The sequence below is a fragment of the Notothenia rossii genome, assembly GCF_949606895.1.
Source record: "Notothenia rossii genome assembly, chromosome: 7".
Lineage (NCBI taxonomy): Eukaryota > Metazoa > Chordata > Actinopteri > Perciformes > Nototheniidae > Notothenia > Notothenia rossii.
In genome coordinates, this window is record NC_136905.1 from 24,110,822 (window position 1) to 24,182,910 (window position 72,089).

The 72,089-nt window shown below is 39.1% G+C and overlaps 2 protein-coding genes across 13 annotated transcripts in view; one reads left to right on the forward strand and one right to left on the reverse strand.

Moving 5' to 3' along the window:
* Window positions 1-44,689: 44,689 nt before the first annotated feature.
* Window positions 44,690-53,461, forward strand: LOC307045881 (uncharacterized protein). Of its 10 annotated transcripts, none has more exons than XM_079691896.1 (19): window positions 44,690-44,769; window positions 45,303-45,680; window positions 46,011-46,137; window positions 46,395-46,475; window positions 46,706-46,912; window positions 47,105-47,272; window positions 47,363-47,461; window positions 47,645-47,877; window positions 47,966-48,144; window positions 48,230-48,323; window positions 48,515-48,859; window positions 48,992-49,109; window positions 49,186-49,277; window positions 49,386-49,503; window positions 49,837-49,953; window positions 50,071-50,262; window positions 50,508-50,660; window positions 50,933-51,132; window positions 51,301-53,461. In XM_079691896.1, exons 9-15 carry the CDS (start codon window positions 48,086-48,088, stop codon window positions 49,944-49,946), a joined length of 936 nt encoding a protein of 311 aa, XP_079548022.1. In that variant the 5' UTR covers window positions 44,690-44,769; window positions 45,303-45,680; window positions 46,011-46,137; window positions 46,395-46,475; window positions 46,706-46,912; window positions 47,105-47,272; window positions 47,363-47,461; window positions 47,645-47,877; window positions 47,966-48,085; the 3' UTR covers window positions 49,947-49,953; window positions 50,071-50,262; window positions 50,508-50,660; window positions 50,933-51,132; window positions 51,301-53,461. The 10 variants fall into 10 exon arrangements, with proteins under 10 accessions (XP_079548022.1, XP_079548025.1, XP_079548026.1 ...); XM_079691899.1 differs by having other exon boundaries at window positions 46,757-46,912; XM_079691900.1 differs by having other exon boundaries at window positions 46,800-46,912.
* Window positions 53,462-65,809: 12,348 nt separating this feature from the next.
* LOC307013623 (uncharacterized protein) overlaps window positions 65,810-72,089 on the reverse strand; it is a 7,904-nt gene continuing 1,624 nt past the window's right edge. Inside the window, exons 2-5 of one of the 3 annotated variants that reach the window (XM_079641074.1) lie at window positions 69,749-69,914; window positions 68,172-68,446; window positions 66,442-67,101; window positions 65,810-65,877 (exon numbers count right to left, since the gene is read on the reverse strand). In XM_079641074.1, coding sequence (XP_079497200.1) covers window positions 68,256-68,446; window positions 69,749-69,914 — 357 coding nt within the window. In that variant the 3' untranslated portion in view covers window positions 65,810-65,877; window positions 66,442-67,101; window positions 68,172-68,255. The other 2 variants (XM_079641075.1, XM_079641073.1) reach the window with 2 other exon arrangements.

Below are 72,089 nucleotides of genomic sequence, written 5' to 3' on the forward strand. Positions count from 1 at the left end.
GTTAAGTGTTATTATGGGAGAATTACTATTCTTGTGGTACTACTGCCTTATTAGGCCCATATTGAGCAGTGCATATTAAGACCAAAACTCAACAAACCCAACAACTTCCTTACTTGCAACAAATAAGCACTAATTAGAGGGTTATTGAGGAAAAACTCTCAAGTAATGGCTTATTACTTGTAGAATATGGTCATGTAGAATAAGGCATTAATAAGTGTTTTTTAATGACTAATAAAGCGCCAATATACCGCTAATATGCATGTTTATTAACAACTAGTTGATGGTTAATTTGTGTACCTTAATATTAACTGTTACCGTTTATTCTTGAACATCACAATATTTGATAAATAGTTAGCCAAAAGTGATGAACTGGAAAAGCAGTTTATAATGTGATTAGACATTTTAAAAATCATACAGAAATACTTTTGAACAGAGGTATGTTTTCTTCTGATACATTTCCTTTTGATTTCTAATATTGCTCAGAAAGAAATGGAAAATTAACATTTGAAATAGTGATGTCCACAAGGCACACATTTAAAGGAATGACTTGGGTAAAGCCGCTGGGAATACGTCTGATATTGTCCAATTACTACAATTATTTGAATTAATGCAAATGTAGCCACTGACTCACGGGCATTGGATGTTACATAACTCATGCCTACCAACAATTTATATAGAAATTGTATTGAAGCAAAACCACAGTGTAGCCTTGTTTATTTAACAGAAACCAGAAGCAGGACCACTATGAAGATTTGATCTTATTTATTTATTTGGATTATAATTCTTTTGTAGATATGTTGTAAAATTCCAGGCTTTGGGTTGTTTTTGCTTTATAACACTACATAGGTTCAGTTGTACACACTACACTGTAATTGTGTCAGCCAAACTCCAAGTTTACAATGTTTTATATTTGGACAAAAAAAAAAACAACACCAGCAGAAATGTGGATTTGAAATGGAACAGCACAACAGGATAGATATCCCACATCCAATTCTGTCTACGAAAGTGAATTTGCAAGAGGGATAGAGCCTAAACAACTGGGTGCACCCCGATTCACTGAAGTGGCACCACACAATGTGGTTGGGTGAAATGATGGAGGGGGGTAGTAGGAAAAGGGTGAAGAGGGAGAGGGGAAGAGAGCTGATATCCAGGATGTATTCACCCTTCATTTAACAGGCAAACTCTCAACACCTTACAAGAAAGTATGAACATACTATATCATTCGGCTTGCATGAAGTGATTTCAACATGCGCCGAAAAATAAGACAGTATTTTTGGTATTCTGTCCGCTCCACAAATGTCTTGCTACAGTGCTTGTAGAAATTGTGTTTTATTTCCCTTGTGCATTAGCTCCATTTCCCATTTTTTGAGAATTCCACTCGCTGTGAATGCGAGAGAAAATCCTCGCTGGTGGTGAAGTGTGGTGTGATGGCATAGCATTGGTGGTTCATTGCACAGTGAAATAGCCGGCCAAATGACAGCCTGGATTTCAGTCGGGTGGGAATGTGCGGCTGTGATGCTTTCTCAAACTCTAGTGCAGATGCATGGCGGTTTAATTACACTGGCCTGCTCGTTTGGGTCTGGATTTAGTTTTCCTCTCTTAGTGTGATCGACATGCTTTGATAACACTATGCGAAAAACCGCTTTAATTTTTCAGGTTTAACACTGTTTTTCTTTCTCTGGTATTAAGACATAAGGGCGTACAAACAAGAAATGTCACTTATTTAATAACCTGTGTAGCCGGAATCTGCATTCTCATACACTAAAACGGCTCTGCGCTGGATTTTCCATTATCTTTCTATGGAGATATCGATGCCGTCGAACAAGGCAGGAGCGCTAACCTCGACATCGCACGCTGCTGGAAATTGTAACAGAACGCTCGCTCAAAGTTCAAATTATTTCAACTTTGAACAAGTTGCTGACCTTTTGACGTGCAACCAATCAGATAAGCTATTAGGGGATGTAACCATAGAAATTAAACTAACTAGTGTGTTTCACCATCACAGCAGTGATACACATGTTGAGTAAATATTTATATCCATATCTTTTTGTAATTGTATGGGTATAGTATGTGTTCATTATCAGTATTTAACTGCTGCGTCGTGTGTGTGTGTGTGTGTGTGTGTGTGTGTGTGTGTGTGTGTGTGTGTGTGTGTGTGTGTGTGTGTGGGGGTGTGTGTGTGTTTGTGTGTGTGTGTGTGCAGGGCCGGTTCTAGCCAATTTGCTGCCCTAGGCGAGATTTTAGCAGTATAAAGAATAAATGAAAAATCTCTACAAAAGACAAATAAATGATTTCAAACCTGTTTATCCCAATAATTAAAAAGGAGTGCCTTGGAAATATTTGTTTACATAAATTGTGATCAAAACGTTTGAGACCCACTGAGATAACTTAGACTAAAGTGAATCTGAACACTCAGAGTCCTTTACCTTACTGAGCCTCTCAGTCTGACAGGAGAGCTCTCCTCCACCATGGTTTTGTAGAAACATCTTCTTCTTATATCCGTTAGCGCAGCTAGCATCAGATGCTAATAACGACAGCGCCGGTACCGGTGTGCCCTCTCTCTCTCCCTCACTCGCACTTTGGCTGCGAGCTGCGGGCGCCTGATAAACCAACATCCCCCATTTTCCTCACTTACAGCACCCATCGTACAGGGCAAATGAAAAGTGTAACCGGGGTGAAAAGGGTGTATCATTTACTTAATTATGAATGTTGTTACATCAAGGCCGAAAATTAGGATGAGCACCAACGGTCAAAAAGGTTTGTTTCCCCTCCCAGAGCTACCAGCGCAGCGACCGCCTATGTGCAGGTGGATGCCACTCCAGAGGTTTATTTGGGGGTTGTTTTTTCCACCTCAGAGATGGACTGCTGTAAGGGGATTTTCTACCAGAGAATTTGCTGTTGTATCTGGCAGAGTAAGTTCACTATCTTTCAGTTTAACGATGGTTAGAATCAGTTGTGTTCACTGTTTATTGACTTTTTCTTGTACTCTCCACAGGATAAAGTCTGTAGGCCAATGCATCAATTCTGAGCCAAATGTCTGCTGATGAGTATAGGAGTATTGTGTTTAAGTTGTCAAGTAGACGCTTTACAGTTAATTTACTAATGTGCAGTGCATTTTGATCTGCTATATGAAGCTAAATTCTTAAGTGACTCTTTTTTCATCATTCTAATAACCTATTTGTTAATAAAATTATATACTCAATAATGTATACTGTATAATTTATGGTGTTTCATTCTTTGATACTGAAATCATCTGTTTCTCTATATTTTATTCAGGCTCATTGACTATACAGCACTAGCACAAACACTGATCTCCTTTAGAATGGAAAGAAAACGGCACAAAGTAAATGTCGAGAGCCAAATGTACAACGTTCGTGAACTCCCCATCTATCTGTCTGCCAATGTCTTTCTCTATCTCTCTTTCTCATCAGGAACTACAGTACATATTCCTATTTTCAATTATTCTGGCTGAGGGCAATATGTTTTAATGATGAGCTGATTCTCGCAGTGCAGTCTCCAGCTTTGCCAGCTCGAGCAGTAATGCCTTTTGCACATGTCAGGGTCGGGGCCTAGTTGTAATCTGAGGCTCATTACAGCTAGTGAGGCCAAGAGCAAAAATGGAACACAACTTCTCCCTGCAGCGCTGAATTACTTTTCCACAACCGGCTTCCCTCTCCCTCGTTCAATGTTTCGCTCCCTGTCTCAGCTGCTTCACTCTTTGTCTTTGATCTCTCTCTTTCCTGTCCTGCTCACACCCTCCCCATCTCTCTGAATTTCAATATCTTGTTCTCCCCCTCCATTTATTTCTCAGTCTCTGTTTCTTCCTCTCTGCCTCTCTCCCCTTGTTCTGTCTGGACACTCCTCGGGGGGGGGGGGGGGACGGGGGGGGACGCAGAGCGCAGTGGGTTTGCAGTTGGAGGCTAGTTTTATTGAGTTTGCTCAGGATCCTGAAAAGGTCTATTTACCAATAAGGTCATGATGAGGTGCATGAAGGCTATGAGCAAACCCTTAAATCCCCCTCTAACCAGAGTTTGTTTTTATGTGTGTGTTTGCTTGTCTTCCGCATGCTCTCACATTTTGCTAGCGCTGTATATTAGATTTCAAGATCCTTTATAGAGGTGGGCTTATCTTGCATATTGAAAGGTAAGTGTATATTGACAGAATTGTGAATAACCTTGTTAAACAAATCTGGCTCTGAATCCAAAGTACTTTAGTTCAACCCCTTCATACATAAATTGAAGGCTTGAATTATTCACCACGTTGCTTTTTCTGCAAATTTCGTGCAGGAAGCTGTCTGATACTAAATCATGGTGGACTCTATATTAAAAGATCAAATGATGCGTACCAGATATTTGTATTATCACCTATAATGTTCCTTTAAGTCAAAGCTAAGGTGTTTTGATAGCATCCACTGATATTGTTGAAGATGATATGATTTTATTGATTTTGAAGTATGTTTAATAAACAAATCAAGTTCACCTCAAGTCAACGGAAACATGTTTACTCTAAAAAAAAACATCGCCTGATAAACTGTACAGTAAACAAGGGCATAAACTACATAATAACCATCATAATCTAAAAGATTTACAAATATTTAATGAGAAAAATATGCGCTCAAAACATTTGCTATGCCTCAAGGATACAGATAATACATTTAGGTGAGAAACATTGAATGTAATAACCACATGTTCTTGTTTGATGAGAGAACTCCACACACAGAGCACTTTAATACTTTATAAGCTATACAAGCTTAAAACTTGAAATGAATGTCAATTTGAAGACTACATTATAAAGCTCATCTGACAGCTGCCACAAAAAAAGACTAAAACCAAAATCAACTTTCTAATTCACTTACTCTCCACGGTAATACAATGCTTTTTATTGCAGCATTGTAATCTAAAATCTATTTATAAAGTGAGAGCACTTCCTGAATGAAGAAATTACTGTTTCTTTGTATTTATTTATAGAAGGACCATGCATACAAAAACATTAATCTCAGCAAAGAGAAGAGATGCAATATGCCAGATTATAGCTAATAGCTCATTTCCATCTGTGGTCCTCAGACAGGTTCATAACAATCAATAAACAAATAATAACATTGCATGATCTCTATCAGTCAAACAATTTTAAAACCTGATTTAAGTACAGCTCAATAAATTAATACACACAACACTTGAAATACACTTGCATGATCTCGGTCACTCAAATAATTACAAAGCCTGATTTAAATACTGGTTACAAACATAATACTTAGTACACTTAAATACAATATCTAAGATATAGTATGACAATACAGTTCAATTAAAAAAAAACTCAGATTACAGTGTAATCAATGTTGGCATGACTGCTTGCTTAATATCATTTTTTTTGCACCATACGATAACGAATTAAAATCAGTACAGGTTTTAAGTTCAACTGGAAGAGTATTCCAGTCCTTGATGGCCGTAAACGAAAATGCTGATCGTCCAAAGGCAGTGCGCCTCAGTGGGATGGTTAGATCTGCATTTGATGAAGATCTGGAGTTTCTGCAACTCTGCTCACGGCGAAACTGAAAAAAGCCCCTCAACGGTGGTGTTGTAGAATTGTGAATGATTCTGAATACCAATCGAACTCGGGAAAGTAGAACAAGACTATCAAAACTTAAAAGTTTGTATTTGGACAGTATATTGCAATGATGGTGTTTTAATGACTTTCTATCCATAACTTTTAAGGCTTGTTTATTAAGAACCTCAAGTGGTCTCATAGCAGTCTTAGTTGCTTGGGACCAGCAGGTTATACAGTAGTGAAAATGTGATAGTATCATGGCATGCAAAAAGGTTTTCGATGCTTCTATGGTTAATGAGTTCCTAATATGTTTACATTTGAAAATGTTATATTTAAGCTTCCTAGTCATGTTTCTAATATGGCTTTCAAAAGTCAAATTGGCATCCAAGATCACTCCCAAGTATTTGACCTCATTGATGTTTTCAATTATTTTACCATTCACACGAAGCTGTGGATGCATGGTTGTTTTTTTCTTATTCGTGAAATACATTGTCACTGTTTTGATAGTGTTTAAAGTAAGACACGAGTCATTTAACCATTGAGCAACTTTGTGCAGCGTCGACGAGAGCTTATAGGCAACCTGTTCAGCATCTTTCCCATGAGTGTAAACCACCTTGTCGTCAGCATACATCTGGACGTCCACATCCTCACAAACAGATGGGACATCATTAATATGCTGAACAACAGCGGTCCAAGAATTGAGCCTTGTGGCACTCCGATTGAGCATGGCTTAGTTTCTGACAGTTTATCACTTATACGAACACATTGAGAACGACCAGCTAAATAAGACCTGACCCATTGTATTGTACTAACTGATAGGTTGAAATTGTTGAGTTTTGATAAAAGTTTGGTATGGTTTACTGTGTCAAATGCTTTTCGCAGGTCAAGGAACACTGCTCCAACTATCCCTCCTTTGTCTAACTTAGCCTTGATTCCTTCCACTAAATAGCAGCATGCAGTCTCAGTAGAATAATTGGTGTTACAATAGCAGTTTTAAGAGCTGATGGAAATGTACTATCTTTTAATGATTGATTTGTAAAATAGGTGAAGGAGCTAGCTAAGTCCTTTTTATGTTTTTTAATAAATAATGTGTCTAGTCCCCAGTGATCTTTAGCCTTAGAATTTGACAAGGTGGACATTATTTTATTCACTTTAGTCTCAGTTTCGCTTTATTATGCTCAGTCTTGGGTTATTAAGCCCATTGAGCGGCACTGAGCAAGTTAAAAAGGAGCAAACTCATAACCTAACTTCAGCTCACAGATAGGGTTTTCAGAACAAACTGACAACTTGACCCACATGTGTTTTACTTGAAAAGGAAAAACAGGCAAACAAAAATAACTGATGTCAACGACTTTTAGAAGCTTTGATCCAAAACAATGTTTTAAGCCAAGGGGTATGAGCTTATAAAATGACTTCTTCTCAACAGCTGTATTTTAAGAAGCCTTGCTGCTCTTTCATATTTCACTGTGAATATGTTAAGAAAACTTTGCTCTATGTCTGACAGATTGAAATGTGGGATTATGTTAAATAAGGGGAACTTTTCTTGACTCCTTAGGGTATATACGGATAATTTATCCTTTACGGGGATTTATGTCTATCAAACAAGAGTGAAATGTTATATAAGAAAAGTGTATCTGGGAGGAATGTATTCAGCTGTAACAGATCCGTTCGCTCTCTCAGTCACTTTTTGTCCTTCTTTGATATAATAGAGGAGCTGAGGAATCGACTGGCGTGGACAGCTTTTGAATCTTTGAATGCATGAACCACTGTGTCAGAATAAAGATAGTAGACTTTGTTCAATATTCACGGACGACAGACATGATGGACTATTTGGGAATGTAAAGCTGTTTCATATAATGAAAAAAATATGTGACTGGTATTTCTGAGAGGAAAGCTGATATACAGTATTTCTAAAATGTGTCTTGTACAAAGACATAAAGGAGTATCTAAAGTCCTTTATTCTGGGATTATACTTTTTGTATGACAGCATATATTTGAGGTTTTAACCTTTTTTTAATTAAACATTTTTAGTTACTTATATGTATAGGGACTGGAACTGTGAAACTGGCTCTTCTTGTCTCTGTTGCACTTTGCCATAGTTTGATGCAATAGGCTGAGACACTGGTTCAACATCATTTGACTGCCCATCAGTGTAATTTAATTATGAATAACAAAGCTTCTTTAAATAACCTTACCTTCCAAACATAATCAGTGTGCATTAATCTTGTGAAGTGTTTTATGCATGTTGCTCTCAGACAGCTTGTCTGGAGGGGGTTACTGGAATTGTTGTTATGGTCACTCCATGATAGGCCTGTGGCCTGGATTGCATCAAGGTTATGGTCAATTTGTCAGAGTCAGAGCTGGCAAAATGGAAACTCAAATATCATAAAGGAAAACCTTGGAAGACCATGAGCACAGAGAGGTTAGAAGAGGCATTAGCTGGTAGTCAGAGGAATGATAGCCCCAATTCCCTATGAAACGTGTTGAAGACTGCTCATCCGAGAGAAGTGAGAAAAGTGAGCAATACGAAAAGAAAAAAAAGCACAGGTAGAAAACGCAGCAAGGCAAGTTTATTTATATAGCACATTTCAACACAAGGCAATTCAAGGTGTGTTACAAAAATGAAAGATTGAGAGCATTAAGAAACATATTATAAAATGATATCAAAAACACTAACTTAAAAGCAATGATATAAAATGACATTTAAAAACACTCATTTCAAAGCAACGATACATGAATAGAAGTTACAGTGCAGTGTGAGATACACACATCTGAAATGTTTAGGTCTGACTCTCAATCATTGCTAACTTTTTAGCAGAAATAGTTTTCTATCACCTCCCTTTCTTTCCTCTTTCTTGTTTAACTTGTCCTTTAGTTATTTCAAGTGTTTCATGCTAAACAAACCCCCCTTTGGAAAATCATAATTTGACCACATGATACCTTTTAGTTTTCGCCGAAACTATTCCTCTTTTTTATTTTTAAATGCACATGAGTTAAGTTTAAGTTGTCTTTTCTAGGACTTTTTTGGTGTCCTCCGCGAACCAGGGTCTTGAAACCAAAACGGCACATGTAGGGGACTTTAACCACCTACGAGGGGACTTTAACCCCAATAATGACTTTAACTACCTACAAGGGGACTTCAAGGCAATTCAAAGTGCTTTACAAAAATGAATGTGTTTGAATTGGAGCATAGTCTCCTGGTGAAATGGTTATGTAAATGTGGGTGTCATCATTATCTGAGCCAGTGGTAGCATGTAGATGTTAAAGAGAAGAGGCCCCAAGATGGAGCCTTGAGGAATCCCACATGTCATATTTGTCAACTCAGATGTGTATTTACCCATAGAAACAAAGTTGTTTCTGTCCTTTAAGTAGGATTCAAACCAATTTAGAACTGTTGCCGAAAGTCCCACCCAGTTTTCCTGTCGGACTAGTAATATGTTGTGGTCAACAGTGTCAAACGCAGCACTGAGATCTATTAATACTAACACTGAAGCTCTGCCACTGTCTGTGTTTAAGTGGATGTCATTGAAGACCTTTACAAGAGCAGTCTCAGTCCTGTGGTTTGGACAAAGTTACAGTTATTTAAATTCAAGAAATGACTTGACTGTTGAAAAACTACTTTTTCAAGGATTTTACCTAGAAATGGGAGATTTGATATGGGCCTATAATTGTTTATTATTCTGAAGCATCTAGATTATTATTTTTTAAGAGCGGTTTAATGACTGCAGTTTTCAGGGCCTGTGGAAAAACGCCTGATTGAAGAGACTTGTTTACTATATGAAGTAGATCTGAGGCCATGCAATGAAAAACATTTTTCAAAAATCCTGTTGGTATAATGTCAAGGCAGCAGGAGGAGGATTTCAGAAGTTGAATAATGTCCTCTAGGTTTTTATCATTAATCTGATGGAATTGTGTCATGGTGTTTGAATTTATTTTAAGTGGAAACAGGGACAAAACATGTGCTGTGCCTGATACAGAGGCACTGACTGCTTGTCTAATTTTATAGAAATTCAGAGGCTACTGACACTGGGGGGTTTGTTAGTCTGTCAACGGTACCAAACAAGGCATGTGCGTTTTTTTTGTTTTTGGCAATGATGTCAGAGAATAAAGACTGTCGTGCAATTTTCAATTCCAAATTATAAAAGACAAGTCTCTCTTCATAGATTTCAAAATGAACCTAAAGATTTGTTTTTCGCCACTTGCGTTCAGGTTTTCGACACTCTCTTTCTTCTGTTTTCACGGTCATGGCCTTTCTCCATGGGGATATTTTCTTGCCAGATACTTCCTTTAACTTAGTTGGAGTGAGTAGTGCTCCTGAAGGAAGCTCAGGGCCTGACTCCTCCCCCAACCACTCCCCTCATTAGAGCAGGGTATAAAACGCACCTGGTTCCCTTTGTTCTTCCCCTTGGCTGTCCTTTCATGGTTGGTGGTACAGGTAGGCTGTAATACTAAAATGTTGGATATTCATTTCTTCTAGTATTGTATGCTTACTTGCTGCTTCCTTACAGATTACTGAAGCTCATCAAGGTGCTATAACTAGTGATGGCAAAATTAAGCTTTGAATGATGCATCGGAGCACTTGGACAATTCGGAAATAGGTTCATTTCTCGAAGCTTCAGTTACAGCGACCACTCCTGGCGAAGTGCAAGGCTGCAGTGGGTTTAACGTATCCTTGCCTTGAAAAATATTCGATGCACACACACACTAAGACTGAATATCATGTTCTATTTGCAATTAAAGATTGATAATTGTGTGTATTGGGTTATTGAGAAGAGACTAGAGAGTGCTGGAATATTTTTTGGGCGGAGAGGGCCTTTCATCAGTTATTAAAGTATTAAAGTTAAAAAGCAATGATTAAAAGTACATCCATTCCGGGCTTTGGACCAGCCACGCGGAGGACAACGCCGCATTCTGGCCGCCGGCTCTATCCACTGGGCTATCTATTCCTTAAACTAATGAACTGTTTTTATATTTCTCATTGTCTTTTTGTTCACAACTTCTCCACATTTCGAAGTGTTTCCCGAACTAGAACGACCTATCTTTCTTCCTGGCTTGCTCTATAATGATACTACAATTCAAATGCAATACCAACAACAACTCAACAGCAACAACGCAAACTACGACAACAACCCACACATTGCGCATTGTTTAGAGCGGTTATAAAGTGTTGAAGCGCTCAAATTTGAAACTGTTTCAACCTGTCACCTGTCAGAATCGAGACGAGGCATTGAATCGCGTGATTGGACTGCGAACCAGTGAGTTGATTCATTCAGGAAATAAAGCAGTTGCTCGTTCGGACGTCACATGTCACGTGATTTGAAGCAGTTACTGCTTCTGACGTCATATGTCAAATGATTTGAAGCAAGCTTTGAATCACTGCTTCTATGGAATAGGATGTCCAGGGTTGAAGCTCCGTTCGAAGCTTCAGTGTCAAACTGCCATCACTAGCTAAAACCTCTTCTTGTGGTGAGTATAGGGCAGAACCTGAATTGTTTGGATGCCGCATCGAGAGCCATTTTTAACTTTCTTTTAACTATTGCTTTTAGGTTCACCTGCTGCTGTTTTGTGCTGTTTTGTTCTCATTGAAGTGTTGTTTTGGTTGATTTAGTTTTGCATTTGTCTTACGCTTATACTGTACTTTACCTGTTTATCATTATTTAACCAACTGGGATCCTTTTTGTTAAACCTTTTTTCAGTTGTTTTTTTTATTTTAGTAAAGCTGAGTGCCGGTCATTGGGGGGGCTAGTGCCTCTCACTGTTGGTTGTGGTGAAGAGCACCAGGGAGCACGCGTGAGTGACCTGTTTGCTGTGACTGCACCTGGTGAGCATTTGGTTGCACCCTAGTGTCACGTGAAGTAGCCTGCCACCCCATTAACTGGCCTCAGCCCACCTTAGTTTTGATTTGTTGTTCTTATATAGACTTTTAATTTTGCATCTTAGGTAACAATTTTTAACATTTAATAAAGATAATTTAAAACTGAATAGTTTCCTTTTTCTTTTGATTACATTTAAATAAAAATGACTTTTCTTTGAAACACGTCTTTGCCCCTCAGTTAAGGAACCTGGGGTGCATTTCCCTAGTATTTTCAGTTATATCGCTTTGTGGTTACCTCTTTTTTAACATTTTTGTGAACAGAAATAGAGCTCTCAAAGAAAACACAGGAATGATCAGAGTGCAACATCAGTCACCACAACCTTGTGCACCTTATTGAGTGTGGGCTCTGTCACATGCTGAGTCATTCCATAGAACACAAAACAGTTATTTAGCCCCTCTGTCCTGGGGGTTGTCAACATGGATGTTAAAATCACCAACAATGACTAGACGGTCAAAGTCAATACACACTATCGACAGCAGTTCAGTAAAGTCATCAAAAAAGCTTGCACAGTATTTGGGTGGTCTATAGATATTTAAGAACAGAGCTCGAGGAGCATTTCAGCTGAAGGGCCACATATTCAAAAGAGGCAAAGTTCCCATAAGATGTCTTCCTGCATTGAAGGGAGTCATTGAACAAAATAGCAACTCCACCTCTTTTCTTATGCCTTCTTTCCTGACTCATAAAACTGAAGTTGGGAGGTGTTGATTCGATAAGAACAGCTGCACTGTTATTTTGTTCAATCAAAGTTTCCGTTAAAAACATAAAATCGAGATTGTGCTCAGTTATAAAATCATTGATTAAAAACCTTTTTCCTGCCAAACACCTGACATTTAATAAAGCTAGTTTAAGTTTGTTAAATACACTATCAGTCAGATTTTTTGTGACAAGCTGTGGCTGACATGGAATCACTGCTAAATTTGATAAACCACACAACTTTTTGAGCGCTTCCTGTTTCTAAGCTGATTCACCGCTCTCAACCTATTACCTATCAACAAAGATATCGGCAAAGCTACTGGCAGGCAGGGCCCCAGCTTGTCCTGGAAGTAGTTGAGATTGCCATACGCCCTTGAGCCTGGAACCAGCACATATCAGTTAGAGTCTGCTGCGTTTTGTACAGACACATTTGTGTGCCAACCCTGTGTATCGCCTTCATGCGGTCATTGAACTCCAGGAAGGACTTGGTGCCAACCCTCTGTATCTCCTTCATGTGGTCATCGAACTCTAGGAGGGGGAAAGGGTGAACGGAGAGTGGAGAGAAATGGGGGTGAAGGAAGAGTATCCTCAAAGGTGATAGGGGGGGTGATGGGCGGTGGAGACTCCTCCATTTGTCTCATAGGTTTCCCATAATTAAAACATTCCTCAGGCGGGTGCAGTGATACTTCTTCAAGGTTTCTGCGCAATGTGTTGTGTCTTTCTCTTGTTTTGATTCCTCTTGCTGATTGTCCTTGGCAGAAGGAACAGATTGATGACGTAGGCAGTTGAACATGTTAGAGATAAACAATTGCACTCCTGACTTGTTCAAGCAAACTCCATCTGCCTTAAAAAGACGTCTGTGGTCCCATAAAAAGTTAAAATTGTCAATAAAATGGACAGAATGGTCAGTACAGGCAGTTGAAAGCCAGGTGTTCAGTGCAAACAATCTGCTGAACCTCTCCACTCCTCTTTTGACTGGCGGTAGAGGGCCACTGATGAACACCTCCGCATTTGGAGAGCTGACAGTTTCCAACAGACATTTAAAGTCTTCTTTCAGCACTTCTGACTGTTGTTTCACAACATCATTTGTTCCAATGTGCAGTTCCACATTTTTCACAGTCGGATGTTCAGCCCCAATATGCAGGATCTTCTCAGCCAAGTCAGAGACCATATCCTTGGGAAAACAGAGTACTTTGGTGTTATTCTTACTTCAGAGACGTTTTACATCTCTTACAGCAGAGTCACCCACAATCATAGTTTCAGGCCCAGTCATTAGCTTTCCCTCTAGCCTTTTACTTTTGGAGTAGCTATTGGTCCTTACCCTGCTGTGTGAAGAGGACAGGTATCTATAAAGAGATCTCCGGTTCTGGGTCAGCGGAGCGTATCTGTTCTGGATTGGCACACTTGGTGCTTTAGGGGGATTGTTTGTAGTTCTCCCTTTAGCAGCTGTCCAGGGCTGTTTGCTAGTATGAATAGGGGTTGAAGAGGCGCTCGTCCTGGGTGATAACAATGCAGGCTCTGCCTGTTATTCGTCCTCCCAAATCCCATGGAAATGATTTACTCTTAGGCTTTGCACCCAGAGTTCCAGGGGGACTACCACTTGTACACTCTAAAAACAAATGCCTTGGCTCAACGAAGAAAATCAACGCAACAGTTTGCATCAATGTTTATTGAGTTAAGACAACTTCTAATGAGATTGTCTTAAAGCAACAAAGTTATTTGAGTTTGGGGGGAAGGCTTTTCCTCTACAATCAGAGGTGTTTTTAATTACCACTTACTTACTAATTGGTAGCATACTGTAAACACAAGTTTTGAAGTTGATTACTCAAAAGATTAAGTTGTTCCGATTAGTTTTACCTCATGATTTAAAAGGAATTTTAGGTACTTAATTACCATCATTGTGAACACACGTTTTTAAGTTGACAACCATAAATTAAGTTGCTCGAAATATATTGTATTCAATCGTTTTTTTGCTTAGCTTTTTCATGTTTTTGCATTTAAAGAAAGAAATTAATAGATTCCAAAAGAAAAATATTAGGCCATTCACTTTTTATTTTGAACTGCAGTTGTTTATTTCAACACATGATGTTTCAATCAGGAGAGAATTTATTTAGTTTGAACATTTATTGACACATGCCATATGATAAGGTGCATGAACACCTGAAATCACAGCTGACTGCAGGAGAGAGGAGAACTATTTTATAGTTTGGCTGCAGCACGTTGATTGGCTGCTGGAGAATGAGGTGAAATGTAATAGGTTAAAGAGAACGCCTGTGATGAGCTGATTATATGCAGCTGCGGAGTGAATGTATATACACCCAGTCTTCCTGAAAGAAGTTGCGCTGAGCTTAATTTAAATCTTGAAAAAAAAGTAAAATAACACATTTAAATTGCCCCAAATAATAAATAAACACATTAGCCATATTACCATGGGAAATGGGGACACAGCAAATAAATGCTGCCATCACAATGAAGTTAGAGGCCTTTGCATATTTAAAACCAGTGCTAAATATGTAAAATCTGTAAAGTTTTTTTAAAACTACAGAAACAAACTCTCAATGGCCACCAATCTGCAGATCACACACATCAATTTTACAAAAGATGTAACAAAGATGTTTACACTGCCGACAGTCATTATTTCAAACAGTATAAACATATTTAACGCAGAATGCTTGGTCATTCATTTGTTTCCCTCGAACACAATGGTTGCGATCGTATGGACCGGTCACTGATGAAGGCGATATTCATGCTAAGATATTATTGATTGGGGTGTGGCCAAAAGTGCAATATGCTTCAAAATGTAACTGACAGAGAGCAGTGCTTTTGTCCTGTGTTTTTACACTGTGCCCATGGATTTTATTTTATTTAAAGATTTTGAATTACGTCGCTAAACTCCTTGAAAAGGTCCTCTTCCTTTTCTCCAAGGTGCACGACAAGGCAGTGGATGGCTATAGTTCTCTGCGTACTTCAATTGTATTGTGCTATTTTTGAAAAAGGAAAAAAAGAGAAATGACCTAAATTAATATATTCTGAATGGGTGACTGCCAACAACTTGCATTTCAATGACAACTCTAAATAACGATCCTACCTCAAGAAGCGTGTCCTTGATCTGCTTCACCGAGATTCATTTTTAATAAAAAGCGATATCACAATAGTAACCAAAGTATTTTTACACTCACAGTAGCCTCTACTACTTACCCTCTCACAGAACAATCACAGTTCAAAGGCTGCTAATTTTGGTCAAACAGCAATTTGCCTATACAGTGCAACTACAAGGCTATCTACTGTATTTGAATGACAAAAGATGACACTCACCTTAAAATGTCCTTTGTATAGTATTTATATTTGTCTTAACTGTCAGAACTTGTCCAGGCATGTTAAGTGGGATTGGACTTGAAATCCTTAACTCAAGGTGTAGAACAATGAAGTTATCAAGCCAATTGCATTTCACTCAGGAGAGACGTGATGTATGGAATACATGTTTATTATCGGGTCACATTATATAAATGAAACATAATGATGACAGTTTATAACAAGTGAATGAAATGGTGTTTGGCGATTAGGCCCAGGTTTTGTAGGATGTCATTCGGGAAGGGAAGAACCGTTTCCGATGAACCCCCCTGGGTCTAGACACTGGTGGTGGTGATAAGTGGTTAGGTCCGGTTGGAAGGGAGAAGGTTGAGCTTGGCCCTGAGTTGGAAGCAGGAGGCGAAGGGGTGGAGGAGGGTTGCGCGTTGACACCTGGAAGACAGCTGATGGAAAAGGGGAGAGCATATATAGAGGGATTAACAGGTGCGATGATTAGGCTTGTGAATGGAGGGAAGTGATAGGTTAGCTGAGGAGTGGGGAGTGGCGCTCCCTATCCTTTAGTGAAGGGAGCGAGTATTGCCATGACGCGCAATACGAAGTGATAGGTCTTCCTGCCTGAACTTGCGCTGAGCTTCATTTCACTCAGGAGAGACGTGATGTATGGAATACATGTTTATTATCGGGTCACATTATATAAATGAAACATAATGATGACAGTTTATAACAAGTGAATGAAATGGTGTTTGGCGATTAGGCCCAGGTTTTGTAGGATGTCATTCGGGAAGGGAAGAACCGTTTCCGATGAACCCCCAAAAGAAGTGAAGGTATGAAGTACTGAACGTGATGAAATCTTACCTTGTGGGATGCAGTGGAAATCTATGGATGAAAAGAGAGGTTAGTACATGTGGGGATTTAGGCATCCTCCCTGGACGTACAGGGCTTCCTGGACGTACAGGGCATCCTGGACATACAGGGCGTCCTGGACATACAGGGCTTCCCGGACGTACGGGGCATCCCGGACGTACGGGGCATCCCGGACGTACGGGGCATCCCGGACATACGGGGCGTCCCGGACATACGGGGCTTCCCGGACGTACGGGGCATCCCGGACGTACGGGGCATCCTGGACATACAGGGCGTCCTGGACATACAGGGCTTCCCGGACGTACGGGGCATCCCGGACGAACGGGGCATCCTGGACGTACAGGGCATCCCGGACGTACGGGGCAACCTGACTTCGCAGGGACACATTTTATACAGACCCGAAGGTTACAACCTGGACGTACAGGGTTAGACATGCAAGGATAAACATGAGCCGCGGGGCGAATATACGTGCTGACATGCTAAGAACCACCACCAGTTATATGGATACGTACCAATTTGAAGGTTGGAGAGACCTTTGGATAGCCAGCACGGCACTGGCGTTCGGACGAATGTAGGATGAGAAGCGGTTGTTGTAGGGAAGAGGAACAATTACCTTGATTGCGGCAGGTTTGCTGCACCTATCCTGAACGAGCCCTGAAATGCTCTTAAGACACCACCACCAGTTATATGCATGTTTACCAGAGGTAAACTGGAGAGATCTTGGATAGCCGGCACGAGCCGATGCCCGGCGAAGAGGGAGATGTAGACAATGTAATGCGGCTGTTGGCTTGAGTACAATGATGCATGAATATCATACCCTGCTTAACATAAGCCATGTGAGCATGAACCAAATATATGAGTGCAATATGAGCAGCATGAAATAATATTTGCTTAGGTAAATGCTGAGACATGACCCATGATATAGGCAGGGCTCAACACTAACTTTTAAAAGTGGTTGCCAGGCTGGCAACCAGGCATCCGCTTTTGGTTGCCAACTGAAAATACGGTTGCCCTTTTTGATACCTTATATTTTAAGTAATTAAGATGCTATACAGTTATACATCCACTTAATAATGAACATGTGACACGAGAATGTTCAAATGCTTTACAATAGTAATTAACGCATTTATTTGAACCTAAGTGGTAGTAAACTTGTCCACCCTCAATTGCTGGTATACAAACTACCAGTAGTGCTGCTGTTGTCCTGTCTTCATAGATCCCTCACAAATGAATTGAGCAAGTCACCAGTTTCTTGATCATCCGTTGTCTCCCTTTCAAATGTGGGTTTTCTTGACCTTTGTGCTGACCCCCACCATAGACCCATTGGCCCTTCAGCATGAAGTCTTGGATTGGCCAGACTAATACATTTCTAATGTTAAATAAATGAAAACCATTCATAGTTAAACATTTGATATTAATTATTGATGCTGTAAATTACCTTTAATATGTCTAACTATATTTAAAATGTGTTACCTTTTTATAGAAGTGATTATAATTTAATGCAACCATTTTCTATGGTAAAGTTTCGTTTTGCACTTTTATTTTGTAGTAATAAGATCGGGACTCTTATTTTGAAGGAACTTTTACCGGAAGTGAATAGAAAACATTCCTCTTTGTTTTTCGTTCGGGTTTTACCTTACGCTCCATCAGTTGAATCACTTTGAACATTCATTGGAGAAGTTGAGGTGTTGGCTGAACTTTTATCACAGTCAAGCAACTTCTTTTTGCTTCGCCATTTTGTTGTAAAACAAACACGCGGCGCACCGCGCACGCGAGTAAACGTGCTTCGCTTCTGGCTCTGTAATCACGCCAATGCACGTGCAATTTAAGTATCAGGTTCCGACTGGTCACAACAATTAAATATCACTCTTAAAAACGAATATGAACATTTATCTATTTTGGGGTGCACGTTTGCTGTCCTTATTTCTTATGTTAAAAACTGGTTGCCACTGATGGCAACCAAAGTCCAAGAAGTGGTTGACATTTCCAAATGGTCGCCAATGGCAACCGTTACTATCGAGCCTTGGTATAGGACTAGCTTAATTAGCAGTTTAATTACGCCACGGTGAGACGTAGATGCTGATGTGCTGGTTGGGTGATTAGACTGTCTTTTATCATCTTACATGAACATCTCTTTCTCCCTGAAAGAAACCCCCAAAAACCACGGATGGGCAGCATCCGTGGCTGTGTGAAGCTTGAAACTGGGGTACTTACTGAGCATTGTGACGGGTAGTAGTTACCCGAACTGCATAACGCATGCTGTAACGCGTTACACCCGACACTGCCTGGAACTCACCTTAACCCTAAACTAAAGCAATGATATTCTCTCTTTTTCCTCTCTCCTTTTTCTTCTTCTCTTTCTCTTTCTTCTTCTTCGTTCTTCTCTTCTTTTGCTTTTCTCTTTCTTCTTCTTTTCTCCTTCTTTCCTTTCTCTCTTTTCTTTCTTCTCTTTTCTTACCTGTTTTAGCGGTGAGGCGCAGGGAAAGGAGGCGAGCCTGCTGTGCGCTGAACCTGCTAGTAGTGATGTTACGTATTGCGCCGGGGCTTCGGAGCGTGTGTCGAGTAATCCCCAATCTTTTTGTGAAGCATGTATCGAGGCTTGTATCATTTTGGGCCAGTGACGTCATCGATGACAAGCGAACCTCGCTGCCTGTCGATACCACGTGACTGCTTCGGGAAGCGATTCATTTGAACCGTTGAGCCACAACGCTCATAATACCCATGGATGTATAACAAAACCATATTACCCCTCCTGTACCCGGGTCCGCTGGTGACACGATGGAATTAAAAGAGCTCAGACCCTCACTTATATAGAGGTCGGAAAATGTCATAAGTATAAATAGATACAGCATAAATAAATGTAGGAATAAAACATGAATAAGTAAATGAATAAATGCAGATAAGATATATCCAGTGTTTTTTGTTTTGTTTGTTTTTTTGGGTAGATTCAGCGTGTGGGCTGTGGCTCGCTGGAAAGCAGCCGACCCACGACCGCAGGGTTTGCTTATAGAAGCTAAAGCTAAATGAGATAATGCAGTTAATAAATGTATTCCTGATATGGTTTAGCCTTCTCAGGCTACAACGTGGTTAAGTTTATGAATAATATTAAGGAATACGAATCCCTCTTTGCAATGTTTACCAGCCTCCTATCGGCTTTTCAATCACAATCGTTCAACTGGAATGAAAACAATATTGTTAACATGAAAATAGGATTTTATGTCCGTTGTTTAGAGTTATTCTGAGGCTTTACTCATTGGGAACTCGGTATGAGATAGAGCGCAACTGTTGAGATTTCCAATTTGCCTGTTTTACACGCTTTGACCAACAGGGGTTTATGTTCAAATGAAGCCCATGATGAAGCCTCATGACATGAACCCTTTGCGAACCAATTGCTGGAAAGCTTCAAAGCTTCATAAGGCTTCATCTCGCCATCACTACCTGCTTGCCACCTAAGACGCACTTAGAGACCAGTACTGCTACTGAGCCGGGAGGAGGAGTAGCTTCGATGAGATGTAGCTTGAGCCCTGCCTGCCTGCAAGAGGGGTTGTGGTTGAAGCCGGAAGTGGGTGAAGCTTCGCAAGCGATGAGGGCCCGTTCCGCGTGAAGGCCGGAAGCGCCGCATTTGAGCGGCCCTGATGCCAGTGATGCCCTCTCGAGAGACTGAAGGCGTGTGTCAATTGTTTGCCTGAAGTAGCTCATTTCCATTAAGCCGGAGGAACTTCCGTGGAGCTCAGTATCCTTGTCTTTTTCTTCCGCATCCGGGTTTGCGGGGTGGCCGGCTAGAACCGCTAGCCAACTGGGGAACGCCCCCTGTAGCTTAATCCGCAAGACTGCGGAGTTGATGGATCAATACCCGGAGCTGGGACGAAGCCCTGCTGCTGCTTGCGCGTTGACACCTGGAAGACAGCTGATGGAAAAGGGGAGAGCATATATAGAGGGATTAACAGGTGCGATGATTAGGCTTGTGAATGGAGGGAAGTGATAGGTTAGCTGAGGAGTGGGGAGTGGCGCTCCCTATCCTTTAGTGAAGGGAGCGAGTATTGCCATGACGCGCAATACGAAGTGATAGGTCTTCCTGCCTGAACTTGCGCTGAGCTTCATTACTTTCTACAACTTGAATTTAGTTTTAAGAGAATTAACGCAGAAATCAGAGTTCAAATTACACACAATATTAAGTTGATTTAATTACCAACACTATTACGTCAACACAACTTATAAATTAATGTTTGCAACTTAAAATGTTTATCTAAATCAATTAACTCACATTTTTATCTTACAAACATGCATTTCATTAAGTGGAGGTGAAAGGTCGCCTGAATTTGTTTTTCGAGTGTAGGTTTAATACCCGGTACACACCTCAATTATGAAATAATTACTTATCAAGTTCTGTCTACTATGGCAGCTGCAGAGCCTCAGTATTCGGGTAATTTAGCTTGCTTAAAAATGTTTGCTAAATTAAGTGAACAAAACCAAATGTTATATGTGTCAGATTAATTAGCATTGCATATTCTTGTGTTTCTTCTCTATTCATATAGTGTACTAGTAATAGTAGTTGCATATAATGTGTATTACTGTATGTACACTGAGCACAAAGCTTTTCGTGGGGATTAGTCAAGTTCTATTTTATATAATGTATGGGTTGTAGCTTTAGTTTTCAATGGGCTGCTGAGACATTTAGATACATACATACTGTATAGGCAAGTATGGGATTAGCCTTGACATTGGCTGTCATATAATACAAAAGGACTCGGGTCATAGGCAAAAAATACATTTCACTTACAGTATTTTTTAAATTTTGAATCTTTACAAAACTCTTTAAAATATTGTATTGTAAACAAGTTTTTACACTACCTTTATGTGCACGTGGAAACAATTTGTCTTCTCGCTCGCACAGCCTTAACCTTTGACCCCCCAATCCAGTTTGCTATGATTAATGCTGAGTCGGTGGTTTGTCCAAAATGTGTCCTAATCTGACGCTCAAATTGAAATCCTCGTGGCTTTTTTGGCACAGAGGATTCATGGTAGCAGTGCAGGGCTATATGTCAACTCAACAATAATGGTTTTATTATACAATGCTGCCCAAGTCCAGTAGACAAGACAGGGGATATATACCGGTAAGAGTACGGGAGAGATGGCAACCCTGCCTGCATGATGTATTTTGTGGTTTTGTGTTGTTGGCATGTTTTCGGTTTCAGTTCGTTTCCATTATGCAACCTTCCTGTAAGCAGATATACTGTAAGGATAAGAGAGAAAAAGATCCTGGAGATAAAACGGACAAAAATAACAAAGAAGAGCAAGTCCTGTGACTTTATTTGAGTCTTAGCACTATTTCTTATAGTCGACTCAGTTATCTTTGAATCACAATCAAGGTGGTATTTAAGATTTTAAGTTTTTCTAATGCAAAAAAACAAAAAATCTCTATTTTTGGTTTTAGTTCTGTATTGTAAGCTAATTTCAATAGACTTTGTTATGCTCCACTGCAAATATGCCTGCATTTAATTTTCATCAAAAAAAACTAAAGCATGTTGAATACCTGTAAAGTGGAAGTAAAGACTCAGTTTGGCTTTTTAACCTTTACTAATATAATATAATATATCAACACCATAGGTCCCAATAGGTTCTACGAACAATTGACTTAATGTTTAAGATAAAGTCACACAGGGGAAATAAGGTCTTGTCTCAATTATTTAAGAATATCAAGAATTTACAAAAATGTATTTACCTTAAATTCAATTATCTTTCCATTATTTTTGTCTCATATTGTATTGCATTGAAATAGGGCAACTGTGATGTTCATATTTGCTGCATCCAATAATCCAGTATTTGACAATATGGACATTCAAAAATTGTCCAAAGGAGAAATAGAGTATAATACCCTATATGGCCACATATAATTGTAATGTAAAGGAGGAATAAGGCATTTGTCTACTTGAAAGCGGAGAAGGAAAGGAGAAGAAAAAGAGAGAAAGAGGGGGACCCTTGACCGGTGTGTAAAACAAAAGATTTATGCGTCTGTATGTGTGGATGTGAGATGGAACAAGAAATAAGATAACAACTTCACAGCTGCCAAGATGCAATGCATAAACATCCAACCCTCTGTATAGTTTTATGGTGAGAACATTTCTTTGTATTGCACATGCATCATCCATCATGTTTCATCTGCTCACGGCACATGCATGATGAATTCGATGTATGTAATATAATCATTGAACAAGGGTACCAAGTTTATGGATTTGATGTCAGAATATACTACACAATTATTTGTATTGTGCCATTTTCAACAAAAAAATATTGCATATGATGTATGACACAGAGTACACTACATTTATCTTATCTCAAGTAAATCTCCAACCAGTTGAATCTGCACCTCATAATTGTGTTAAAGCCCCCAGTAACAACCCCCAATCCATAAAGAGCCTCTACAGAGCCTTGCCAGTGATCACAGAAGCAGAGTTACACTATAAATACATAATCTTATACTCAGCTGTTTATCCTGTGAAAGAAGCATATCTGATTTGTACAGGCTTAGGGGGAAGCCCGTTAACAACAGTCCTCCTGTGACACAGACACAAACTTACCATGTAACAGGTCAGCCAGCCATAATTTATCTATTCTGCCAAACAGAAGGCAGCAGGTGACCCAATAACACACTCTGTGTTAATTACTGATTGAAATTACTCACTCGTCTTCCACTTGTACTTTCAGTTAGTGATGGGGAGATGAATCCTTTTTCATGTTAACACTGAATAATTTGTTGTTCTGTTCCTAATGTACCAATGTTCCCTTTTTCTACCTTCTTCCCCCTTTCCATCTTTCCATCCCTCTAGATATCGCTCCCTGTTGCTTGGAGAATTGAAAAAAATGAAATTACTTGTTCTTCCACGCTGTTAATGTCCTTAGATTTTGAAGGACAATCACATAATACATCACGGTTATGGCTGTACCTTCTAAAATAATAGGCATTGCTGTAATTGTTTTATATAAAGCAGGTTTGTACAACAATTGGAAGCTATATCTTTATACTGTACTGCTACATGAATATAAAAAAAAACAAGTTTGCTGCAGGCTTTTTCAGCCCCTTTTCTGTATTCATTAAAATGTTGAATGAAAACATGGAGTCAATTTGTTTGAATTATTTTTTACATCATGTGAACACATCCATGAAATAATCTTTGGTGATCTCCAAAAAAACCTCCTTGGTATATAGGCTATATTGAAGGAGTTGCATTTGTATAGGTGTGTTGCTGGAGGGCCCCGTGGAGTGGTGTCAAATGTTGTCCCCAGTGAACCCTAATGCAGGACTTATTTGAGCTAATGTTTTTCAGTCATCCATCTCACTGCTCACATTTGCTTCAAATGTAATCAATGCAGCTGTGAACACTGGGCAAATTATTATAATTATTTTAATGGCTAGCTTTACATTACTGTGACCTGAAGCCTCTCTATATATTTCAAGTCTATTCTTCGTCAGTATACATATTGTGCTTTTGGGTGTGAGCATCCTTGTTGAAAACTAGTAAAAGGTCTAGCATCCAAAATAAATTATTCATATGCATTTTTTCCATGGTTGGTTTTGCAATTAAATACAATTGGAGCCCTCTCCTTTCTTTCAGATGTAGCTGTTTCACTTCATTTTTAATTTTTTCAATTGATTTATATTGGTTTCATTCCATTGAAAGCTGATTTCAGATGGAAATAAATTATGAATCCACCGTAATTCTAATCTGGTCTGACGATGATTTAGCCTTTCAGGGTAGTGGCCATGGGGGTTATGGGGGTTCAAATGTATCCAACAGATATCCGAATGATGAATATCAGTGCCAAGATGTCTTCTGAGCACCTTCAATTGTTTAAAGTCCAATTAGCAACTTGAGAATGAAGTCGAAATTAAGAAATTATGTCTACGGCAAAGCTCTAATAACAGACATCTAATAAAAAGCACAAAAAAAACAAATCATAGTGACATATTTTCATGGGTACTTTATAAGCTATCTATTGTTTTTACTTGTACTTGTTTTATGGTGTGTGACGTGAGCTGTTTTACTTTTTGTATGTTTTGTTTTGTTTATTTGCCAGCACTTTGGTCTGGAGGTTTAAAGTGCTATATACATAAAGCTGTATTGTATAAGCGAGTATTATGTCAGTGTGTTTTTAAAGCCTCATGGGCCAAGCGGCCAAACAATGAATGAATTCAGGAGTCCTTTGGCATTTGTTATCTTGGATTGCATTAAGAAAGGTATCCATTATCAGTGTATTACCTACACAAGTCAGCAATATAAGTACGTATACAATCTGTTATGACCTGGTTCAAAAGGCCACAACAAAGAGGAGACACACCATGTCAACGGTTAGCAAAATATGTTTATTTACACAAACAATTAAAATCAACCAAATTAATTAAGTGCAAAGTAAGTCAAGTATGAGGTGTGGACGTCAGTGGTATCAGTAGTGTAAATGCAGGGTGAGGGTTGCATGGACGTGTATGTGTGGGTGTTGAGGTGCACAAAGTGAAGCAACTGAAATAACTGATGGCATACTCCGCCGGAGTGCCTACAGGAAAAAGCAGAGGGAGAGGCTTTAAATAGCTGCAGGGCACCAGACCCAAGTGCCCTGAGTTACTACAATCAAGGCGGCTGGATGCAGCACAGCCACGCCCTCTAAAGATGAACCCACAGGGGCATCACAAGTCTTAGATAAATACAACTACTGGCAGGAAAAAAAAACAATGTTCTGCTGTCACTCAATCAGCAGCATAACATTTTAAAAACACCTAAAAGAAAGTTCCACCTGAAAAAGTCACTATCAGATTAAGTATATGCTTTTTATTATATTTGTACTGCTATACCATTCCTTCAGACAGCCTTTTTCTACATGGCTTAAGCTTTTGACTATGCTATTGCCAAAGCCAGAGTCTATTGACAAAATAAGTAATTTCACAGTACGCAAGTTTTCAGTCAAACACTTGCACAAACAAACTAAAGGGTCGAAGAAATGGTAGAAAATCCCATGTTCCTCAAGGTAAAATTACCGTAATGTTATTTAACATTTTATAAAGCTGTTTATTTGTTCAATGTTCCATGATTTATGAAATCCCACAAATATGTATCACAACAAATACCTTTCAAGTGTTCAAGCCACCTTTTTATCTGCAAAATCTAACTAACCAATGACACAAATATGACAGCTCACAACTGATACATCTCAATATAAAACATGGCCCTTGGTATTTTGCTCTCACGTCAGCTATAAGAAAGGCCACTTTATGCTGTATTTCAGGTGGACCACTCCCTCTGTGGCAGAGAATGGACCAGAACAAAACAGTTGTCTGATGCTTTGAGCTCCCACCCTGTTCCTCCACAAGCCCATATTCCACACAGCGGGCTGTGAAATCATTTTTGGTCCCCCTCGGAAAAGAGACCCCATGCAGAAATCCATAAATTCATGAGCATCAACCATCCACAGAAGGGATGTGGTGAAAACACAGTGTGATAGAGAGCAGAGAGCAGAGAGAGAGATAGAGAGAGAGAGAGAGAGAGAGAGAGAGGCACCAGAAAAATGAAAAGGAAGAGTATGGAGGGGGGGGGGGGGGGTAAACAGAGAGACAGACATGTGGCAAAACACAGTAGAGAGAGTAAGAGATGCTGGACTGGCGAGGAGAGGAGAGGAGAAAAATGAATGCTGAACAGCAGTGTGAGCGCTTGGAGGGACCCAGCATGAGTCTGGTCCAAACCCCTAGCCGATTTAGCGCCGGAAGACACAGACATAGGAATATCAAAATGTTTCGGTTCTTCACACATTGCCGTGCACAGACCAACACGTACACAAAAACACATGAATGCTTGCACATTTATGCCTGCACTCTCCTGTTAATGCACATTCAGATCTTCACACTTGCACATGCATGAGCATGTACACGCTCATAGCTGCTCCATTCCTTCATTCTGCTCTGCCCAGCTTCTCACTCTCCCTCTTCTCCCCGGGATCTCCCAACCTGCCTGGCCTTGTTGAAGCTCTCCCGTCTTGTTGCACTTCTCCTGACTCCTTCGCTTCTCATATTCTCCCCAGTCTTCGGCCCGAGGATGTAGCATTGCTAACCCTGACACTGTAGCTAAAGTACAGTAGTAGACTTATGTAGCCTACCCAAAGCAATGTGACACTACTAATTGATTCTTACATAATATGTTACAAAGCAAGTTGTCTAACACTATAACTTTAATGATAAAAGCGAGATACTAATTGTGTTAACTATTAACGCACATTTCTTTATGTTGATGGTGAAATGTGTGCATGCCGTAGAGAAGCAGCGGCTAAAGCACATTACAAAGGGCACTGCACCAGTACAGAACAATTCACAAAGCCATAATTATTTCCAGCAGTGACTCTGCAAAGTACTGAATAAGGTCATACTGAGAAGTTACTTAACAGCCCTCATAATTTGATTATCAGCCCCTACTTAATCGTTATTTTGCCTCAAGTCAAATTGTACATCTGAGCAGTTACTAGTATGTAAAAAAAAATAATAATAATATTAGGCTTAGAGATGGTGCCTTGTGAAAAGGCAGCAATTAAAAAATAAAACTTTCACTAAGTATGTTTACACTTTTCCTTAACAATTTGCACACCAATAGCCTACAAATAGTTTGGTAACAGGTTGAATATTAAAAAAAGAAAGAGATGTTTTCACAGCTGATTGGTCTAATAAGATATCATTCATCTTTAATCTTTGTCTCCCAAGGTTTATTAGGCAAAACAAGTGAATATTCAACACACATAAGAAAACAGACAACTGTTTATCATATCAGCTAAAATAAAGTTAGCTTCCAGCCCTGCATCACATATCTTTTGACCGTTGATTGGACCAGGTGAGCTTTAGCATGTTTGTTTTTAGCAGTTACACTTCAGGCATGAACAATGACTCCACAAAACAACACATTGTGTTGGTATGGGTAACAAATAAGTGAACCTCTCCATGATCAACAAGCTCTATTCATAACAAAATTGTAAATAGCGGTCCAATAGCTAGCCAGAAACAAGAGCTCTGCATTACCCTCCTCTGCTGCTTCTGGCGGAAAAAGGTGTTTACAACGCCAACAGTGAGCCAACACAAGGATTTATGTTAGCTAGTTCACTTTGTACATTGTGTTAAGTAAAACCAAAATTCACTTTATTTACAAAAAAAATGGTTAGTGTGGTGCAGTGGATGGTGCGTTGATGCTCGGATCAAGGAGTCACAGGTTCAAACCCCACTGCAGTCAGCATGTAGTGTCCCTGGGCAAGACACTTCACCCCAAATTGCTCCTTTGGTGATTGTCCACAGTATTGAGTATGTAAGTCGCTTTGGATAAAAGCGACTAACAAGTAACATGTCATGTAATTAATTGAATAGCCCTACACACAATTTGAATTCATAAATGTTAGCGGAAGTATAACACAACTGTTTGTGGGGCTGGATAATGATGAGACACCTGTTTTCTCTCTGCAATCATTGCTTTGGAGGTGAAGACCTGTTGCCCATTTAAGGAACAGTGTGCCAAAATAGTTATCTGACATTCTTGGAGAAGGGAGGTATTTTGTTGGTTGCAATTTGCAACCTCACCACTATGCCACAAGAACAATTAGAGCAATGTTTAGGGTTCATAGTAATGAGGAACTGCTACTAAGTGCAACATTCCTCTTTAGTTGGAGGTGCAAAAAAGGGTGAGTAATGGTCAGATATACATGAAGTAATGAGAGACTTCTTAGTTACTACTCAGTATGATCTCCCACTTCCATGGTGCACAAAAACAGTAACTAATGATAAATAAATTACTCATGGGTCGACTTGTTTTTGCTTCTCAATGATTATTCATCGTAAATCAGGATCGTTATTCCATATCATATATATTTATGAGCCAATCATTACCCAATTATTCATTGATATAGTATTGCCCATCTGTTCTCTTGCCACTTATCATTGTCGACAGTTCAGGAGTTATTTGGGAACTACTCGTTAACAATTAATGAATGATCTTTGGTTCGTGTTGCACATTCCTAAGAATACTTATTATTCCCTATGACATCATCTAGTCTACAACAGTAAGATATGTAGGTTTACATGTTCTAGAATAAACATTTTATATGTTGTGCATACCATGCTGTTATCACCTCAGGATTTGTGATTTTTGTCACGCTGATCCCTCTGTATTTCATGTACTATATATAACTTTAATTAAGAATGGGGCTCGGTGTCTCAGTAGGTGCTCTGTTGACACCACTGTGATGCACATACACAAAAACATGTCATTGCTCGCACATAGAGACGCAATTGTGAAATTATGCCCCATTGTGACACACACACACACACACACACACACACACACACACACACGCACACACACACACACACACACACACACACACACACACACACACACACACACACACACACACACACACACACACACACACACACACACACACACACACACACACACACACACACACACACACACACACACACACACACACACACACACACTGACAAAAGGCTCACAGGTCTACACAGATGCACCAGGAAGTGTAATCACCATACTTATTCCACCACAGGTGCCTATTGGTCACCAAGGGCAATCACATGACATCGTCTCAAAGGCTTAGACATTTGATTGGTTAATATGGTTGTTAATGTGACTACAAGATGACGGATCAATAATTACTATAAGTGACAAAATAAATAGTGAGTGTGATGATGGTTAAGGTTGTAGAAATACTATGGTTGAAGAGGAACACCACAGCTCTACGTGAGGACATTAAATGTTTGCCTGGACTGACGTAGGCTACACATAGCTGAAAAACACTTCCAGTCACATTGAAAGAGAATGAGATAGAGTTATATAATAATAATAGTACAACTTTAATCACAATGTATAAATAGATTATGTCATTAATGAAGTGCTGTGTGATTCACCATGATTCCTAATAAAACAGAGAGTGAAGGAAAGAGATATAAGGAAGAATTAAGTATGTAATTAACAAGACTCTGAATTGATTCACAGCATTTGGGTGGCACACACTGAGACACTGAGAGAGAGATAATGAAAAAAAATGATTAATAAGGATATAGACTAATTGAAAATGAATTGTTTAAGTGGCTCTGCTGAGCCAATGATATCGTTGACTAATTTAGACATATCATATTTGCATACTTAATACAAATTTGTTTGAAAGCCTTATATATTTAGCACAACCCTTACCCTGATTTATATTCCATAATTGTTCAAATGAAAAAGTTTAATAACAAATTGAAGGGGATTTTCTTTATGTATTTACTTGTTTAGTCAGAAAATAAGCGAGGTGGATAAATGAAGTCTTTCTTCTGCTTCTGACATGGAATTGCTGTAATAATTATTTTACAATATGCCTGCTTTCAAAGGTCTTGTCTGCCCCCCTCAGGTTGTCAAACAAATAACATCCATGCAAAGTTATGAAGTCAGTCCATTGTCTGGCCTCAATGCTAACATGATGTCATGGCAAATGAGCAGGACAGAGGAAATTATTGAATTGTTTGTCAATGATAGGGCCCTTTTTCCTGGGGTTAATTTGGTAAGCCATCGAGGGAAGATAATTACAGCACAGGTAGAAATAGGTAGAGAAGAGAAGAGAAGAAGTAAGAAGAGAAGAAAATAGAAGAAAAGAAGAAAAGAAGATACAAGAAGAGAAGAGAAGAAAAGAGACGATAATAGAAAAGAAGAGAAGAAAAGAGAAGATAATAGAAAAGAAGAACTTATGTTTCAACCTACTTGACACTATAGGGAAATATAAAGCTGTATGAAGAGATTTCACTCGTTTCATGGATTTCCTCAAGAAAGTAGGGTTAGGGTCGGGCTAATAGGGTTTGGCAAAAGTTAGCTGTGTTATGGCTTCTGGCACTAACAGCAGTACAAATCCTGTTCATGATGCCCTTTAAATACAACAAATATCTCAGTTTGGGATTCACTTCACAACAGATGTGTATTTGTTAAAAACTCACTGATAGTCAGTTATCTGTATTCAATGGAGTCTTTAAAAATGCACATTGGCGCTTTGTGTATATGCTTCTTAACTGTTACCGAAGAACATATAGCATCTATGTTAACTTTTTTGGGTCTGACATTTCTAAGTTGTGACGTTTAAGAGGTTGCCGGTCAGACCAGTTTGCATGCATAATCTAGGAATTAAGTATCCATTATCGTAAATGTAGAGCTAACGAACCATGACTACCTTAAAATTCTCAAACCAGAATCGAAATGAGGAAAATCTATCTAACAATTGTAGCGTTAATAAAAGAGCTGTAACCTTGTGGGGTTCTGGTTTGAACCGATGCTATGCCAGTCTGCCTTCAGTACTGCAGAAGTAGTACAGTATGATGTTTGATAAAAGATCATTATTACGAAATGTTATAGTTTTATGGTGTATTCTGCAACTCAATAGAACTTAATTTAAGATTATATTTTTCACTAGGCAGATTTGACATTTTTGTAAAAGATGTCCTATTCATCTATCCAGTGACCTTGGAATTACTTTTAGCGGGTTAAAGAAACAAATATGCTTGGGTTTGTTCTTACTGAATGTCTATTCATATTCATTCCATTAACTTTAAATGAGGGATCAGGAACTAGGGCATTGTATACAAAGAAAACTTGAAAGAAAGGCAAATAGCCACATTCCTTTTGCCGCTGTCAATTTCTAAGCAATGAATGTCTTTTAAACAAACTTCTTTGCTTTGAGAAACATAATTAGTAAATGAAGGAATCAGCGATGAAACATAGTGAATAGCCACACAAACAGTTATTGCTTCCAAGCAAAAAATCCTTTTGCTGAGAAGTGCGTGCAAATTGATGTCAAAGCTATCATAGATTCATAGTCTGTGTCCTGGCTAAAACCCAGGGGTGTAAAGAAATACTGGGAAAATAATGCTTGCTAATGGGAATGGAATGCTAAATTATGCAAATCAGTCCCAGAGCCATTAATTGACATAGTATTCTTTTTTTTTTTTTTTATAAATTAAGGGTGGGCTCTTTCTTTCCCTCTCTTCTCTTATTAAGGCTATTTGGCATGGGCCTCAAATCTATAGTTGAGATGTGTTTAAGTTAATTGCTCCTATTTCTTCAGTTTCTTTGTCCTGTTTTTGTTCTAATGAGAGATTCATCATTGCAAACTTCCTGGAAGGATATTAACATTTAATAGGGGACAATAAAGTACATTGGGGACACAGTATCTCATGTGACAGAGCAATTAGAACTATGTTTTATGAGTGTCTTTGCTGTCTTGAAGTGTGGCCTACACTATGGAGATTTGCTCATTTGGAGCAGGGCTCAAACGTCTCGGGCCACATCTTGGGCGGCAGGGCTCTCGAGATTCACACGCAGATTGCTGCCAGTGTTCTTTTGCTGCTTCACCTTGTTTTGAATAGAGTTTAACACATTATGAAAAGAGAATAATTTCCAGTTGAATGTGGACATGTTTAATCATTTGCACATTTGCTGTATTTGACATTTAATTTTTTAGTAATTTTACGCTGATTCTTTAAGCATTCTCAACATACAATTAGTGAATTATTGAATTGTAATTTGTATCTAATCATGTTGTAAATTGTGTGTGTGTGTGTGTGTGTGTGTCATATCATCTTTACTCAATACACCTTTTCTTAATCCGCTTTCATCAGCGTGTGTGTGTGTTTGTGTACATAATGCATCTACCAAAAATATTTGATCTTTGAGCAATGTGTGAGCATATGAGCAAGTGTGTGTGTGTGTGTGTGTGTGTGTGTGTGTGTGTGTGTGTGTGTGTGTGTGTGTGTGTGTGTGTGTGTGTGTGTGTGTGTGTGTGTATGTGCGTGCCTGTGTGTTGTGTGCGTTTTCCTTGCCTTTTACCCACGCTCAACTTCTGCTGAGGTGTCATTTGGGTGCTCTTAACAAACAGAGACTGTAACCACATGATGCATTCAGACTTAGCTCCATAATCTAGCCATGGCAGAACAAACTCAATTGGACTGTGGGAGGCTGAACACAGGAATCTGTAATCCTCCACCCAACAGACAATCAATCCCTCCACTGGCCTTTGGATGACTCCACACAGCGCCCCCACTCACCTCTCTTGTCTTTGCTGTTGGCTGCTTGTGCACATTTCAGATGACTGAGAAGGCTTGTTAAAATGCGCTGTGTTTGCGGTGAATATTTGTGAGGGACAGATTGCTTATGTGCATTTATCAAATGTATGTGTCTGTGATTGCTTGTATGTTTCTGCATGAATGTTGACAGTTGGCTGGGGTTGACCTTTGCTTAGGAAGTCATTGTGATATTCTATTTGTATACTGTGTATTATAGGAATACATCCATAGCTCAAATAATCTTATTTTGGCTCACATTTAGTGCCTCAGACACGAATAGTGGATAATGACAGTAAAGTGTTTCGCAAAAATAGAATGTTTGTATCATCATACTTTATAGATCACACGTTTGTGGAATGCTAATGGTAGCTGGCAATCCAATGACCACAATAGCTCCACTCCCTCCTGCAAAGAGGACTCTCTCATAAAAGGTTTTCAATCTCAGGAGACCATCCTGATTAATTGAAGGTCAGATTTTCCACCAAGGAGTTGCAAGTACATTTCCACCTGCCATTTCTGGTCTGACCATACCTTTAGAGTCTATTATGTTCACACAATAGGTTTGTGTGATGCAAATCTCCAGGCAATTTGAATAACCAACAAACCCGCCTGTTTAATAACTTTGCAGCATGTTCATATTGATGTGTAAAGGTGTTTGGAGTATTGGCAATCTCCAGCGTGCACAACCCAAGTGGTCCTTGTATTGTTATTCACATAATCCTGTGCTCTTTGAAACCTTCATAGAAGCTGCTGATAGATGTTGTTGGCGAGAACATCTGGTTCACAGCCTGTTCACAAACTGATAGGAGCAGGAAAAGAGTTCTGCTGCTAGCACTTACAGTCCAAGCAAGGTATTGGAATAGTGAAGTTGACAGGGGGAAACAGCATTGAGGGAGAGAAGCATTTGAAAGACAGGCAAAAGTCAAAGCAAGAAGAAGGAACTCTAGTTAGTAGTACCGTAGGCTAGTAGTTGTAGAATATAGTAAGGCAGCATAATGCAACAATAATTGCTTTATAATTATTGATAAAGAATCAATATCCTTTTTCTAATAAGCAACTTGCTCATAGTAAATGTGTGTGCCTTACACTAAAGTGTATCCAAATGTTTCATACATGCCATCTAATTTGGAATTTACTATAATGTATCAACTAACTGATGTTTTGTTTTTTAAATATATTTTAGTGAAAATGAAAAAGAAAAATCAATTAAAAGTAACATTTAATGGAAGCTACTATAATTCCTGGTGGAGAATGGGAGAAATGTTGAGCGGTCATCTCTTCAGTCACACAGAACCTCCATAGAGAAACATAAGCAATGCCACTAGCATCATGGTACTACCAGCAGAGGCTAACTATCCTTTGAGATAGAGCTTTATAGTTTCAAACAGTATTTGTGTGTTAGTGTTGCCACTTCTTTCTAAATGTCATCCCATTATTTATTTTTTCAGATTAGTTAAACTGTCACATGCAGTATGTAAGGAAGTCATGTAAAGAAAAGTTCAGGAGGCAATGCATAGACTTGCTTTTCTTGCTCTCAATGGTACAGTATCTTCACATCCATTGCTTACTTCTACCCTGGGCCAAGTTAATGCCTTGGCTGTGAAATTAGGATAGCACATTGTCACACATCCATCAGGAGATTGGGATACGCGCTGGCTGTAGCTCCAAGCATAACATATTTGCATGAAACCTCATGTGAGTTTAATAAAATAAAAAAATGTGGCGTACAGTACAAAGCTTTGTAACGTTGGTATTATTATTTGGTGGAGGTTTTGAGATAGCACATTGGGGTTTTATGAAAGTCTCAATTATTCTTCTCTGTGCCCACATGCTATGAACAGCCTCAATAATGTGCAGGTTATCGGTCCTCTTGTTGCAGTTTCACTACAAAAAACAACCCAGCCATTATGAACAACAAAGTGCCGACCTGGCAGGCTCACAGAAATTAGCCTCTCAGAGATGTGATTATGTCTGTGCAGTCTTCACTGCTCCTAAAGCCAATACTGAATGATTCAACCTCATTAGGTGTGTGGATGTGTGTAGGATTTTTATGATGAAGCTTTATAACAATGAGAAAATAATTGACAATTCGGTTATGATCGGGCTGGCGGCTTACAGTGGGGAGATGGCTTCCAGTCTGATTTACACTTAAAAAAACACACCATGTCTCTGTCTTTGATCTGGCTCATCGACAAGACTCTGGGAGGGCAATTCCCACAGATGGACTAACCAGATATCTTACTATATTGGTTTACTCAACGTGAAGCCAAACAAAATAAAAACTTGGGCATTACAAAGTGTAGCTGAACCAAACAATATACAGTATTCCCAGTCTACATGCAGAGATAATGACAAGAACACTGTCAAAGATCCAATTCTACACCCAAATGTTCCTTACTAATGAAGAAACCTGTTTCTTCAATCACTACCATGTGATCAAACGCAAACAGATGCTTTTGTTATTCACAATGCCTCTTTGCCTAATGATTCATTTTCCATTAGATCAAATTAGGCCATGCACTTATTGATTGTAATGGAAATGAGTTGACCACTATTGTCATAAGCTGCCACTGCCACATGGCCCCAATCTCACTGTCTTTACGAGGATGGCTAATTGTTGGTCTGATTGCTTGGCCTTCCAGTGCTGTGGTTTCCATGCTAATAAGCCAATTATCGAATAAGAATGTAGCCTCACATAATTCAATTACTGTAGATGCTAATGAACACAGAACAATACCAAGTGCTTGATATCTCAATTCTACTTGCTTCTGAACTTGAAAGTTAAGGTCTGTATTCAAAGTTCATTTTGCTTTAAATGTGATTTTGCAAAAAATAGCGAGGTAAGAGAAACATGCAGGCTATACTCTAACATGCATTCATTAATCAATGCTGTGGCATTGAAAAATATTATTTTTTCCTGTAATGTATTTTATGTATGTATAATTTATGTAAAAGTTATCATAAAAGACCCACTATTTTATTTCCTTTGAAAAGGTCTGGTTGTCTGCTTCTTCAGAAGAAAACAAACCCATGTAACTTTCCGGTACATACTGTACAATTACAAGTCTTGTTCCTTGATATTCTGGTGACAAACAAATTTGAGCTTGCAGTAGTCATGGTTTCTAAGGTGAATTGCATGGAAACAAGATAGAAAGAAAGAGCTTCACAGTATCACGGATTGAAAGAATACTAGAATATGATACGATTAAAAGTATCACTTTTTTAAGGACATTTTCTCCAGGTAAAGTGCCTGTGTTAAAACATCGTCTGGTAAGTACAAAGCCATTAAATGATGTATTCATTGAATAAACACACAGACAAATATAATAACAACAAGCAATATTCAGCCACATGATTAAACAGCATGAAACTTCAACTACTACAATTTACAGAAAAATAAAGCATCAAAAGCGCAGACAACTAATCATTAGCTAAATACTGTATATACTGTAGTTGGGTGTAAGGTAGTACTTTAAAAAGACATGTCCACATTTAATGAAAGAGATGCTCTGTGTGATTGCCAGTGAGATGCAAATCATGTTCGGGTCATTAACTGATGATTTTCTGCAATATTTCTTCCATTGTAATTCATCACCTCAACAGAATCTCGGACAAACAACCACCAATAGCTTGAACACCTGCTTAGGCTTACTATTCATAGATGTCTTTCCCCAAAAAACAATCTTGCTTGGAAAACATGGATTGTTTCACAAAGTATCGGGTTTCATTAAAACTGCCAAAGAACAAAAATATTTTTTATTTTAAATTGTTCCTATATGTGAGTACCATGTAATAGGAGTTTGCACCCTGTTCCACACTGTGCAAAGCACAAATGTTGTATTTTAAAGACCGAGCACATACTGACTATTTACCATTGATGTGTTGGATGTAATTAATGTACTTTAGATATTTTGTAAACTTAATCTTCAAAGTGGCTACAATCTGGAACCTCACACATTCACCCACTAATAAGGTGGAAGGGGTCAGACGAGGGTTTAATAAGGATAAAAATGCAGGACCTATCAAAAAAGAAACACATCTACTGATTCTACAAAGCACAACCCTGTCAAATGAACAAAAGAAATCGGATTGGGATGTGAGGATAAAACCTCCTGTTAAAATTAAATAAATGTAGTTCCAATTTCCTGGCACAGAGGGATTTGGTTTCACAGAAGTTTATTTCATTGGCCTTTTGACATGACTTAATGAAATGCTGAAGAATTCATTTTACTATTATTTAACAGGCAGACAGGATTCACAAGGTTGAGGGCTGCCGGCGAAGGCCGGCTGAATCAGTATCCCTCATTTAAGATATTAAAGTCAATGCAAGCAGCAGAGAAAGGAAGAAAGAAAAACGGAGAGAAAAACAGAGAAGAAGAGAGAAAGTTTAAAACTACTGAGTGAGAAAAAACCTCTGCATGGAAATAAGCCAAACCAAAGAACAAGTCCAATAGCCGGGGGTATATTTGTAATGAAAGCAAAAGGAAACGAAGCGAGAAAGACATCTTTCGCCTTAGATGATGCCCCACCTCACAGCTGGAAGCCAAATGAACATTCTGATTTTTTTTAACCATAAAATGGACGATTCTGAAGCTTTGCTCTTACACAGGCAGAATTAAGCTGGTTTGACTGAGCTTAGTCTGAGTTATCACATCCCCCAGCCGGACACTACACACAGGCTGAGCCCAGCACAGAGGATAGAGGAAGAGGACTTGAAAGCAGGTGTGGGATTCCTATGGCATAAGGCTGAGTTGAAAAAGGCTAGCCGTCTGTAGTTTAGGCTTTATTGGTCTCCGTCATACAAAGCACCTCCAGAGGCGGTGTCTCAGCGGTGGGAGGGGGCAGGGGCACTACTTTCTGCAAGACAGCCTGGAAGTTCTCCAAGATCCTGCCTGAACTATAGACATGTTTTACTTCCTTCCTTAATTCCAGTAATGTCTTTGAAACATCACCTTGTCATATACCTGAACTGTACAATCCCATTTTTCAGTTTTATTACAAATATTTCCCATTACTTTTGTTCAAGGCTATTAACTGTGCACCGTATAGTATTTCAAACCTTTCACACGGGCTATTGTTTATGAACTTTAACCATGGCACCTCATGAAACATTAACTGATGCTGACAATTCCATTTCCCATCCATTAATTTCTCTATTAGTGGCTCTTTTAGGTCTCACAGCTGAGGTCCCAGGATTTAGCCAGAGGCCAAACAATATCTGTGTGCAGGTTATTTTCATCCATTTCTAAGTTCATTCACTTGTGACTGTTATTGCTGTGAATGGTTTCACAAACACAACAATTTAGGCCTGCATATATGCACATCATTTGCACCAACACACATATCAATGAATGCACGTTCAATAAGGTAAAACCAGCCAACACACGTACATGCAACACAAACAGGCTCCAGTGGTGGACAGATGAGGTCAGTGTGTGGCAAACAGCTCTGTAAATCATTAGTATCCTTTGTTGATAGCCTTTCAAGGTTACGTTACCTCAGGCCTCTGATTTGAGCTCTATCTATGAAAAGCTACAGTGACAAGCACCCACACATTGTGGCGTGCGAGACACAAACCATAAACATAATCCATTTAAGTACAACCCTTTTTTTTTTCTTTTATCTCAACAGTGCTAGGGCTTGATCTAAGATGAAATCTTCTAAACCTATAACACCCACATCTCTTCGTTCCGAGCTTCATAAATCAAGCCCTCTATCATTCTCAGAGGCCCAACACGTTTTTCCTTGGAAATGAAGACATAGTAGAATCAATTAGGTTTGATGGACCTGACGCCGCTGTGGTCTTTCATGTGCGGTGCAGTTTAGATTCTGTTATTGCTGTGAAAGCAAAAAGGAAAGTTTTATTATCACAGGAGTGTTCCATAATGTAATATTTGAGGAGACCCAGTACTCCTATCAAGGTCTGTTTCATTGCAGTCAATGTCTTCAATCATCAACTTTACACACGTCAGAAATAGCTGGGTGAAATGTGTGGGACTAGAGTGCACTTTAAATTCCTATTTGGACAAATCTACCTTTTCCCTCACTTTCTCTCTGATACTCTTATGATTGTGTTGTGGAAAAAGCTTCTTCAGCCAAAGAGATGGAGATTTTAGTCCTGTGGGAGGGTTGCTGCAAACAGCACCATACGCCACTGTATCCTCTTCCTTTATGCCTGCTGATTCACAGTAATGGAACAGTCCAATTGACCATGTGAATATAAATGACTGTACCAACATTCAATATTGCCGCTTCATTTCTGTTGAAAGCTACTGAGATTAAAATGGTGGATCATGTGTCATGGACCATCAGAAACATCCCTAAAGGCCTCCAAGTTCCCAGGATGCACACACTTCTGCAGATGTGTTCTTATTGTCTTAGTTGGACAATATATATTTGTTTTCATTCACCATTTTTGATTCCAACATGTACAAAAAAAAACGTGACATTTGGCTTAAACATGTTTCTTGTGTAAAGCTTACCTTCCAATAAAACGTATACTCACAATATGAACAGAATGTAAACCCAGACCAAACATATTCAGCTAAATAATATTCAAATGAAAAAACCATGTCCATATTTCCCTTGACATTGAGAATGTGTTAACCCTCCTGTTGTCCTGGGGTCATTTTTGACCCCAGAGGGCACAAGGTGCATAGTAATCGGGAGGACATTGCGAGGGTTAAATCAGCTATTAACTTATGATAGATGTGCTCCACTATAGCATGAATGGCCCAATTGTGGTTTCACACCTGTCATGAAAGGGTTCAATCATCATGGTACAGAATATTAATTTAGCATAAAGATGTATGCTTTTTTATCTAATGATATTGCTTTGTTGTCATTTTAGCATGTTTGCATATTAAATATACCGCAATCTTTTCAGTATTCTCTCCCAGACTCTCCCAAATTACCCGATGATCTACAGTCCAGCTTCAAAGACAGTCACATAATTCATATACAAACCAGAAATTATGATTCCAAGTGTATGTGTCTCTAATATCATGCACTAGGGAAATTATACATTTTTATTACAACCACAGTCATATATTTGATTAGGTCATAAACATTATTTCTTTGTGTTTCTAGGTCTAAAAATGATTAACTTCCGTTGGAGGGGCATTAATAATATTATTCAAAACAGCAATAAATGTTACAGAGGGGACAGCAACTAATGACACACAGTGTGCTATATTATCTATTATGAATCTTATTTATGTTTTTACTTTCAATTGTGTTTTACATATAAATCCAATATTAATGATACTAGTGACACATGACAATTCGTATTAAAGGTTCACGGTTATGTCAGAAGCAACAAATGTTGACATTTCCCTCTTTCTGATAAAATAAAATGAAATAACATTTAAATTGATTAAAAAACTTTAACAATTAAAAGAAAATACTTTTACTTTAGGCAGATACACAATATAAACCGGGTCATGATATATCAAATCTTAATAGCCAATCCATGTAAAATCCACTGCATATATTCTCACCACAATCCACATTCACTCTTCTACATACTATACCTTAACACATCGAATGAGTAATATTTTTCAATCTGAGCGTGTCCGGAATATAAATGAAAGATTTCCTCCAAATCACCCCATGAAGATCTATTCAATCACACATTACCTTTGATTTAAAGGGGCCAGGTAACACCTCAATATGCAGGGGTGGCCTATACTTAAAGATATCCATCCATATGAAACCTGTCCATACTTGACAAGCTCAAGAGAGCAAGATATATGTAATAAATATAAAGGTGGTCTAAGAAAGCAAAGGAGAGAGAGGTGGGGGATGCATGGTAAAACAAAGATAAAACATAAAACAATCTAAAGGGAAGGACAGAAAAACATTTAATAAGAAGGAGAGATCAAGATCAGATAGGCGGGAAAAAGAGAAAGAGAGAGAGCACCACAGACTGAGCCAAGAACCAATATACTTGCATGAAGAGCTTCCAGCCAAATCCATCATGATGAAACCCTCCTTTGCAGCAGGAGGCCTCTACCTCTTTAAGGTCTACTGGCTTTGATGGCTATCATTCTAAAGGTCTAAACATCTTACTCTCAAAATGTGTTTAAAAAATGGAATTGGGTTTTTCCAGGTTGTGATGTTGTGTATGAGGTATTGGAAAGTCAATAGTTGAAGAAACTGGTTTGCCGTGTTGCGTGTATGACATTTTCAAAATGTATGACATTCATGATTAATGCTCCATTCCAAAGTTACATCTTCAAATTTTGACTGAGTGTAATATGTTATATCATAACATTTATATTTAATTTATTTATTAAACTATGTCAAACAAAAATATTTGGTTAGGTTCAAGCAAAAAACAACCTTGGAAACATCATAGTTTGGGCCAAATAACTATTTAACTTATAACGCAACGTATAACTTACATTCACAAGTCAAAATTACTTGAGTTCCTTTTTGGTTTCACATGGGAAATACACTCTGGTCTGGGGTGAAAGTCCTGTGTGTGCACCTGTCATAATTACCATGGCAACTGAAGGGAGATAACAAGAGTGAACATGGGTTGTAATAAGGTGCTCCAACAAACAACCTATTCAGTTGGAGTTATTTCTGTGAGGACGACCTGCACATCATTAAGTTAAGGTTTTTTTTCTGCTTTTTGTAAATATGCAGAGGTGGGAATACTCTGTTACAAGTAAAAGTCCGGCATTCAAAAGGTAACCATATTTGATGGACTATAAGTCACGTTTTTTTTTACCTGCCTGGCTCGTTCTGCGACTTATACTCCGAAGCGACTTATATATTGAATTGTATCTGACTGCGTTCAAACTCCGGCCAATAGATGGCACTGTATACAATCGTGACAACTGAAAACTGCTGTACCACCGAAGAAGAAAAAAGTCACGGCAACTGGGAGGATCATGGATGTAACAGTGGCGGAGCCAGGACATTTTCAGTGGGGTGGCCAGGATGGAACCAGTGATCATTTTGGGGTGGCATTGAAATCACTATTATATGAACATAAAAATACATCTCACTAGAAAAGAAGGGGTTATTTAAGGCACCTACAACAAACCTTTACATTATTTGGGATTAAGTGGTGGAATAGATCAAATAAAATTCAGTATATCTAACTATTGTTTTCGTATTCCCGCAGGCAAAGTATCAACGACGCTTACATTATACAAATGTAATATACAGACTGTTTAGCTTATGATGATCAGCAGCACTATGAGCTCATTCTCTCAGTGTATCATCAGGAATACAGAGACACACACACACATCATTTAAATAAGAGTTTTTCAATTCAATGATAGGTTAAGAATAAACATCTTAAAGTAAATAACAATAAACAATAGCCCTTAACCCTGTAAGGCCCCCGGTTGTAATTTTACAACATTACTTTCAGCTATCCTAAAAAAAGTCAGTAAATGTTTTCTCTTTTTAAAAGACTTACATAGTCAAAAGGTCCTTTTGTTCAGCCTCACAATGCTATTGGGTAGTAAATGTGTTTATAGGTCCTGCCCTCTGGCCCTACACGCCAGGGATTTTGGGTCCCATGAAAATATATCAAATTGGGCCCCACCACCAGGCCCAGGCCACGCCAACCAAGCACAATTGCGGTAACCACACCTCCAGAACCCAACCCACAATTTTTTTACATTACATGTTACTTGTTAGATGCTTTTATCCAAAGCGACTTACATACTCAATACTGTGGACAATCCCACAGGAGCAATTTTGGGGTGAAGTGTCTCAGGGACACAACGACATGCTGACTGCAGTGGGGTTTGAACCTGCTGTGACCCCCTGATCCCAACACCAAGGCACTTTCCACTGCGCCACACGCCTCATTTATGCTTTAAATAACTCCTACTACCTGTAGAGGCTTGCATCTATCTTGTTATACTAACTAACCGCACACTATTTACTGAAACTGAGCTGTGAAAATATAACACTTATGGGGGGACAGGGCTGCTGAGCCTAGATGGATCGGTTGGTCCTGGCACCAGGAGGAGGGACAACTGATTTAGTATGAATAGCTGCTAAAAATCGACCTGCATTTGTTAAATGTCAGCTAAAAGAGCAGTGAAATGAAAAACCTCTGCATTTTCTTTATAGATATTAACAGTACTTAATGTCAGCTTAGTAAAAAAAATTAAAATAACAATTGTTATTTACAATGGACGACGCTTAGCTAACAGACACATTTTCACCACTCATAGACCACACCCACCTTTTCTTTGAAATACTGGGTGACATACTGTCACCCTTTAGTCCCTCTCTCTTGTCTTTCTTGCCTTTCTTTTCTCTTTCGAAAGCCTGACTTTGTTAGTCGTTGAGACATGGTTCACACGTAAGTACTAGCATCCCTGCTCCTAACATGCTCTCACTCTCTGCTAGAAAGTGCCAGCGGTGCTGCACCGCGTTTGGAGGCAGGACCAAACCATTACATGTAAATAGAAGGGGGTGTACAGAGGCTTTGGATAATTAACTTTTGGAAGAAAATAAGTTGAATGAATTGTAAGTTTAGTGATTACATTATCGATATACCGTATTAATGTTAATTCTTGATGAATTATGATATGACATTTTTTTCTTAATGTTCTAAAATAGTTTGGGCCCCCTTGGTGAGGGTTTTTGGGGTGGCCAGTAGGGTGGCCAGGATTCAGCTGTCGACCACCCACCAGCTCCGCCACTGTGTATAATAAGAACGGGGAGGATGCGTCACGTAACTTTCCAGGATGTTGTGGGATGGATCGACACAGCATGAGCTTCAGTGACGACCGACACCATCCTGTCGGGATTCAGAAAGTTCTAATCGGAACTGATTCTGATTGTCTGCGCACAGCCCGGAGCAGGACATGCTGCTCCATCGACACCCCTGTGTCGCTGTTAAACACTTTCCCCGGAGTTGGTGGTAGTGTTTAACAGCGACACAGAGGCTGAAGACTTCAGTGGATAAATGTGACTTATACACCAAAGCGACTTATATATGTAATATTAGGGCTGTCAAACGATTACATTTTTAAATCAGATTAATCACAGCTTAAACAATTATTAATCATGATTAATCACCATTCGAACTATGTCCAAAATATGCCATTTCTTTATTTATATTGTTGTGGGAATGGAAAGATAAATAAAAAAAGGCAGATATATCCATTTCAAATACAGTAGTATGTTTATTATAACATTGTTCTGTGTGTCAAAATGAAAGACAGCCCACACACCTATCAATCATCAAACTGTGGGGTCTTATTTCATTACGTGTTGATTTCTATCAACCAACCCAGTCTCACGGCATTTCGTGTTCACCAACACGATTTTTAATCTATTGATTCGTGTTCACCAACACGATTTCCCCCTTTTTTTCGTGTTGCACAGCACGATTTTAAAAGCAATGTATTTCTATTGGTAGTCTTTCCCCTTTTTTTTCGTGTTGCACAGCACGATTTTAAAAGCAATATATTTCTGTTGGTAGTCTCACGATATTACGTGTTATAGGAAGACCGGAAGCTGTGTGGTTAATAAAAACATGTTCTTACTCAATATCAAGCCACGATTATTGCTTTTATTTAAAATCGTATCATTTCGGACTTTTGTGGCTGTCTGTGAGGAAAATAAATGGGGCTGATTTTTCCTTTTAATTTGTTATTCTTTTCAAAATAACACACTGTTATTTAGTCAACAATAACACACAATTATCCTTGTTTTTATTTATTTGTTTAATTCTATAATCTCGGGCTTTTTTGCCGTCCTTCAGGAACTGAATTTCAAAATAAAAATAACCGGAAACAGACGTAGATCTATAAGGGACATTTCGAGCATCATCGAGTTTAGGATGGCCGAAGACACTACACTACCCATAATCCCCAATCAAAATGAACCGATTAAACATCTCTCTGACACAGTTTAAACGCATTTCAAGTGGAAGAATTGTTCGTGTCTCCTCCTCGTGTCTCGGGAAGCTGGAAGCTGTATTATTTTCAAAAAATAAAAAAATATTTGTTTTAACCATATTGTACTTTACAGAACATTGAGTCAAACTTATCCTTGTTTTAATCCTTGTTTTATTTATGTTAAATTGTTGTTGTCGGTTAATTTTCCATTTTATTTATTTTGGTCTAAGATATCATTATTTTTTATTTATTATTATCATGTTAGATGTTTAAACTTTTCTGCATTTTATAAGGTAATATATACTTTTTTGTTTTTGTCCGTAGGCTACTTAGGTTATTAAAGTGTTATCGTGTCAAAATATAGGAAATGTATTAATATTTTATTGTATAATCAGTACAGGAAATTACATCATTCCGAGCACCACCTATTGGCCAAAGACGCTGCCACCAGCATTGCGATCCATCCTCTGACAAAGTAAGTTGGGTCACTAAAGTCTGATACATGTTTTGCTTAGATTTAATAATTGGGGCTTTTTTTTAAGCCTTTACTCGCATGGTTCATCATACATACTGAACTGTTCTAAGTCTGAGAAATGCTTTCGCCATAATCAGCAAAGCAACATTAATGTGAAATTATTCTTGCGGGCGGCTAGCTAGCTAGCTCACGTTCAACATAAGCTTAAACTAGTTTAGCTAGATTTATATCAGCTCATAAGTGGTGTGTGAAAAATATTTGTCTTAATTACGGCTACATACGTCGGTGTTAAAGTGTGAGTTATACGTTATCTTAATCGCTTTTGTTTTACACATGACAGTACTAACGCTGGCCGACATTTTAATATATGTTTGGGGGGGAGGGGCATAGTCCGAGTCCATGTGCTTGTTACGCGTATGAAACAGGAAACACGTAAATGAACTCAGTCTGTCTAAAGTCGTTAAACCGTTACAATGTGCATTTAAAAAAACTAGTTTCACTACATAATTCACTTTTCCTGTTCTCTCCTGCAGCTCCTGTACCCACACCACAAACCCATACACTGATCTACACCATCATAAAACCAACGGCACTTTTAAGAGCCAAACTCAACCTATCTCCCTATCTCCCTATCTCCCTATCTAGCTACCTTTCTTATAGTTATTGTCTCTATCTTTTTCTATCATTCATTATCTATTTCTTCATCTATCCATCTCAATCTTACAATCTGTCTCTACCTCTGTTTGTCTCATACAGCAGCTGTTGCATATCTGTTTTGTCTGTCTGTTTGTCTGGCTGGCTGTGTTGCAATGGCAACAAAACACAACCCAGACCCCAATAATCCCACATCCAAAGAAGGGAAACGCATGGCTCTTGAGCTGAAGCATGAACACATGCTAGCTGAAGCTAAGGTTGGTGTTTTAACCCATATGACCTCATTCATTTCCCACTTGAATTTGGCACTATCTGTTATCCAAAAAATGCTGAACAGGCCAAGAGTAACTGGATTTTGGATCAATGTATAGGGCCTTTGCAAAACGGTTCATCATTACAACGTGGGGGGCAGAGGCTTACTAAATAAAGCTTGTTCAACTTGTTTTACTTCATTAGTTGTATATGGTAGGAAAAACTTGAAGCAAAAATGTTCTTCAAGTGAATGAATTTACTTTTATTTGTCCACTGTCATATGGTATCAGTTTATCAGCAACATCAACCTTACATGAGTTGTTACTTGGTCACAGAAAGCAGCTGAGGAGAGGAAACGGGCACGCTCTGTAGGAGACACTTTACAGTCCACTAAAAGGGGCTGTGTAGGACGTGGCAAGCCGAGAGGGAGGCGTGGAGGGCGACGCCAAGGCTCAGCTACAGGTTGAAATCCCAATTATTTTAGATTTTTATGAATTTACTAAGTAAATGGTTGGAAAATCAAAAAAACACAGTAATTGCTTGTTGAGGGTCTACAATAATTCCAATATATAAACGCATAGTGACACTACAGTCGGAGACATTCCCACTGTGGTGTCATAAGAACTATGCTTTATTTAATCTCACAAGCTTTTAAACAATAGGTAGATAATACAAATCATCAGTTATCTGTTGTTAACCCTCTGTGTGATGTTTTACAGTCACATCCCCCCCGACTGAGGGCTTCCAGTCTTCCAGTGTGGAGGTTCTGCGTACTGAACCTTCAGCACAACACGAATTTGGTAAATCACAAAAATGGCTTTAAGTTTAAAACTAAAATCAATTTTTAAATAAATTGTGTTGGTGAGAGAAAATAACCTTATACACAACTGACAGTTCAGGACTCGAACGAGGAATGTAATTCAGTAAAGATATTGGCCAGTTCCATACTGAGCAAAGAAATGATCCTTGATTTTTAGTGTTCATCTTAAATATAGTCATTTACAGTTAAAGTTTCCCATTCTGTTCACAGAAAAGAATATGGAGAGACTCTGCAATTCTTTCCTCATGTCCTCCTCCTGAGCCTCAAAAAAAGCTCTGCCTCATCCTGGTCTGTTCGGCAGCAGAAAGCCTCAGAGCGCTGGAAAGAAGCGAGACCACACCACCTACAATGCCTTCTAGAAAAAGAGGCTGTTGGTCATCCCCTGTGTGGCCTCTGCCACGAGCCGGCTGTTATTAGGTGAGATAACATTTACCTTTATTTAAATTACTTTACCTAATTGTAATTTTTCAGTATTAATGCTCAGTGCCCTGCTATTTCAGCTAACATGCATGACTTTTGGGATGTTAGAAAACTGGATACCTAGGGAAAACCCACATGAAAATGAAAGTAATTCTAGGATATTAGAATAATTTTGTATTTCCTCCCAAGGTGTAGAGAGTGTCTCCCCGAGGAGTGGTTCTGTGGAAACTGTGATGTACTTCATCAAAAGAACCAGCCACTCCACAACAGGGACAGTTTAATGAATGTTTGTTTAAAACCAATTAGTCCAACAACGTGTGTTGTTAGAGTGGAAGGTGGATGACACCCATGACCAAGGTATGCTCTCTCAAACTTGCATTTTGATGTTCACATGTCTCTTCGGCCAGCATATAATGGTATTTAGTGCTTTTCTTTTTTTTTTGTAAGCTTGCATATTGCCAACTGTGAAGGCACCCAACTGCTCCTGTAAAGGCACAAACTTCACTGTGGTACCAGGCAAACCAGTGATTTTAATTACCATCAATGGTAAACAAATATATATATATTTGGATTTCTATTGAATTGTTGTTATATGTTTACTGTTGTGGGCTGAGGGATTGTGCTTCCACTTGAAGTAAAACCTTCATGTAATATCTGTTCATCTTTGACTATTTGTAGATGGAACTGTTGTAAAATGTGTCTTAATTATGTTTATTTACTTGTTCCAAGGGCGTTATGACTTGCATCTGCCACTATATGTCTGTCAAACTTGCCAGCAGCAGTGGACCCCCGACTTGAAAGTCCTCCTTAAGAGTGGATACTGGCCAGCTTCGGTCAGTATTTCCACACTTTACACCTTGGACCTCCTCAGCTCCTTTGAAGAGCTCAAGGTCATCTCTCCGGGATTCTCCAGACAGGCCTTTGCAAAGCTGCTGGAGCATCATACAAAGTGTGGAGGAAGAGTGGGTGTAAATATTCTTTACCATATTATACATTATAACATTTCCGTAAATAGACAAAATCACAGCAATATATGTAATTATCTTCCAGTCTGGACCTGTCAACGGAGATGCACTGCAGCGCACCTTTCTGGAGTTCTCCTATGCCTCGTATGAGGAAGACCAGCTCTGCTGTGGTGGTCCTTTCATCTGCCCTGCCTGCACGGCGGAGATGTTGGCTGTTTCTGCCGATGGAAACAGGAAGCTGTATCGCTTTCGGCGAAGTGGAAGGTGCTGTTTTTACAATGTTGTTATTTAACTTTTTTGATTACTGTTTATATTTCATGGATATATTTGCTAATCTTTTTTTCCTCAGTTCTGATGGCAGCGCCTTTTTTAATGGGCTCTTTGTAGCAGAAGACAGCGCGGTGGCTGCATTAGTCGACAAAATACAGAGATCACTGAAAAATGCAAGTTTTTATTCGTCATTTTACCTTATAGGTATATCACAAAAATAGCCATGTATATCCGACCCTGACTTTCTTCAAATTCAGCTACTTCTCCTTACCATCTACTCCAAAATCAGATAATTAGAACAAATGGTGTAGATCGTGATTCCATTGCTTTTAACTGATTTGTCATGATGTAATGTGTGTCTTAGACCCAGGGAAGAGGCACATGTGGGGACTCCCAGTGGACAGCAGCGAGGGAGACGTCAAGGAGGGCTTCGAAGCTGGATGAAGAAGGGATGGAGGTGGCTGTACGTCGCCATGGGTTTCTTTTGAAGGCCTTAAATATGTACAGGGGGGAGATATTCACCTACCCCCTGTATCTTCAAAAGGAACTCATGCCAGCCAAAGCCAAGTTCTTCGCCATGGATGTGGCTTGCAAGTACTGGCCGTACATGGAAAAAGCTGCAAGTGTCCTTCCTGCTCTCCAGGAGCTGACCACCATGAAGCCATTCCTCAGTGTAATGCATGCTCGAGCCCATGCTACCAAATGCGAGGTATGTCAAATATTTTTGTATCACGTACATTTATATTTTTTATATTTATCATACTGAAGTAGTAAATATCTAAGCTATACTGTTTAGTATAGTAGTATGTAGCCTCTGTAGCCCGCAACCTTTTACCATCAGATTATATGGAGTGGGAAGAACCAGGAGGGAGCAGGGATGAGCGCTGGGGAAGAGGTGGAGCAGGTCAACAGCTACCTGTCCCGTTGTGCCCTGACAACAAAATACATGTCCAAAGCAGGTGAGTGGAAGGTTTTGCCCTATTATTGCATACTTTTTTAGATGACACATCATAACTTCATTATTGCTTTCAAAAGCACGACTGGACACGCTCACAGTGCATGCAATGGGATGGAACAGGAAAAAAGGTGACTCCCTTCATCAGGCACTTTCCACAAGATATGTGAAGGTGAGCCTCCTATTAAAGGTGTTGTGTCCTTTGTCATTTGCACATGGCTTGTTGTTAATCATAGCAAGTTTTAATCTTGATAAATGTCCATCGTCTACTGTTTATCAGACTAGTAAGAGGCTCCTGGAAGAGAATGCAAGTCTTGAGGAACTCAAGACGGAGCTACATTGTGTCTCAGATGACATGGTGTCGACGTGGATTTCCGACGTGAAGGAATGGGCATCTGGTAAGCACGACGAGATAACACCAGCTACATATCATTGTCCATGACTGTTTGAATTTACAGATTTGATCCTAAAGAGCAGCCAATTTTAAGGCAATAAGGCTAATTTTTCATGCCACGTAATGGGACCCTCACTGGATTTCAGTAGACAGGGACATAGTCTTCAAGCAATAGCAAGCCAACTATGTGTCCATGTTTATCTCTGATATGTTCCAGTTTCCATAGTTGTACCATCAATTTGTGTTAAAAGGTGTTAAATATGTTGCACAACTTTGTTTCTCAAAACCGTTACGTGTTGTGTAACAGTACATTTTACTGCCAATATTATTTCTACAGGAACATCAGAAACATCGGGTACTTCTGAAGACATCCTTCAGACAGCACTGCAGCAAAGCATTGAGGGGCTTTACCTAAGTGTGAGGCAGCGGAAGCAATCCCTTTACTGACAGAATGGTATAACAATATAATGTTTTAGTTTGCAGATTCAACCTACTGAATTATATATATTTTTTGCACTTACAAATATAGTTTGTCACATATCCCTATCCCACTACTTCATATCTTTTTCAGACAGCAGCAAGCTCCGCCATCGACTTCGAAGGAAGCTTGCAGACGACAAAAAGCGCCTTAATCAGGAGGTACTGAAGTACAACCAGCTGGTACACGACTCTGCCAGAGGCATAGATGTTGCTGCGGTGGAGCATTCCCTCTCTGGAGGGAGCATCATGTCCGCGCTTTGGCCGTGGGAAGTTCATGGCATGGGTCAGTTTTCAGATATTTCATAATAATTAATTTGAAGTTCTGTTATATGAAGGTATACCTTGCTGAGTTATGCACATATCATGTAGAGTGTTAGAACGTTCATTTAGTTTAAGGGTATATCTTAAGTTTTCTTATTGTGTATGCATTTGATTATTTTGAAACTACATGTTTGGAGTTTAAAACATATTGTTATGCTATAATGAAAATGTGATTCATGTATATACATAACTGTGATTGGATTTGAGCTAACTTTACAGCCAAGAAAAAGATACTTGATCAAGTCATGCTTACACGGAGACTGCAAGAGGAGAAAGGCATCCTATTGTGGGAGATGGCGCAGCATTGCACATGGTTGCAGAACATGGCAGTTGCTCTAAAAAATAAGGTGGCTGAGGAAGGTAAGTTGAAAGCAAAACTTAACCTACCTTGTAAAGTATGAGTTTTAAAGGGAAAAAAAGTCAGCCCAAATCATTCTTGGTCACAGAAATTGGGTGGAGTATAATGGCCTTTGCCCTTTCGACCCGGCCATTTTACATAACGAAGTCCCTTGACAGTGACAATCATCTTTATATGTACATGGGAGAGAATATACTCCATTGAAGTGCTCTGGCCTCGTGAAGCAATCTTACTTTATAGTATGTCCATATAACAATATTTTGTGTATTTTCAGATGTAGACAAGGGGAATGGAGGACTTGGGTGCACCCTAAGAAGGAAGCATGCTGAGGCGTTGGAGAGGTTGCAGGTGGTACTGCAGCAGTACAAGACTGCTTTAGGTCCTGATGCTTGTTTCCTTCAACATGAAGAGGAAAGTCAAAGTGGCCTAAGCAGTCCAGACACCAGTGAAGATGAAGAAGGAAACATAATTTAGGTAATTTACTTATGAATTAATGTACAGTATCTTTGTTGATTTAGCCTCAACCTAGACATGTTGCTGTTACTTTTGTATTCATTAATGCTAAACATACATTGTGTATTCAAAAACCTCAAATTTGGTTTCTGATCTGCCCCTCTTTTTTGTTTCTCCGTATTTCCCCAGATTGCTGCTGCTCTTAAGCACGAATATCCGCCAAGACTTGATGTGCTATCAGAAATGTAAATACTTTACTGACTTTATACTTAGAGATTGTATTCATACTCCTCAATGGAAGATCACCCTTGAATATGTTGACCATATGACTTTTCCCTATGCCGCAGCATCAGGCCAAACATTTCACTTGTACACAACTTAAATTGTATTGAAGAAAATGCTCAGCGTCTCTGGAATGCATCCTGAGCAATGAACCATTCACTTTTGATCCTTTTTGAAACACTAGAATGTAAATTCCTAAATCTCCAAGTATATCTTGCTGGTTACCATACAACTTGGTGAGCACATCATTGTCCAAGAGCAGGAGGTCTTTCCCTTTTTTCCCAGAACGGGATGCCTCTGCATTATTATTTTCGATCTCTTATAGGATTAACCTGTCATTAACTTTATATGACTGCACCTGTTACACCGCAGGCCAATAACAGCTTTCCTCTAATTGTTCATTTTTGTTTCTTTTGCGTTACTTGCTTTAATTGCTTTGTCAGTTATATTTCCTTTTTGGTCTCCAGCTATTAACCTGATTGATTGAGGTACTTCAACATGTACAATGCACAGTCTTTTAGGATGTATAATTAGGGACATTGAGATAAACAACAAATAGTTTATTTGGTGAATCACCTCATTGTTGTTCTCAAAACCAAATAATACATTGTTATAAATTGTTATATTTGATTTACACATAGAATGTACATGTTTAATATACATAGTTAAATCCTAAAAAAATGGTTGTGTTGTATGATTTCTTAATACTGTATGTTATAACCGTTTGCATAACTTGATTTTATGTTCTGTTGTCCATGCTTTTCATGTTAGACTCACCCCAACGCTCTAGAGCAGTGGTCGCCAACCGGTCGATCGCTAGTGTGGTGCGGGTAGATCGCGGACCATTTAAAAAAAAAAAAAAATAACAAAAGAAAAATAAAATAATAATGTTCGAAAAATACGTTTTTAGATGTAAACCCATCATCCACCACCCCGTTAGCAGGTGCCACTTGATTGACGTATATTTGAGACACCTCAATAATATAATACATTAACAGTGCTTTACGTGAACCTCATCATGACACAAGAGACAACGGCATGACTGTAATTTCCCGTGTTCAGTGAACGCAACAGAGGCAAGACACCAGATCAATCAGAGAGTTGCATGGAAATACACGTGTGCTTGTGTCATTCAAGCTCGGCTGTTTGTGTGTGTGGCAATAGCGCATTTAGTGTGGGAGAGGGAGAGAGTGGGAGGGAGAGAGAGGGACCGGTGCCAGCGGGGACCTTGATGTTAGTATCTGGTTAGCTAACTGCACTAACGGACATAAGGAGCTGTTTCCACAACAAGCTGGAGGAGAGTCCTCTCCTGTCAGACTGAGGGGCTCGGGTGAGCTAAAGGACTGTTTAGAACGGTTTTGTCTCAAAGATTATTTCCGCGGCACACCTTCATATGATCATTATAGTTATACAAACAATAAGAGAATAAATGAAAAACAGGTATGAAATAGCCTACTATATGGCAGTAAAACAAGAATACAGTTTAAAAGGGGAATGATTTGTAAAATATCAATAAAGAAAAAGAAAATCTGTTTACAGTTCTGTTTCATATGGGTGCTGAGAGATGTATCCATAGATCTCTTCATATTGCTCTCAAAGTGCACCAGATTGATGCTTTCAACAAAAAATCTTCCCGGGGGAGCATCCCCCCGGACCCCCCTAGAGGAGGTGAGGATCCCCCTTGAGGAGGTGAGGTCCTCCCCCAAATAGCACTTTACCCCTGCCTATATGCCGTGAGCTGATTATGGAGCCTTCATTGTAACAGTAATTCAGATGCAATTAGCCTATATAAAAGGCCTCAAATTCGAAGCATTGTCTGGGCCGTCTTTTTCACTCAATTCTGCAATAGGTAGATCTCTTCTTTCACCTAGGCCGAGGTCGGTGATCTTGGGCTTAAAAAGGTTGGTGACCACTGCTCTAGAGTCAAGACATACACCCTTATGGTGGCCTTTTACTTGTATTGTGGTGAAACACATAAGTAAACCATTGCCAGAGAGGACCATTTTATTGTTTTAAAAACAATGTTATTGATGTGGTTGGTTGAATAATAAATATAAATTAAGCATAAGTCTGTGCTACTTTTTGTTGTTTACATCACACTAGGGCTGCAACAAACGACTAATTTGATAATCGATTAATCTATCGATTAATGAAACGATTAATCGATTATTCGGATCGTTAAGGTTTTAACTGTACTACTACTTATATCAATACTGCTTATCGATCTGGTCCTTTTAACGATAGTATTAACGGTTCTTTTGACAAGAAATAAGGTAAACTAACTAAACAAATTGTGAACAAAACTAACATTGCTTTTTATTTTTAATTAAATGCATAATATTTCACATCAAAAGAAACAACAATGTTTTAACAAATCATATTAAATAATGTGATGACAGAACTGTAAACAGAATAGCTGAAACTTTAACAAAATAACTCAGTTACCTCTAATCATTAACCTATGTTTTTATAACTGAGTTAACTCTGTGTGTTGCTGCTAGCATACATAACACCTGACGTGCAAACGTTACTCGTGGACGGGGCTACAGAGCTACTAGAAAGACAGTGGAACCCGGTGCATTCCTCCGTCTGAATGTGGAGCACTTTTGCTAAATGTTTAGACAAATTGCTCGTTTTACCGCCTTTATATGATAAACTGTTATTGCACTTTTGGTAACGAGCATTGTCCACATCGAGACGGCTAAAGTTTAACCACACCTCGGAGCGCGTTCTCTCCGCCATCTCCTGCATGTGTGTGTAAACTGCCCCGCCCCCTCGCAAGCAGGCGGGGGAGAGATCTCGTCTGAATTGGGAAGATCGAAAATACATTATAGACGCATTTTGTAGTCATATTGCATATTAGAAACTGAGTTGGCGACACTAAGACTGCGATATAATGTTTATGTAGCAATAATACATATGACATATGTTTTAAATCTCTCCTGTACCGATAAAAAAGAGCGATAACGTTGGAGCTTAACGGGGTGTAGAACACATGTGATGACGTCACCAACGAATCGACGACTGAATTAGTTGCCAACTAATTTGGTAATCGATTAAGTCGATTAGTTGTTACACCCCTACATCACACTGCATTATAATGCGTCTGGAAATAAATTCATTTAGAAGTAACAATATGGGTTAGCACTTGAATATTTTTGTAAAGAGATGATCCTCATCCGGAACACTGGTTGTTGGTTTAAGATAAGATAGAACTTTATTGATCCCAATTTGGGAAATCTTTGCGTTGCAGCAGCATTAAAACACATGGCATTATACAATACAAATAAAAAGACAAGAAATAAAGAAGAAAATATACATGTTGAATTTACAAATGAGCAATAACAAGATATGCAAGGTATTATATTTACATAACTATGTGACGGATGGAATATTAAATATTACACTGAATATGTCAAATGTACAGTGAAGAGAGAAACTATGGAGGAGAGAGTTCTCTTCCAGCCAGAGGTGATTTGTTGTACAGCAACACGTTCTCACTCAACCCGTCACATGTTGACGGACGGTCAGGGCCCCTCCCCGTCACCGACTTGCATAGAGCTCCCTGAACGTTGGTAATAGACACGTTGGGATCGAGGCGAAATGCTCTCCGCAGATCCATTCTCACAGCGTTTATCAACCTTTTTCTTACTCAATATCAAGCCACACTTATTGTTTTTACTTTATTTTAATTGAATAATGTAGGACTTTTGTTGTCGTCAGTTATGGGGAGAGTAGGGGCTCAGAATACTGAAATCTATTGTTTCATAGTTTTTTCCTTCTAATTTTGTATTCTTTTCTAAACCACACACTGTTATTTACTCAACAACACATAAGTATCCTTGTGTGTATTTATTTGTTTGATTAATAAACACAAGTTGGAGTCCGTCAGGACCGAGGGTCGGAGCAGCTCATTTGCTTTAGAGAATTTTACACCCGGAAGTAAGTATTCTCTCCGCTTCGCTTGACATACGGCGCTGGACAAACCCATCCATGGACAAAGGTTATGGCCAGCGCCGTATAGACTGAGAGTTACGTCATCTCCGTTCACTCCAATGGACCACTTTTTTACAGCAATGGCGAATCGTGGAGCCTCTCAATCGTTCCCCGGAAGTTAGCGCCAAGGCTAGCAGAGCTGTAGAGTTGCAGCATAATAGACCGTTCGTGACGGACTTTTAAAGGTAAGAAGAAGTTTAAAGATTTATATTGCGGATATTATCAGTACATCTGATTCAAATTAACATGTGTATTAAAGGATGTCAGTGGATTATCCCTAAATTAGTAGATTTAGGGAACGTTTACAGATAACAGATTAAGCTAGGATTCCGGATCAAGTTAGCAACACACGTTGAACAGCCTTTTAATTGTAAATTCCGTTCTCTTAATGTCATTTCGTCCAACGTTGTTGAATTAGAGAAGAGGGGCTTCTAAAAGGGATTGTATGCGGGGGTGGAGGGAGTTAAATATTAGATAAATATAACTTTGGTGCGTTTAAGAGTGAGTGTTTTTAGCAGAGCCATATTGTGTCCTTGTGATTATGTTGATTATTACCTGTCTGTATAATGTTGCAGCTCAGCTGATTTTGGATTGATGGCAAAGGAAGAGGGACTTAAGTGAGAGTGAAAACACAAGGTAAGTTTAATACTACTGTTTTATATAAGTAAGCATACTAAACATGTATTCTATCACTGTATTATATAAGTAATCTTGTTAGTAACCTACTGTATGGCAGGTGGAGGGGCAGTGATGTTACAGGTGGAGGAGCAAAACTACAAGACTGCAAAATCACAAGACAGAGAAATCAAAGTTTGTTCTCCAGAGAAGAGGTTGATTTCACTTCATTTGTTTCATACTTTCTAAAGATGTGGAAATGGCAACAAAAAAAAACTTGAGAGCTGCAACCAAGACAACTGTAACAACATGAGTAGAGAGCCACCAAGGTTTTTCAAGTCCCTCTCTTACTCCATTTTGCCAACCCAAATGTCCAGGTACATGACGGGACACCTTGCTTGTTTTTGTTGTTTGCGCTCCTCTGGCTGGGTGCTGGCAGGTGGAGGGCAGTGATGTTGGCAGGTGGAGGGGCAGTGATGTTACGGGTGGAGGGGCAGTGATGTTAGCTGTTACACACCAGGCTCAAATTTAACACATTGCATCCTTCTTTGCAGTGTCCTTAATCCTGGAAGGGGAATCTGCAATTCCTGCAGAGTTTTGTAACCCGTTGGTCCGCACGCAAAGCGAATTTTTAAAGCCTTCTTAATTGTCTCATTGCTCCATTTCATCCCCTTTGTGGTGAGTCTGCCTAATGCCTTAAGTTGGTCTTTTGAAAACATTTTCTTATATTTGTTGTCCCTAATTTTCATTGTTTTCTTGAGAGCTGCATTTTCCTTCCTGATTTTTCTTAGTGCAGACTTTGCTTTTTTGGTGATTCCTTCTTGGCTCTTTAATTTTCTCTTAAATTTTTTTAATAGATCTGTTTGACTGGCTGCTGGTTCCCTCGTATGCTGACTGGCTGCTGGTTCCCTTGTATGATGACTGGCTGCTGGTTCCCTCGTATGCTGACTGGCTGCTGGTTCCCTCATATGCTGACTGGCTGCTGGTTCCCTCGTATGCTGACTGGCTGCTGGTTCCCTCGTATGCTGACTGGCTGCTGGTTCCCTCGTATGCTGACTGGCTGCTGTTTCCCTCGTATGCTGACTGGCTGCTGGTTCCCTCGTATGCTGACTGGCTGCTGTTTCCCTCGTATGCTTACTGGCTGCTGGTTCCCTCGTATGCTGACTGGCTGCTGGTTCCCTCGTATGCTGACTGGCTGCTGGTTCCCTCGTATGCTGACTGGCTGCTGGTTCCCTCGTATGCTGACTGGCTGCTGGTTCCCTCGTATGCTGACTGGCTGCTGGTTCCCTCGTATGCTGACTGGCTGCTGGTTCCCTCGTATGCTGACTGGCTGCTGGTTCCCTCGTATGCTGACTGGCTGCTGGCTGAGTGGGTGGTGTCCACCCTCCCTGTCTCTCCTCACTAGCCATGTCCTCTCTTTCTTCACCCTCACTTTCCTTTCTCTCAGTCTCCTCATCCCTTCTTCCCTCAATCTTTGAGACTAATGTAAGTAGAAGACATGGCACTGTAGATTTTCGAACATTTAAAATATTATACCACTTAAAAATAAGAAATATGACTTTTGTTACTAAGAGTTCATACTTATTATACCTGTGTCACCTTTCACACTATAGCTGTGATCATGAGCTATGGGCTTTGTAGATACAGGTCCCGGGGTGAATCGTGGTGCAGGGGCCCTTCTCTTTTTGACCACAGGGCGATGCACGAAGATGGTGGGTATAGCCTCTGCTCTCAGCCTAGTCTTGCCCTTTTTTGTCTTGACAAACTGGTCTGCATCAAAATGTGCCTGCGGAGTGACTTGAGGTTACTTCACACACAGAACAACTCAGTTTTGTCTGCCCACATACATATTCCATAGTGGTTGAATACACAGTATTAGGAAACACTTTATACTTACTGGACATGTAATACTCATTACATACTGTATATAAAATATGACCAAGAATGTGAGACAACTTTATAGAAATTCATATCACATCTGTTACTGATGCCATTTGTCATACTTTGTTAAACTCACAAATAATAAAGTTCCATAACTTCAGTTGGGAACAAAGACCACACCTTATCTCCCCAAGGCAATTTCCCATCCAATAGGTGTGCTATATAGGTGTGTATAACCCTTTCTCCTGTCTGTTACTCCCTCTTTCAGCACAAGAACCAGAGGGGGATTCAATGGAGCCTGAATACCTGCACTGAGACCCTCACCCTGCACCCTGAGTCTCAACTCTCAGTGTTTTTCAAGCCTTTCTCTGTTTTTTTGTATTAAACAAAACATTAAGCTTTCCCAATGTTGTGGTTTTCGTTTTGTGAAAAAGTGCAAATGCAGTGTTTGTATATAATAACCTCACATATTTTTTTGCTGTTGGTCGTGAAATTGCTCCTGCTGACTTGAGGAAGCCATTTTTTCCTCCGCTCTGTGTCAGTGGGGAAGCCGTACATTCGTACTCCTTTCTCAGAGCGATTTGAGCATCCCCAGGCAGCACAGCAAACCATGGTGGCGACTAGGAGGCAGCACAGCAAACCAGGACAACACGGAGGAAAAGGCACAGACAAACTGCATGATATGCTATTCAATGTTTATTGAATTCCATGTATTTGCAATGGATGTTCCTAAAACAACACATTTAACATCATCATCATCATCATCATGCTGCTGCTGCTGCTGCTGCTGCTGCTGCTGCTGCTGCTGCTAGTCCTTTGATAGTCACCTGTCGGTCTCCTGTCCTTTCTGAAAGCCATAAAGATGACATTAGTCAGTTCGATAACTTGTGTCCTCAATTACCATGGGATTACTGAAACTACCATGAATTTAAGAAAATGGTAGAAATTAATCTAATCTGAATTTTGAAGCATTCCTTTAGATCCCCTCCCTCTAAATATATCAAACATTAGAAAGTGATGCTCCTGACTACCATACAAGTTTAAGAAGATAATATTGGTTTTAAAGAATTCAAAGCTATAAACAGCAACAGGCTCTTTAACCAAGGCACTGTTAGCCTAACATGTAAACTAGTTGTTCACACTAATCTTAATATTATCACTTAATATTAGCAAATTCTATTTTATTTTTTAAAACATATTGATGTAAATACATACACATATCGATTTGTTTTATAAATATTGCAAATCAAAGCCTTTATTCACTAATAATTACAAAAAATCGTAGTTCTATCTCCTGTTATCAATGCATTCAAATTGCCTGCCATGAACTTCCGGGGAACGATCCTCGTCTGCATGAACCACGTGACGATAACCGTTTTTGGACTACCGCTGTCGTAACTCTTCTATCTATACGGCGCTGGTTAGATAGAAGAGTTACGACAGCGGAAGTCCAAAAACGGTTATCGTCACGTGGTTCATGCAGACGAGAATCGTTCCCCGGAAGTTCATGGCGGGCAATGTGAATGCATTGATAACAGGAGATAGAACTTCGACTTTTGGTAATTATTAGTGAATAAAGGTTTTGATTTGCAATATTTATACAACAAATCGATATGTGTATGTATTTACATCAATATGTTTTAAAAAATAAAATAGAATTTGTTAATATTAAGTGATAATATTAGGATTAGTGTGAACAACTAGTTTACATGTTAGGCTAACAGTGCCTTGGTTAAAGAGCCTGTTGCTGTTTATTTATAGCTTTGAATTCTTTCAAACCAATATTATCTTCTTAAACTTGTATAGTAGTCAGGAGCATCACTTTCTAATGTTTATTGATATATTTAGAGGGAGGGGATCTAAAGGAATGCTTCAAAATTCAGATTAGATTCATTTCTACCATTTTCTTAAATTCATGGTAGTTTCAGTAATCCCATGGTAATTGAGGACACAAGTTATCGAAATGACTAATGTCATCTTTATGGCTTTCAGAAAGGACAGGAGACCGACAGGTGACTATCAAAGGACTAGCAGCAGCAGCAGCAGCAGCAGCAGCAGCAGCAGCAGCAGCAGCAGCAGCATGATGATGATGATGATGTTAAATGTGTTGTTTTAGGAACATCCATTGTAAATACATGGAATTCAATAAACATTGAATAGCATATCATGCAGTTTGTCTGTGCCTTTTCCTCCGTGTTGTCCTGGTTTGCTGTGCTGCCTCCTAGTCGCCACCATGGTTTGCTGTGCTGCCTGGGGATGCTCAAATCGCTCTGAGAAAGGAGTACGAATGTACGGCTTCCCCACTGACACAGAGCGGAGGAAAAAATGGCTTGCTCAAGTCAGCAGGCCAACAGCAAAAAAATATGTGAGGTTAGGTTATTGTATACAAACACTGCATTTGCACTTTTTCACGAAACGAAAACCACACCATTGGGAAAGCTTAATGTTTTGTTTAATACAAAAAAACAGGTAAAGGCTTGAAAAACACTGAGAGTTGAGACTCAGGGTGCAGGGTGAGGGTCTCAGTGTAGGTATTCAGGCTCCATTGAATCCCCCTCTGGTTCTTGTGCTGAAAGAGGGAGTAACAGACAGGAGAAAGGGGTATACACACCTATATAGCACACCTATTGGATGGGAAATTGCCTTGGGGAGATAAGGTGTGGTCTTTGTTCCCAACTGAAGTTATGGAACTTTATTATTTGTGCGTTTAACAAAGTATGACAAATGGCATCAGTAACAGATGTGATATGAATTTCTATAAAGTTGTCTCACATTCTTGGTCATATTTTATATACAGTATATAATGAGTATAACATGTCCAGTAAGTATAAATTGTTTCCTAATACTGTGTATTCAACCACTATGGTATAGTGCAGGGGTCGGCAACCTTTTTGACATGAAGTGCCATTTATAAAAAAAAATGTTATCAGCGTGCCAACGATCGAGAATTATCAACGGGGGGGGGGGGGTGAGGAGCTTGACGCCCGTCAACTATCAGCAGGAGGGCGGGGGAGCCTCGCTGCGGGGGAAGCAGTGTGTGGACCTGTCAGCGCAACTTACATGATGCCGAATTTAACAAACACATTTAAATAATTGGTTTAAACGGCATAATAATAAGGACGATCGTCCGTTCTGTGATTCTCCAGAACACACAAGTTATGATATTAGGGTCATGCAGAGTGAGATGAGATCGCTGTCCCTTTAAGAGAGAGAGAGAGGGGTGCGGCTTGTGCATGTGTGAATGGTAGAGCGACAGTGAGGGAACGTGTGTATGTTTCTGGAAGTGAAACGGGAAAGCAGAAAAACAGAGTTGTGTTGTATTTTGTGAAACAGAAGAACAGCTAAATAAATGCAACGTCCTCCCAAAAACAGCTCGCCTCTCTCCAGTCATTTAAGCTAAAGTGGGTTATTGAACCTGAAGCTTGTTGCTTCTGCCCTCCTCGACTACGGTCTGGGATGGCCAGTCCGCCCCTTTGTAGCATATTATTTCGATGAGAGATGAGCAGATCGCCACTGGGCTTTCAACTAAATAAACACAGCCACGCAAAAACTGCGTCATTTGTACAGCTCGTTATGGGTACTGCAATTAGTGAAGTGCTTTCCTCCGTGGTGAAACGATCAGCACTGCACAACGGAGGAAAGCGGCAGAAAGTCACCTGGAGTTAAAGAGAGCGGGGCTGCGTTGCGTGCATGGCTTCCTTCTGCAGGTAACGGGAGACGCGCTCTGGCGGCGGTCTCGCGTTCAGGATCCGAAAATTAATTTAAATATTTAGCACACTTATTCCACTTATTCCTAGTGTGCCACTGGTTACGGTGCCGCGTGCCAATGCTGGCACGCGTGCCAGGGGTTGCCGACCCCTGGTATAGTGTATGGTACTATGGTATGGTATCCTAGCTTAATCTGTTATCTGTAAACGTTCCCTAAATCTACTAATTTAGGGATAATCCACTGACATCCTTTAATAAACATGTTAATTTGAATCAGATGTACTGATAATATCCGCAATATAAATCTTTAAGCTTCTTCTTACCTTTAAAAGTCCGTCACGAACGGTCTATTATGCTGCAACTCTACAGCTCTGCTAGCCTTGGCGCTAACTTCCGGGGAACGATTGAGAGGCTCCACGATCCGCCATTGCTGTAAAAAAGTGGTCCATTGGACTGAACGGAGATGACATAACTCTCAGTCTATACGGCGCTGGGCAGAAGGTACTCCAGCGCTATCTCAGTTGCACACGCACAGGTCTTTTTTATTTGCCATATTCACACATGCTAGTGTGGCTCCAGGGATGGCAATGTCAGTCTGTCAACATTATGGAACAAAACGAAATAAATATCCGAGCCAGTATTCCGGGATTGCCAGGGAATTTTGCACAGACTTTCAAAGTCCCATCAGGATGAATTGTAATAATTATGGTCATCCTTGAATATTTATGTAACACCATCATCATCAGTTATTCTGTTTAGGACCAAATTCTTGCACAACATTTTCTCAACTTAACGTTAGACTAGTGAGCGCTGGTTATGGCTAGAAAGGATCCGTCTGGTGTAAAACTCTCGCGAGAGTTTGGCTGAATGTCACATGGCTGAATGTTTACGTTTGGCAGGCAGCCTTTCAGTTACGATCGTTAACATCAGTGGGCCACAGCAACTGATGATGAGAAGCTAAACTATCTATTAATTATGTCAATTACAGGGAGTGTGATTGTTGAAATAGGGTGTTAGCGATCTTGCTGGTGTTCAAAGAAGAATGACAACACTGTAGATCACCAACACTATGGTTTATTTTTTATTCACAGGCAAGTCAACGTTGTCGCACTAAAAGTCCCAAGATAGCTCCTGGTGCAATAAAATGTTCCCTTTCAGTGTTTTACTATTATGTCTGATGTTTCTCTATTAATATTGCTGCTGCATTAATGTGTATGTTGCATCATGTTACTGCTGTAGATGTGTTTCCGAGCCGCTCCGATTACAACGAGAGATACAACGAGAACGTGACGTCATATTTACACTAGACGGATCCTTTCTAGCCATAACCATGGACAAACCCCGTGATAGTTCTCAAGCTCTGATTGGATGTTTGAGTGTGCGCCGAGGGTTACGCCGAGCGTCGAACAGCACTTTGAAATGGGATGGAACCACGGCAGACTGTCCAAAACTGGATTTGAATGGGTCCACCCCCTCCCCCACCCCGTCCCCAGAACTACAAATGTAGTAACTGTGGAGTAACTACACACTATTGTGTGTTTCGAAACATGTTCTATGGCACGTCTCTGCTGGAAATTGTTAAAAGACGTTTTCATATTCCCCATAATAAGAAGTTGCCAGTATTAAACTGTGTACATCCCTGGAGGTTTAGGGGATAGGAAACCCTCACATTTAAAACATATAATTAATAAATGGGGGGAAATTGCTTGTGCCCATTATGGGCAGCATTAATAAATAATAAAATAATGAATACAAATATAATATATATAATATAATATAAATAATATATACATATATATATATAATATTATATAAATAATAAAGCTCTTCTGACCTTAGCTGTCATGTGGGTATATATACCCACATGCCAGCTAAGGTCAGAAGAGCTTTATTTAACAGCTCGTCTTATGTCTGTGACCCCTCCTGTTGTAAATTGATAAGCCTGAAACATGCACTTGTCAAGGTTCAGAGGCAAATTTTGCAAATATGGCAGTAGCCATCGATCATCTTAAGATAAGATATACTTTATTGATCCCAAGTTGGAAACATTTGCGTTACATCAGCATGTGTAACAGTTGTAAATATGCAGTGGTGTTTATTTGTAAATCATTTAGTATAATCACACAAATTCTGTGTTTTATATTTAATAATTCTGTGTTCTTTATTTATTGAATGTTCAATACCTGACAAGGTCGGAGATGAACAACTTGGGTCGCAGGTTCCTCAACAGTGCATTACAAGACATCTATCAATATGTGTGTATACCTCCACCATTAAACTGTCATATTCGGCACATTTCTTATACTATCTACATACATCTTATAAGAGTATAATACACATGTATAATATCAGTTAAAATAAGTGCTTAAACATACAGTAGTTAACATTGCAGGAAAGCAATATATTAGTACTTTGTCAGGCTTAATATTTATACCCCCAAAGCTTTTTTCTTATTCAAAATAAGACTTTAACCTAAAGTATTCTTTAATGTTTAAATAAAGCCTTATTAGTTTGTCTGTCTGTGTCTCCTATTAATATCTAATAATAAAAATAATACATTTCAATAACGTGCTTTAACCACTAGGTGTCCCTTTCTATCAGCTGTGCACCGTTATGGTGTAAATGTACCAATATACTGATTGGATCAAATATAAAAGTCAGCCGAATTAGTATTGATACTGCAAGGAATTGACCGTCCGTCAACATGTGACCGGTTGGGAGTGAGAACGTGTTGTGTACAGAGTTATTGCAGTGGGCAGGAATGTTCTCCTGTATCGGTTCCTGTGACAGCGGAGCTGCAGCAGTCTGTTGGAGAAGGAGCTCCTGTCTGTCCAGGTGGGGGGGTTATCTGTCTGTCCTGCTGCAGGTGGAGAGGATGGGTGGGGTTACCCATGATGGAACCAGGATAAGGTTTTTTTGGCTTACACGCCTTTCATCGTAGTGGACAATGTTGTCATATGCAATATGTTTGGATAGTTTCACCATTGAAATGCGTTTGATAACACTAGGTGCTCTAGTGCCAAAGTTGTGGCCCTAAAAAAATATCAACTATTCATTTGTATGGCATCCAGAGCTTCCACATTTTAGGGAATATGTTTTTTGATTTAAAATATTATCAATGTCATAAGCAATGGTTACATTAAAACCCTCCTATTGTATTCGTTTCCCCCCCTTACTTTGGTGTTCTCGGTCAAATTTGACCGGTCCTGTTTTAACTGCTATTACATTAACACAAAAACCATGAATCATCACCAAATTTCATTCATTTCATCAACATTGTATGTTGAGTTGGCACCTCAGCTCAAAACATACAAAAACACAGAATAGAAAGTTAACCCATTGAAATGATATGAGAGCAGTGCTACAAACTACAATTCCCATTAGATACGCGCCCGACAATCGTTACGAAGTACACAGAGATGACATATTTGTAGTTCTTCTGGCGTGTGTGCGTGGACTCGTTCGACTTGTCTTGCGTTGACGGCCGTATAGGCTCCATTCCCTTTCAGAAATCCGTCAATCGGGCGCGATCCGAAACCAAACCCTGTGTTAAAAAAATATAAAATACAAATTTGCACTTTTGCCTCCTTAGCAACGGCAGTATCGTTTGGGTGGCGATCTGAGTTCGGGTACCGTATCTGTGACGTGACAAAGGGTCGCCGTGACAACGTGGTGATGAGATGTGGATAACTTTCCAGATAAAGACCATCCTGATACTCGAGTTGTGGTTTTCAATAAGTGAAAAAGAAAATTCAAAGTAATCACTACCATTTTAATATATTAAGCATTTGTCCCCAAAAGCTTTCAAATGTAGTAGCAAAACCAGTGATCCAGATCAGGATCATTTTAATTAGGCCTATAATTAAATTATATAATAATAATACATTTTATTTTTAGAACGCTTTTCTGAAACCCAAAGACGCTTTATATGCAAGCCTACCTCCAAAGCGTTATACTTCGGAAGTTAAACAAATTAGATAAGGCAGTGGATGGCAAAGTACCAGATTTCACACATGAATATGCTTAAAATAGGTTATGATGTTCCTATCACTGACAATGAAATCATGTAGTATTTCAACTGTAATTTCCTAAAAAGTCAAATGCATTTTGGTGGAGGTTTTCATCTTATTTCTAATAGAAACATATGAAATATGACTAAAATGGAGCATATAAACAAGAGAACAAACGTGCAAAAACAAAACTGGTGTTCAAATAACAGATTTTATTTGTATGCATTATCCCGGAGAATTCTTCGGCTGCCAGGAATGAGCCCACTCCTTGCCACTGAAAACAGAATGGAATAATGTTAGTTACAGTTACTAGTTTCGTCTTTCCGAAAAGCATAAACCATGTGTGAAGCAAACATCTTATAACTCAATTTATATAAGTAAATGTTTCATTTACCATTTAGAAAAAGTAGACATAGAAATGAAAACAAATGTTCTAACAAACAATAAAAACAAACAAAAACACATACATTAACAACAATGAAGTTAAACAATAATTTGTTCCTACACTACCGTACTTCAGCTGCTTCAGAATAACAGCAGTGAAATATATAAGAGGACTGGTGGTAGATTTGGATGTTTTGCATTTGTTAAATATCATGTGTTTGTTCTCCAACATGGGACTACATCAGATGACATGAAGCCAAGTAACTGGAAGATATATACCCTACTGGACAGGGCTCCCACTCCACCAACATTTCTGCTTTTCCGTATCAAGAGAAGAAAACAAATCTCTAATTTCGGAAAGACCAAACGCATATTAGCTATTTAGCAAACAATTGTGTTGGAAGTTTGTAAATCATAAAGCACACCCTATGCATTACTTTTATTCCCGTCTAACCTTTCTCATTCTTTCTTTTATTACACTCCTGATGGGGAAAGTTTCTAGGCGAGTGTGGTAGGAGCAATCTGTGAACATCAAAGCAGGTTCCACATACAGTATTAGTCATATTAGAAATAAAATAAATACAACTATGAACACTTAAGTAGCAACCAGACTTGCACGATGAAAAGTGACCACACTGTTATCACTGGTCAAAAGTTACTGTATACATCATTGAAATGGAACCGAGCTGCTCTCAGTCCTAACATGGGATGCTTGTTTGAATGGCCATACCACTGCTGAGCCTGAGATGACCAAAGAAAATACTGCACTGCTGCTTCCTTTACTGCCTAGCATTCTCATCCCCACCTTATCAACTATGACTGTATGTATTTTAGTCTAATTAGACAATTAAAGTCCTTTGGATTTTTGGATAATGTATCAGTTATAGTTATTAGTCACAATATAGCATTGTTAACTCACTGAAGAAGCATCAATCACTGCGTTTACATGCACTTTGTACATGTCGATAGATTTATTAGAATACCAATCAATTCAACTCATGCAAATGTTTATAATCAGTCAAAATACTTACCGGTAATACTGTTAATATACCTGACTTTTTCTTTTTGAGTCTAGGACCAAGTACTGTGTCCCTCACGGACCCTGTCCTGACAGCTGTGGGTTGAAGAAGAAATATTACTATATACATACAGTACACCAAGTTAAGCTTAAACTCAAGTTTCAAAATACATCCCACAAATGCAGCATCACATGATGCAATAGGTGTTAGGTACAGATATTTTTTTGTTATTGCGATTTAATTGAGGTTGATCTATGAAGTCTAGGTGTTTTGTTGTCTTGCCTATATAATTGACTCCATACTTTATGTGTAAGGAATAGTTTGATAAATATTAACATGTTGTGCTGTAACGTTAAATGAATTTAACTTTGATTCAAAAACCTAAGTTTATTCCCTGTATGTTCATTATGGGACAGTGTCGTATCTAAATGCAGTTCTTGAGTATAAAGTTTAAATATGCTGCATGACGTTGTTGCATGAGTTGCTTCGAAGTTTACCCCTATGGTCAGGGATTGCTTTAGGTAGACCACAATATTAATGATATCAACCTCTCGTACAATATATGGACATGAGCCAAATCATTTTGATGTAATCGACCTACTGTCCAACGCTACAATGTAAGACCCTTTCTGTGTGTAAACCAAATCACATAGGAGTTTTATTTTGTGATTTATCAAGTGTAAAGTAAGCCTGCTGTTGCTTTGCATTTTTGTGTGAAAAAGGTCTAACCATATAGTAACCACATGTCTGTTCAGAAATGAAAGACTGTATTTTTCTAAACGTTTAATATTTATTTATATCCGAGTACCTAAGGATATACACATACCCAAGTATCCCATTTTCCTTTCATATTTATGAAGTTGTAGGTGAAATTGTTATTTAGATTAAGCTATTGTTGTTATTATTATTTACCTATTGGAACAATCATTATTCCCAAAAATGCAAGAAGTGCAATTAGGTGTTTTGAGATATTGTAGAAGCATGACTTGTCAACAAGTTACCTACAATAATTTTTTAGGAAAATATCGGAAAACACTCTTGACTTTTATAAATATAAAAGCTGCAAATCTCAGAGAACAAATGTCACTGTGTGTGCTGTGTGCTCTGCATGTGTGACCATTAAAGAGGGTTTCATCCCTCCGATTCTATCTATCTATTTTATTACCTGGCCCCTCCGTGGTGGTAGCCTGTCTCACATCATCCCACTGCGGCTGCTCCTCCTGCCCCACCTCTATGATGGTGCACTGCTTCACGGGGGGGGGGGGGTCTTCAGCACCTCCACCTGCACGGTGCTTGTCTCTGGCACCTGGCTCTTTGTGGTCCCTGCCTCCTGCCAGTTGTTTTCTGGTTCAGATGGGTCACAGGGTGTGAGGTTCAGCGTGACTGTCTCTTCCTCAGGATCTTCCGCAACCCCCTGGCCAGTGGAGTCCTGTGTCCAACCTGTGCAAGTTAAACAAATGTTGGTCTTGACTTGCTTCAGACAAAGAGGTTAACTCATATATCTAGAAATAAGAAATACAGCGTGCTTAAGGTATGTTTCCAGAAAGGGTCAAACATATACTCGTCATGTCATAGGACTGTGTGCAGTCAAAGTTAATAGCAGAGAAATTGTGGTATTTATCCAGTCAACCATTTATGGTTTTATTTTTGCGATATTATTCTTCCGATTTGTGTCTACATTCTACATGTGATGTGACATGTCAATTTGTCGGTAGACAACATATAGACGTGTTCATGTATGTTCCCTTACATTATTTACATCCACACATTTTGTTCAGAATTTATGAGACTGACGCAAACGTGTTTTGCATAAGTGCAATCAAATAAGTAGCAAGTCGCTTTGGATAAAAACATAAATGTAATGTAAAGGGACCTCTGGATGCACTGGATAACTGCTTTTGTTTACAACCCGAGAAACATGACCTTAATACAGAACTGCCAAACTGAATATGTGGTCAACTGGGATCGTCTTCATGTATTGTGCTCTTACCATTAACCTCAAAATATTTCTCCCTTTTGGGCGTTGATAAAGGAAACCGTTTAGGAACGGTTTGCTAAAAGGAAATTGCTTAAGGGATGGCTCAAGCCTAAACATACATTTCAGTCATCAAACCTAACTACCTTGACATTAACAACTTTACAACTTTCAATTTGTATACAATGAATGCGCAAGTGGTAGCACAATACCCCAAAATGGTTTTTCAAATTCACGTAAACTTGCCTAACTATTTCCTGATAAATAAAAGTTAAATGTCCACAAGTCCCCTCTGCAGAGTAAGCCATGTCTCATTAGGCTACATACTCAGTGTTTAAAAATGTATTTATTGTATGTAGTTTGCTAAAATAAAAACCGTCAAACGTTGTCCATAACCCTAAATATTTTTGCAATTACTTTCAACTTTTGTAATACTTTGCAGCTAAAAATAGTGACAGTTAACAGGTAGAAAAGATGTGTGTTAGTTGTCTCACAAAATATAGTTTGCCAAACCCAAATAAATGGCTCGAATGACTGCTTTCTGGCTGTATCAAAGGATAAATACTGGATCAAGTTGTTGTCCCACAAGATTTGGATGGATTGAAAACAGTCGATGTAAGTTGTTGTTACCTTAACTGACTTTATTCAATGAGTTGATGCAAACTCATTCCATATAACTGTGTTGGTTATAAGGAAATGTTAAGCTCTCCATTGATACAAACATTTTGTGTACACAATACTGTGAAGATATAGTGCAAGTATCTCACCTTCACAAAGGTACTCATAAAAAGTGCCTATCTTGTCAAGGTAATCCTGGGCATAGGCGGTCAGTGTGCAGCGAGGGGTTAGGATTTCACATTTGACGTCCTTCTTCCTGGTCTCCTTGCCAAGAAGCAGCACTGGTTTAAAGCCAATGGCATGGAGTTTCTCAAGCTGTAATGACAAAATAATATATTTACTGTTTAAAGAAATGGAAAGGAAACATCAACAACTATATAACTACAACTATAACATTACTGATGACAGCATCTAGTTGTATGCCATTCATAAACCTAGATGCTGAGTTAAGCTTTTGCAGAATCATGTATTTACCAGGAAGGGTTACACAGTAGAAGCATAATTTTTTTTATAGACAAACACAAAATACAAATAAATCAGTATCCTGAGTCCCAGTTCAAACCCTGATAATCTTAAAGTTAAAGTACAATAAGATACAAATGTGTGACCACTCAACAATTAACACTTACAATGACTATTGCATAATTAAAAATGTAACACAATCCAAGCATAGCTTGACACTGTTGAAATTGAAATTGCGTGCTACGATATAAAACGTTCCCGTATGTTGTGGCTGCAGTCGTAAGAGTAATATAGAGTAGTAACATACAATTATGTAGTCTTATTAAAGGTGGGGTAGGTAAGTTTGAAAAACCGGCTCGAGATACGCTTTTTGTTATATTCCATGGAATGCCCTTAACATCCCGATAGCAATGAATGTCTTCAGTGCTTTGACAAAAAATCCATAAAAAAATGTAATCTGTGGAAGCCGTAATACTGTAAAAAGCACGACCAATCATCTGACCCGGCCCGGCTAAAGTAACTGGATGGCCTACCTGCCTGTCAGCCTTCCATCTGTGCACAAACTTATCTCGTGCCCTCATTGGTCATGTGCACGTTCGTGTGTGTTGGAGGAGGGGCTCTGTAAGGAAGTGGCAGATTTTCTCCGGTTGTGTATTTTCAAATTCTAGCGATCTCGAGCCGGTTTGTCAAACTTACATACACTACCTTTAAGGTCTAAAAGTGTGTACATAAGCAAGAATGGAACACAACATGGAAGTGAAGGAAGTGCTCTGTTTATTTAAATGTGTAGTTAAATTAAAATAGTGTCCCTTGGCTGTGAAAGTTAAGATAAGAGTAGTTTTAAAATTGAAAGAAAAGAGAATATTAAATAATACCTTTGTATTAATATCTATATTTGAAGTTGATATCAAAGTGTATATTGGTTAATAAGATACAAACATCATTAAGAAATAAATGTATATAAAAACAACATTCAACTTGATCCTGGCCCAATATATTGGCAAACAGTCAGGGTCCATCTGTGTCAGTTCTTTGGTGTCAGCTTGGTGTGTCCGGGCCTTAAAGGCCATGTACTGTAATGCATCTAACACAGGTGTTTTTTAACATGTAGTTTAGATATCACCAGAATAAAAATAAATAAAAAAGTTTAAAGTTTGGTCATAATTAAATGACATACGTTAAAAACCGATGTTGGTTCCGAAGTTTGCCGAGTACGCCCCCGATCACTCCCGAACGAGCTGTGACGTCACACGTGGCAAATATTGCCATTTGATCAAATCAGTCCAAATGGCAAGCAACGCGACAACTTCAGACAGCGACAGCGACAGCGATCATTCAAGCTCAGATTCGGTGGGTTATCTGGATTCAGTTACAGAAGTAGAGAGTGAACCAGCTAGCCTTTCACTTCAAGGCATCTTGCCTTATCAGTACGAGCCTCCTGCCCGGCAATCGAACAACGAGGCAGAAACTTGTGAAAGAGAAGCGGATTCCGCAGCCGGCGAGACTCGAGTCGGCAATACTGAATGGTAAATTCTGTTTTATTTAATTTGACCTGCACTAAATGTCGATCTTAATTTGTCATCTGTTCCTCACACGTCCGGCAGATATTGTTTTTTTTTTAATGTTATGTACAATATTCAGGTGTACATGTCAACGCTGTGAAAGCATGCCCACTGCAGATGAATGTATATGCTGCAGAGAGATCTGGCAGGTGATGGAACAAATAGACAGTTTGCAACCTACTGACCAGATAGAAGACACCGACGAGAAACCAAGGTGCATTATTAGCCACCCAGGCTTTAGAGAAGGCTGTCTCAGTATTTGGACACTGAAAATAGCGTATCTTCAATACAAACAACAACACAGAGCAGTTGATGGCCCACTATACCAGTAAGTAAATATTTATTGACCCAACTGCCTATTGCAGCTTTGCTTTCATATAATACTTTTAGTCGCTACAGATATGGTACACTTTTAAAGATACCATTAAACTCTTTCAAGCAGTCAAAAACAGCTTGGCTTTTATTT

Excerpts from the sequence above, each read along its gene's own strand:
- LOC307045881 (XM_079691892.1), top strand. The coding sequence starts at position 47,985 with ATGCACTGCAGCGCACCTTTCTGGAGTTCTCCTATGCCTCGTATGAGG. Across the intron at positions 48,324-48,514 it reads TACAGAGATCACTGAAAAAT|ACCCAGGGAAGAGGCACATG; the intron begins GCAAGTTTTTAT and ends TGTGTGTCTTAG. Across the intron at positions 49,110-49,185 it reads AAAATACATGTCCAAAGCAG|CACGACTGGACACGCTCACA; the intron begins GTGAGTGGAAGG and ends TGCTTTCAAAAG.